The sequence below is a fragment of the Chenopodium album genome, chromosome 10, assembly GCF_948465745.1.
Source record: "Chenopodium album chromosome 10, dcCheAlbu1.1, whole genome shotgun sequence".
Lineage (NCBI taxonomy): Eukaryota > Viridiplantae > Streptophyta > Magnoliopsida > Caryophyllales > Amaranthaceae > Chenopodium > Chenopodium album.
The window spans coordinates 3396619-3457566 of record NC_137843.1 but is presented as its reverse complement, the minus strand read 5'-3'; the positions used below and the strand labels follow the sequence as shown (position 1 = coordinate 3457566).

The 60948-nt window shown below is 32.5% G+C and overlaps 6 protein-coding genes across 6 annotated transcripts; all 6 read left to right on the top strand.

Moving 5' to 3' along the window:
- The first annotated feature begins 1447 nt into the window (after positions 1-1447).
- On the top strand, positions 1448-6786 carry LOC145563156 (serine/threonine-protein phosphatase 7-like). The gene is made up of 5 exons (XM_081623586.1): positions 1448-1980; positions 3189-3695; positions 4605-4751; positions 5947-6054; positions 6345-6786. Exons 1-5 carry the CDS (start codon positions 1546-1548, stop codon positions 6423-6425), a joined length of 1278 nt encoding a protein of 425 aa, XP_081479712.1. The 5' UTR covers positions 1448-1545; the 3' UTR covers positions 6426-6786.
- A 5186-nt stretch (positions 6787-11972) lies between these two features.
- On the top strand, positions 11973-15380 carry LOC145563155 (protein HOTHEAD-like). The gene is made up of 5 exons (XM_081623585.1): positions 11973-12217; positions 12617-13267; positions 13478-13866; positions 14223-14758; positions 15096-15380. The coding sequence occupies exons 1-5, from the start codon at positions 12136-12138 to the stop codon at positions 15160-15162; spliced, it is 1725 nt and encodes a 574-aa protein (XP_081479711.1). The 5' UTR covers positions 11973-12135; the 3' UTR covers positions 15163-15380.
- Positions 15381-46819: 31439 nt separating this feature from the next.
- LOC145562958 (uncharacterized) lies at positions 46820-48001 on the top strand. The gene is made up of 3 exons (XM_081623371.1): positions 46820-47154; positions 47227-47689; positions 47852-48001. The coding sequence occupies exons 1-3, from the start codon at positions 46820-46822 to the stop codon at positions 47999-48001; spliced, it is 948 nt and encodes a 315-aa protein (XP_081479497.1).
- Positions 48002-51843: 3842 nt separating this feature from the next.
- LOC145563154 (homeobox-leucine zipper protein ATHB-21-like) lies at positions 51844-53970 on the top strand. Its single transcript, XM_081623584.1, has 3 exons — positions 51844-51971; positions 52118-52425; positions 53532-53970. The coding sequence occupies exons 1-3, from the start codon at positions 51893-51895 to the stop codon at positions 53787-53789; spliced, it is 645 nt and encodes a 214-aa protein (XP_081479710.1). The 5' UTR covers positions 51844-51892; the 3' UTR covers positions 53790-53970.
- Positions 53971-57169: 3199 nt separating this feature from the next.
- Positions 57170-59204, top strand: LOC145562956 (protein PIN-LIKES 1-like). Its single transcript, XM_081623370.1, has 7 exons — positions 57170-57304; positions 57930-58009; positions 58119-58243; positions 58407-58528; positions 58620-58784; positions 58889-59002; positions 59193-59204. Exons 1-7 carry the CDS (start codon positions 57170-57172, stop codon positions 59202-59204), a joined length of 753 nt encoding a protein of 250 aa, XP_081479496.1.
- Positions 59205-59341: 137 nt separating this feature from the next.
- On the top strand, positions 59342-60295 carry LOC145563153 (protein PIN-LIKES 1-like). Its single transcript, XM_081623583.1, has 4 exons — positions 59342-59436; positions 59525-59577; positions 59666-59851; positions 60007-60295. Exons 1-4 carry the CDS (start codon positions 59375-59377, stop codon positions 60129-60131), a joined length of 426 nt encoding a protein of 141 aa, XP_081479709.1. The 5' UTR covers positions 59342-59374; the 3' UTR covers positions 60132-60295.
- The last annotated feature ends 653 nt before the right edge of the window (positions 60296-60948 follow it).

Here is a 60948-nt window from a genome sequence, read left to right as displayed (position 1 = left end):
GCCTAAAACTCGCTTACACCTTGAATTTGAACCGACCATGTTATTAATAGCTTTATTTTATGAGTGTTAACAATTAAATTAAAGGAAGGTGCACATCACTTAGCTAGCTAGCAGCCAATGCTAATATGCTATTGCATATACGGAATAACATTTTATTTGGACGGTAAGCCTACAAATAGGCTACACTATATTGCAATCAACATACGGAGTATTTAATATCCCGTCAAAGTACGAAGAGTGGTACTAAGATTTTTAACAACAATGATATACGTAATATAAGAGATTCGATCTCATGTCTTAGGTTGATTTATAGATTTGTACTTATATTTCATCTACATCATTTGTTGTTTGTATAGTTTTCTAAAACTAATTTTAACAACTAATAATATCACTAAATTAAACAAAATGAAATTGAGAAAAATGATATTTTTTTTTTTTTCATTCTATATAGGTTTGCTTTTTAGAAAATATAATGAACAATTAGCTAAGTTGGTTAAAGTCTTGATAGTGATACCAAAATCGGATATCAAAACACGCCCAACTCTTGATGGTGCTCTATGCCTACAAATAATATCGATCATCACTAAAAGTTGAGAATCATCTTCTTTCTTTTCTACATAGGTTTTCTATTAGTTAGAATTAAAAAATGAATGGAGATAACTTAGGAAATGTCACCATAAATATTTTGTTTAATGAAAATGCGTCAATTTCTAGATGATATCGTAAGCACCATAAAATCTAACATCGGGCCGTGATATCTTTAATTTACTTTGTATTATCTTAAGTTATCTAAACTTATTCAAAATGATATAAACTTATTTTATTTGAGCATGTAAATATACTTGTATAATATATGGAGGAAAATGACGAAAGAATAGTATTGTAGTTCTTTAGCCAATCTAATCAAATCCAAACTCAAACCATACCATACCATCCCATTTACATTCTTAAGCTGAGCATGGGAACTTGTAGGTTGGTTGGATGATTTACCCAAAGATGAATTGCAGCATTGGAAGAAACATAACTATACTGATACTTCGATGTAGCAACTTGATCAATTTAGCTTAACATAACAAATCAGCCTTGACAAGCTAAAATCGTACCCCTTTCACTCCAACTCGAACCACCACGACGACCTGTTCCGATTTACTGAAAACAACTGAAATGAGCTGATTGGATCTTACTGAACTAAATTGAATTGTTTATGAGAGAAGGATATTAGGAACTGCATTAAACTAATTAGAGTTACAATGAACTGAATTGAATTGAAATTAAGCTGAATAGAACAGACCCTGACTCATCTATCCTATCCCCTAAAAGATGAATTCATGCTTCACGGATCAAATTACTAGTTCCAAGCTAGCTCAAGCTCATTTTGACCTAATTTTACAAAAAAGTGACCAATTTATTGACCCAAAGTCCCAAACACCCAATGGCCACCTCTTGAACATAAAGCTCCCAAAATCACAAAAAACCTCAAACTTAACTAGTTAACTAACCCGATTTCAGAAAATAACAGCTCATCACTTTCATTTCAACTTCACTATGCAATTCGATGCAGATTCTTCTGCATCAACAACTGCAACGAACAATCAATCTCCACCCCCAATTCAATGGCCGCAAGATGGAACCCTAACCCTAGAATGGGTCCTTAATCTAATGTCCTCTTTCGATTGGTCTTCACGTAATCTCTCTCCTACTGATCTTCCCTCCATTCTTCCGGTCCCTGATTTTGATAAATTAATCCTTTGTGGCTCGAAGATTCTTCACAAAGAGCCCAATTGTGTGAGAATTGACGACGTTTCTTCCGATTCTAGGGTTGTTGTTGTTGGAGATGTTCATGGGCAATTGCATGATGTAATTTTTTTGCTGAATGATGCTGGATTACCTTCTGATAATCGGATTTTTGTTTTTAATGGCGATTATGTTGATCGAGGTGCTTGGGGGTTTGAAACGTTTGTGTTGCTTTTGGCTTGGAAGGTCTGTTCATGGTAGTACCTTTTTATCTTTCTGAAATTTACTCATTTTATTTTCAATGTTTGCTTTTATACTAATTTGATTTTGATCATTTTGTCGGTGTTTTTTGAATTGAGGTTGAAATTAATGTTATATTGTTCTTATTTTTGATCAATTTATATTCATGTTATTCGGTTATTGTACATTGGAGTTTAATTGTAGTTATCAAGCTGGTTGCTTTACATAGTAAATGGTTGGGACTTGGGATGTGCTACTTAGTTTGAATTTGATTTTGATGAATTGGCTTGGCTCTGGTTAATTTGAATTTGTAATATTAGTTCATTTTCATTTTGGTTTCGGGTCATTGTGCTTATCTGTTATCACCACATAGATAAGTGCTATAGTTTGGTGGCTTAGGTAAATCTCTATGCTTGTTTGGTGAGTAATTCAGACTTTTGAGAGACAGAGATCGGGTTAGCTTGTATGTGTTATCTTCTGTATCTAGAGATATTTTGCCTTTTGAAGACGATATTATATACCGATATATTATAGATCATACGTACTTGCCCTATTTCTAAGGGTTACGGAAATGCACTCATTGAGTTATTGGAGAGAGATTAATAAGTATACCATATGTAATTCGGTAAATGGAAAGCTAGGTTGAGGATTGGAAGTTGGTAAGATTATCTTAAGGAAGATCAAATGCCAAATTTAAGGAATAGCTTGGACTTGTAAACTCCTATGTTGGAGCTTAACTTTGAGTATAGTTATTAGCATAAGTCAGTTGATGAGCTGCCTGGTGGTCTTTTATGGATTCTCATTCATCTTTAGTTACATTTGCTTTGTCTGGAGCATAGGAGCAGCAATGTGTTGTGGACTTGCGGATGGCGTGAAGTTGATGTAGAGGGCAGATTCTTTTTAATTGTTAATTAGCTTGTATGAGCTCATAATGTTGTTTTTCTAGCATAAGTGGTCAATGCAATTTATAGATGGACAACTTAGGCGGTCTAAGATTTTATTAATTGCTTTATTTATTTATTTATTTTAATTGAGGTGTTGCGCTGAACTTGGGCATCTATAAATGCCTCGGAGGAGTGAAAATTGGGATTTTGGGTTGGGGGGGGCATTCTTCATTCATTACAATACAATTTTCTTTTCTAATTTTTATTTTATTTTCCTTCTTGTTAATTCATTTTTATGCATTCTTGTAAAACAACATATTTCCTTTTCAGATTTATTTGCCCAATCGAGTATATCTTCTCCGTGGAAATCACGAGTCCAAATATTGCACTGGTGTTTATGGTTTTGAAAAAGAAGTTATGACCAAGTATGGCAGTCAAGGGAAGCATGTCTACCGCAAGTGTTTAGGTTGCTTTGAAGGACTTCCTTTGACAACTGTTATAGCTGGTCAAGTTTATACTGCTCATGGAGGAATTTTCAGGAGTGTAACTGCTCCTCCGTCCAAAAGAAAACAAGGCAAGAAAAGAAACCGGAAGATTAGTATCAATTCTGAGGAAAACTCTGATGACAAGTTGTCACTTGGCTCCTTTGAGGAATTGTCTAAAGCTCGAAGAATAGTTCTGGACCCTCCTTGGGAAGGTTCAAATCTGATACCCGGTGATGTATTGTGGTCGGATCCTTCACCGAAACCTGGACTTTCACCAAATACGCAGAGAGGCATTGGACTTTTATGGGGTCCTGATTGCACTGACAATTTTTTGAAAAAGTTCAATCTGAAGGTGACTGCCAATCTTCCTATTCTCCTAGTTTTGATCAGTTTTTAACATAGTGCAAAATGATAATTTAACCAGTAAAACAATGGAACGCATAGGTCCCCTTCTAAACATTGGAAGTCGTACATTGAAACCACTGCTTGTGAATCTTGTGATTCACGGATGCAACATCATTACATTGAAGTTCCTGGTTGCTATGACATTATTTCATCAGCTCAAAAGAGACAAAATTAATTTCAAAACTTATCGTCAAATATGTTAGCACCTTGAGTAACTGGAGAAATGCTGAGTTTTAGTTATTTTAAAAGCTGAAGTACTAAAGAAGCATTCTCCTCTGGATCTTTACTAGTTTCTTTGTGTGTAATGACTACCATAACAGGCCACTAAGGTTGCGCAGTGGTCAATGTGATAAAATAATAGCCAGTAGCAAGTATCTCGGCATGATTCTCCAAACGATGTCACATATTGGTTCTATACCAGAAATACTACTTTTCTGTGGGTCTATTAGAGCCACTCTTTATTGATCAGTTAACGATAGTGAAGTTGTGTATTGAGTCCCCCTAGGGCCCTAACCATGCATCTGTGTATCTTGACCTCCTATATCCGTGATGAGTGGTGCTGTTGTGTTTTCGATTAAGCTTCTTGTTCCATAATGATAAGAGAATACCCTGACATTCAATTTAGCACTTTTGATGGAGATTAGATGGTTGTCTCTGCCAGCTCATTATAACTGTTGGGTGCAAAATTTTATGTCTTATTTAATATGCCCTTTGCTTTTGAAGTTTATTGTTAGTGACTTAGCGTGATTGTCATTGAAACATTTGCTCTATTTTCTCTGGCCTACCCAACTAGTTGTAACAACTGTTTACTGAAGTTCTAGTATTGAAAATACCGTTGATGTTTGTTTTATGACAGTTGATTATTAGATCACATGAAGGCCCGGATGCAAGGGAAAAACGGCCAGATCTTGCAGGAATGGATCAAGGCTACACAATTGATCATGATGTGGAGTCTGGAAAGGTTATCACTCTGTTCAGTGCTCCAGACTACCCGCAGTTCCAGGTAATTTCCATTCCTCACTTATCCTGCCTTTTCTATATTTGTCTTCATGTATGGTATGTTTTGAATTCTTATAGTTTGAATTTAGGATACATATGTCATCTGCTCATGCTTGATGTTCCTTTTTTGGGAAGTTTGTCAAGGTTACTGATTAAAGCATTCGTATGTAAGCTCTTGTTTCTGTTGTCATGGAGAACATTCTTCCATGTGCTACCTCCTCATCATGGGCTATCAACATTACTCGATGCCATGCTTTTTTTGATATTTTAAGGCAACCTGTGTTGCATTTTCCCCTGCATGTGCTCTTTATCTGTTATAGGTATTCATTCTGTATCCTTATTTAAAAAAGCAGCAGCATGCATCTTACTACACCTTAATGCAACTAAGTTTTTGAAGGGATTTGCTTTTTATTCTTTTTAATACAAAAATAATGTTTTCCAAATTATGTTTTCTGGAGATCCTCCTGGTTTATACTCCATTTGTCTTACCTTAAGTTGTTTAATTATGATTGAAGAAACAATGTAATTCTTTCTGATTGAAGTAAGGGCAGAATTTACATATTTTTGCTTTCTAATAAGTTAAAATCCTGTACCTTAAGACTTAAGAGATATGCTCCTTCTGTATCGAACAATGAGCCACAGTCTAGCCTTGAGAGAGTGAGGGGGAGGGGGAGGGGGAGGGTGAGGGTGAGTGAGTGAGTGAGGGAGGGAGCCATCCTCTAGGGGTGTGTGTTTTTGTTTTTGTTTTCCTGGTTAGTGTGGATGGGGTAAGGTCTCCCCTTACAGAGTAAAAAGAATCTAGTTTTATTGATGAAGCTTGAACAAAAACTGTCAACAGGTGAATGGACCATGTGGCTTTTGCAAGTCTTTTTGACCCTGCCTTGATGCCTAGTTGTTTTAAACATAGAAGATGTGAATGAATTCAGTTACTTCCTTTTTTTTTTTTTTTTTTTTTTTTTTTTTTATGCTGGTGCGAGTTAGATGTAAAAGCTCGTTTAAAAAGTTGGTATATCACTACTGATGATTGAAATATCAAGAGGCAGTAGGAAGCTTTTTAAAGTGCTATTTTTGGTGTGCAGTTGCATGTGTAGGTCATGTATTATTAAGTTGAAGACTGCCCTTAAATTTTTTTGGAGATTTGGAGTGCTCTGTATTGGAACTAAATGATTAATTTTACAACAAATTTTCTTTTATTGCAGGCAACAAAAGAGAGATATAGAAATAGAGGAGCATATATTATGCTGGAGCCTCCTAATTTTGATACTCCGATATTCCACAGCTTTGAAGCAGTCTTGCCTAGACCAAAGGTACTAATTGTTCTACAATTGATAAGTAAAACTGACTGTTTTTCCTTGGGTGATATGGTGCATAGCCTGCATTAGAGGCAGTGCGCAATATGAATATTTTGTAAATGTATTAATGAATGGCCTCATTTGTATGCTCCTTTCATTTGACCTTCATCTGCATCTTTCAACTTTTTAAACGTAATTTTCTTCCAATTTATACATTCATTATTCAGAACATTGCTGTTTGGAATTTTTGTTATGTTTATACGTTACCTTTTTAGTGAATTTATATTATATGATCTTTGTGACAGGCTAATCCCTATTATGACTTTGAGGAAGTGTTGGATTCTGACGAAGAACTGGACTTAGCATCTATGGTGCCCTCCTCATGAAGGAATGCTTCCCCTGAAGAACATCACATCTTTGGTATGTAGATTAATTTGCCTCTATTTTTTTTGCATTTTTTGTTGTATATAAGCAGCTGCAGTACAGCTGCTGTGCCCCATTAATCTATTTGTATCACTAGCCAATAGGAAACCTTGGAGGAGTGTATAATTGTCGGCTCACATTGAAGTTTTTGACACTGAAGGTGTGGCTTTTGCTAGAAGAAACAATAATCTTTCTCTGTTTTCCAATGCTTTATTCTGTTGTAATTCTTGAAGTAGTGGGTTGGTGTATGTTTTACTGTGCTTAGAGGTTAATCAGTACTCCATATTATTCTTTAATCTTTGTGCCATAAGTTGCCTAGTTGAACTTAACTGTGTACCGGAGTTTTGTAGTCTTGCATTCTTGCATCAGTATTCTCATCTGTGTTTTTCTGTCATATTGAGTGAAATATACATGCAGATGTGTTTGGATTGCATTTCTTCTTGCTGCTGTGTAATTCTTAGTGCGTGTAAGGATAATATATAGCCTGCTCTACTCTCTCCGTACAAAACACCTCAATGTTGCAAATGTAAAAGCTTTTTTTTAAAAAAAAAAAAATTCTTGATACTTGACAAACTTTTTTATTTTGACACAAAAAAAAAAAAAAAAAAAAAAGATACTGATTTTGGCATTGCTTGTGTTAGGAGCACAAAATTTGTGCTCTCATAGTGAGAATGCAAATATTATTTTTCAGAGTGCTAAAGTTACTTTTCGAATGAAACCCCACATGACGTTTTGCTTGTCCTTCAATGTCGAAGAGGCAATATCAAGACTCGTTAACCCTTTGTAACAATTTTTCATCGATATGATAATAACGTCCACAAGTATATACTTCGTATTGATATTTGATATTATACGATGCTATTACTTGGTCTGTTGCCTCACATTAAAAATCACGATATGTCATCGATGTGTACTTGAATGCTAAGTCATTGTACTTCGTATCAACTCATTAGTTTCTTATCAAAGCGAGAGATAACTAGTCCATATCAATGCTTAAAACTTAATACAGGCTAAACTTAATTAGAAATATGCCATGTATGTATCGTATGATTGGATTAATTGCAGTACATTAGTACATTAATTATATGGATGTGAAATGTGGTTGAAAGGGTATTATCAGATCAAAAAATTAGATCATCGACCTGTCTTTCGTTTTCCTCACGAAATCTTTCATCGACATCTAAAGGTTTCACAAAATTATTTCAAAGAGTGGGACAATATAATGTCGCATCATAGTTAAAGACTTGGAAAATGGGGTATTGAATTATACCAATACTGACGAGAAAGTCCAAATATTCCCAATTTCTTCAACACCTCATGGCATCTTTACGTCCTCTGTTTTGTGGCCATTTCAAGTAAATATTAATTTTTGTTTTTGGTAAAGATTAATACATTTTTGAATCAGTGTATTTGCTCTACGTGTGTCATAATATACTACTTCATGTTTGATTAAATGGATAGGTATACATATGTACTCGTACTATTTAATTTAAATATATTCCGTATGAATATGTAAAATAACACATATTTTCCCAACTTATTAAAGGTGAAAATAAATCATATTAGAGGTTTTTAGGAATAATTTAAACTTCCTTTTAAAAAAAAGAATAATTATTCAAAAAAAAAAGGAATAATTCAAACTGAAAATTAGTTTGTTTTTTTAGACTGAACTTTATAGGTTTAGGGTTTGTTCACATTTACTGAGCTAAACTGAACTGAATTGATTGGAGTCGAGCTGAACTAAATTGAAATGAATATTTTATGAGAGAAAGAAATTAGGAGCTGAACTAAACTAAACTGAACTGAAATTAAGCTGAAGTGAATAGGCCCTTAGATCGCATTGAATTTGAGACTAAATATAGTATTTATTTCGCATCCGTTTTATTCAATTTGATTCATAGCAATTGTTGAGCAACCCTACCTTTGATTTGGGTGGACCTGCAATTTAAAGTGAAGGTATATTGTTCATTTTCCTATCACATCCATTTTCCTTATGAAATATCATAAAACTTCTTCCTTTCCTTTCTTTTAAATCCAAATCCTCTCTACCAAGTAGGTTGTTACATTAAAACACATCGTTATACATATATATTCTGTAATAATAAAACTTTGTCTTAGGTTTATGTCTCTCCTAAGTCTTAATTAATTACAATGTATAATAAACTTTAATTTTGAAAAAAATTTCTTTTCATAGGCCCCAAAAGGTTTACTCTATTAAATTCTCTCAAGCTCTATCATCTTATCAGTGTCAATCAAGCTCCTTTGTTAAATTAGCTACCCCATGGGTTGATGGACCTTGTGCTAAGTACATGAATGAAAAGCAAAGTTTACCCATCTCTAATGTCATGGTTTATAGATCTTTTGAATTTTCACTGATTAAATTAGCTTTTAGATTATATATCTAAGTAAAAATAACTAATTATGTTATGGATATAAGCTAATTTAAATGGTTAAAAACTTAAAATGTTACAGATGATATTCACAGTGTGAGATTGAATTATGCATGTTCGCATCATCTACTCTCTGTGACACACTTACTCCTTGTGACACTAATATTCATTGCTACAACCACAAAAAGGAAGAAGAAATATGTAGCTATTGCACGAAAAAGGCCTTAAATACTTTAGGACCCGCACTTGGACGATAGGCATGCATGTCAATTTGTCGTCCAAGACAAAGGGTCAATGGCGAAGAATGCCAGATACACATGAAAAAAAAAAATGGTTAAGTATTGAGTAAATGATTTTGGGTAGATCTATCTCCCCTAACTACCAAGATAAGGACCTTGCATGCATACATAAACAGGGTTCTATTTTTCAATCAACATAACAACACAAAACAAAGTTCCTACTTTGGTTAATAATAGCGAGCCCTTTCAGCGTAGTTGGGAAACACTAAATAGTATATAATCCTATGACGAAGGATATCTTTGTTCAAAATTAATTGTCATATTAATAGTATTATGCTTTGTATCATCTACAGCGGAATAATATAGCAATAAAATTCAAAGGCAAATAGTATTTTGTCCCCCAATATTGCTTGTAATTTATTGACAGTTTGACACCAATGTTTTTAAATCTTAACTTGTATGTATGCACAACTTTAATAGCTCACTAATAAACTTTAAAATGGTATGAACTTCGACCACTTTGCCAATTCGGTGCATGTGCTGATGTACAAATGTACCCATAACAAATTAACAATATCTTATCAATTTAGTAATTTATTATATGATCCAAATCATATTTTATCAACAACGACAAGATTAGATTGATTTTCAGTAATTTATTGGAGTAATTTTATTGAACTCAATTTTGTAAAAATGAGCTTTTATAGTATTAAGGCCCTGTTCTCTTCACCTTACAAAAATAATATTAAGTAAAAATAATTTCAGTTCAGTAAAAATAAGTTCAATTTAGTAAAAGTAATTTCAGTTCAGTAAAAATAATTTCAGTTCAATAAAATTTAGTTTTCTTAATGAAGAATTATAATAGAAAATCAGTAAAAATAATTTCAGTTCAACAAAAATAATTTCAGTTCAATAAAATTAATTTAAGTTCAGTAAAAATAATTTAAGTTCAGCAAATATAATTTTGTTTCAATAAAAATAATTTCAGTTCAGCAAAAATAAGGTGAAGAGAACAGGGCCTAACTATTAAGTTTATATTGTTTTAAAACAACCTTTCAAATTTTTTATGACAAACTTAAACCTTTTTTTTTAAAAAAAACATAAAATCTTACTCTAACTTTCGGGTAAGCTACAAAAGGAGTAAAATTTGCAGAATGCTTTCCAATAAATATGGTACTATAATAGGTACAATCCCATCTTTTAACCTTTTTTTTTTTTTTTTTTTTAACAAGAATCTTCCAACTTAACTGACGGAGGATGATTAATCTGTTGAATTTTATGCTATCAAAAAATTAATTAGCTTAACATATATGGAAGTCCAGTTAATTAACATCTTACACTTCGTATAATTTTAGAAATGCTTTAATTTTTTAGGTGGTATAAGCTCAATCATATTCCACTTTAACTCATGGGACCGGCCCTTTGTCACTTCTATACAGTTAAGCAGTTTCATATATTAATTTCAAATTTCAAACTTAATTCTCTTTATTATTGGTGTTCTAGACTTCTATGTATTATAATTCTTGATCTCATTGAATAAAGGCATTCAAAAATTATCCTGTTTGTTGGCAAAAAAAAAATTAATTAAAAATAAAATTGAATGCTCCTTGGTCTTCCCAGTCGATTATTAAAATAGTGATATAAATTATGTGTGTTTTACGCTGATTTAATTGGTAATCTCAGCTCTTTAAGTAATACCCAATACATGCAATTGAATTTCAATTCGTATGCATTTACAAAGAATATATGAGTAAACCATGCTCAATTAATGGATAAATCGCGATTTTAACACTCACTCCATGGCTCCACATATCATGAGAAAATGAAGTAATTTATAATTTAGGGTTTTAAATAGTAGAGCATGGATGGATCAGTTTAAAGATCCTTTATATGGACTAATATAATGCCCGATGCAATATATGATAACATGAAGAAAATAATAATTTTTTTAAAATTCGAAACTACAACATCAAGTAATTAATGTACTAATTATTTTGTAATCAATCTCAATGTAAATTTTATTGAAGGGTCGATCTCAATCTCCTTTGTTTCAATCCCCACTATTAAGAACAGGGGCGGAGCCACGGGGGGGGGGGGGGGGGGGGCTGGTGGAGGCCCGGCCCCCCCGTGGCCCAACAAGTACTACATATATATCTATTTTGGCCCCCCTGAAGTAAGTAATAAATAGCAAGTATTTACACCATGTATCATGTTATTAGTTATAGCCTAGTTGGTTCTTGGAGTTTTGCATAGTAAGGGAGGTCTCAAGTTCGACTCCCCCTATGAGCTTTTTTTTTTTTTGTTTTTTTTTTAACTTTATCGTTTCCCGGCCCCCTTAGATTTTTATTCCTGGCTTCGCCCCTGATTAAGAATACTTGCTAAAGATTATGCATGGCCAAAGTTTTCGTACAAGGTTATTAATTCATTCTTAGTATTTTAAAAATGCATGAATGCATTGATATATACTTCAAATAAACAAATGATAGCACAAATTTAAGTACTACTAGCTAAGCTAGTTAGAACATATGATTAATATGAAATGACTTGAAGAGTATACATTTCATAACATAAATTTTATATGTTCTAGAATAATTAGTACATTTCAAAACGGAAAGAATATACATTATAATTCATAACCAATAATGTCCAACCAATTTAATTAGCAATGGTCCAAAAATGAATAAAAACTACTTCGTATGATAATTGGTTGAGCAATAATATATATTGAATTCTATATTTCTTTCTTTCTACTATAACAACCACATCAAACGCAATTAAATGCAATTTCAATTCTAGGGTTACATCTACTAACCAATGTACTTAAATCTTATTTATCCAGTAGCAAGCTTCAAAAATTCATGCCATAATAAAATGGGGTCCAATCTAGAAGGGTGGAGGTTGGAAGTTGGAGAATTAATCCTATGATTAGCAATTTGTGATATTGTTACATTATATATAAACTCATCATAGAACCATATTCTATACTTTTATTTTGTTGTTACTTGTTTAGTAACCCTCTTAAAACCTGAACGATATACACCGTGATGGATTTGGGGTCATGGAAAAATGTTCTCTCTCTTTTTGGAGTCATTTCTTTGCTCTTTTCTACTTGCTACTGCGACAAAGGTACGTATACATATAGAATTTTAATAATTATGAGTAACATAAATTTAATAATTATGTGTTAGGGATTTTTTTTTTTTTTTTTTTTTTTTTTCATAATTTTCACACTTTTCAAATCATCTATACATACAAGATTTTAATGAAGAAATCTTAATGTTCTACTTTAATACAAAATTATATTTTCAACTTTTTAATAATATGAAAATTTAACGATTTTGTGTACTCCATATATTATTCCGTAGAAGTTAATCGTTAAAAGTCTTATTTTAAAAGTGAACTTCCTAATTCGCGGTGGGGTATACCTGTGATACACTTGTTTATACTAGCTAACGATGAAAATCTCCAATTGTTAGAAGAAAAAGTACATTTACTTACATTTTCTGAAATTATAATTGTATGTAGCTCCAAATTACTCTTTCATGAAAGAAGCAACATTTGCACCACAAGTCTCATACTATGACTACATCATCATCGGAGGTGGGACCGCGGGTTGCGCATTGGCGGCCACCTTGTCCGAGGGAGCACACGTCCTTCTCCTAGAGAGGGGCGGGGCACCATATGGAAAAAAAGTTGTAGAAGAAATGAGTGGCTTTGGAGCCAACCTAAGCGAAGATGATGTTCACAATTACAACTCCACGGCTCAACAATTCGTGTCAGAAGACGGGGTGGTGAGTTCACGTGCCCGTGTGCTCGGTGGTGGTTCGGCCGTGAATGCAGGGTTCTATAGCCGTGCAGGCACAGACTACGTAGCCAAGGTTGGATGGTCAGGGTCCTTAGTGAACGAGTCTTATGCATGGATTGAAAAAAAGGTAGCATTTAAGCCTCCAATGTTGCAATTTCAATCGGCTTTTCGAGATGGGCTAGTAGAAGCTGGGGTTAAGCCCTATAATGGGTTCACATATGATCATATAGTTGGAACTAAGATTGGAGGATCTATATTTGATCACAATGGAAAGAGGCACACTGCGGCCGATTTGTTGGAGTATGCTAATCCTAATACAACCGTCGTTTATTTGTTTGCTACGGTTCATAAGATTATGTTTCGAACAAAAGGTAACACCCCTAGCCTCTTTTCACATTCCATTTAAACTTGTATTTTGGGCTGTCTGTAATTATTGACACGAACTTGATACTGTGATATAAATAAAGAAGTGAAAAGTGTTGCATATTTGGTTTAGTATCATAATATGGTTTTGATAATGATGCTTATTAATGCTAGAATTTAATTATAATTTACTAAAAATGGAAATTTGATGGAAACAGGGCAATATTCTCAAAAACCAAGAGCTCATGGTGTAATATTTAGGGACTCAAAAGGGATAAAGCACAAAGCATATGTAAAAGCAGGGGAAATGAATGAAATAATATTATCAGCAGGTGCATTAGGAAGCCCACAATTGTTGATGTTAAGTGGAATTGGGCCAAAACCCCATCTTAAGGAACTTGGGCTTGAGGTGTTAGTGGATCAACCAATGGTGGGCCAAGGCATGACTGATAACCCAATGAATGCTGTGATGATTCCTTCACCAAATCCTGTTGAAGTTTCTTTAATTCAAGCGGTTGGTATCACTGAGTTTGGTAGTTACATTGAAGCTGCTAGTGGTACAAACTTTGCCAATTCCATTATTCACTCAATGCCTGCTTCTTACAAGGTGATATTTCACTACTCTTATTTTTATTTAACTCATGTATAGTTATTTAACATTGATGCGTTACCTGGATATAATATTATCTAAACTTATTTTCCTAAAACATGTTTTAAAAGGTAAAAAGAACAAAGCTTTAATTGAAATTTCAAAAAACACAATTATATTATTTCTAATCTGGACTAAGGGCCTGTTCTAATTTACTGAACTGATTGGAGCTGAGCTGAATTGAACTGAATTAAAATGAATTGTTTATGAGAGAAGAAAATTAGGAACTGAATTAAACTGAACTGATTGGAACTGAAGTGAAATTAAGCCGAAGAGAATAGGCCTAAGTTTTGAAAGTTTGATTTCTTTTGCAGACTAGCCAACCCACAAGCAACCAAGAATACATTAATGCAGTAGCAAGTGAAAAATTATATGCTGGCCTAATACTTGAGAAAATCATTGGGCCTATTTCTTCAGGACACCTATTGCTTAAGACCAAAAATCCAAGTGACAACCCTTCAGTCACATTCAACTACTTCAAAGAAAAGGAAGATCTTACAAGGTGTGTTAAAGGGATGGAGACCATAATCAAGGTAATTAAATCAAAATCATTCTCCAAATTTCGGTACTCGGAATTAACAATCGAAAGTCTTTTGACCACCATGGTGAACCTCCCTCTCAATCGATGCCCTAGGCCGGCCAACGACACCGGACTATTTACAACACTTGAACAATTTTGTAAGCAAACGGTCATGACAATATGGCATTACCATGGAGGTTGTCAAGTTGGTAGAGTGGTTGATAAGAATTATATGGTTTATAATGTTAGTGGTTTAAGGGTTGTTGATGGTTCTACATTCTATGCCTCTCCTGGGACTAATCCTCAAGCTACGGTCATGATGCTTGGAAGGTATGCCACTAATTAATTATTTTTACATTGTTTTTACAACGTCTAGACATTAGTGATTGTGTGCGCGTGTTTTCTTTTCACCTGAAAGTAAATCTCGTATATTAACCTATTGATACAATTATTTTTGTTGGACTTTATCTGAACTTATTTCCTATAGGAGTATAGGACTTATCTTATAGAGTTAAGTTGTGAATTCGTAATATGAGGTAGATGGATTTTGTACATCTTGAATAGTGACCTATAGAGTTTATTAGTCCGAAATGATAAATGCAACCTTTGTGTGTGTTATATGCTACAAGAAAATAAACTAATGGATTAATTCATTTGTTATATGCAGATACATGGGAAGAAGGATTTTGCAAAGCAGAACTGCTGCATTAAAGAAGAAGAGTTTCATGGATTAATCATTTTAAAATGTCCCTTTTTTTTCCTTTTTTTTTTTTACCTCTTTTTCCTCTAACTTGAAGGGGGGAAAAAACTCAAATTTGTCAGAGAATTTTCATTGATAGCATACTATGTGTCTTCTTCCATTGTTAATCATATAACTGGAAATTTAGATCTGATTTTCCTTTTTAACCATTGTCAATTCAAAGAACAATAAATATTTTTTTTGCTTAAAAAAATGTAAACATGCTATACTATGAAGCGTGGACAAAACTTTACTAACTAAACTAGCTCGCATTTTGGATATGCTCAATTAATGTTCATATTAAGGAGACTTTAATCTTAAATTGTAGATTGGTAATCAATGCTTCAAAAAAGTTTAATGCTTGACTACCCTTTCATCATTGTTGTATGTAACCACAAACTAGGACATTGAAATGTAATGCCAAAAAAATAATAATAAAGACAAAAACTTACTATAAAGTGTACGGGACAAGTAAATTGAGGCATTCTACCACGGAAATAGCAAATAAGTAGATTCGTCCAACTTAATTCGTATCACATTACTAATTTAGATCACATTGTTATTACAGAAACAACTTAGATCACAATGGAAAATAGCAAATAAGCATATTCGTCTAACTTAATTACTCCGTATCACATTACTAGTTTAGATCACATTGTTATCACAGAAACAGTTTATACTATCACTATGGTAAGATTAAGGTGAATTGTAAGATTGGACTAAGTTTCAAACCCAACACCTGAGAAAATAAAACACCATTGGGTCTGTGATGGGCCAAAAAGTCCATCACTTGGGTATACTTTAACTAATTGGATCCTAAAGCTTAACAAATGCTTAAACTAACGGACTTGTAAAAGTACAACTGATGGCCCAAAAAAATTGACCCTCTTTAAGAGCCAGTCTGCCAGTCCGGCCATGTATTATATTGCTTCCTTCTCATAGTTGACTTTGACCGATGCCAAAATAACGAATAGTATATAACTACCTCCGTTTCATGCATATTATTTGCAACAATAAGACATTCTTCCTCTCTATTTTATGTCAAATCATTGCAAATAATATGAAACGGAGTAGACTTGGCAATCCTGACCCAACCCGATTGACCCGACTCATAACCCAAAAGTTGACCCGAAACCATTGACCCGAACCCGAACTAACCCGACCCGAACCGAAATGGAGTTGACCCGAACATGACCCGATGACCCGAAGTGACCCAACCCGAATGACCTGACCCGAAATTGACCCGAAACCCGGATTGAACTTGACCCGACTCGAAATGACCTGAAACCTGAAGTGACCCGACCCGATTTTAACCCGAATTAATTGACCCGAATTGACCCGAATCCTAAAGTGAATAGGGTGAAATGGTGAATTACTTAGTTTAGGGCTTCTTTCTTTCCTAAGTAATAGGTACTCGCAATTTTTTTTATATTTTTATTTTTCCAACTATTTTTTTAAGTGAATTTATTTTGGTGACCCAACACAAATTTGACCCGAATAGACCCGACCTGAATTGACCCGAAAATTAATCCTAAAAACTGACTCGACCCGAATAGACACGACCCGAAGTGCTGACCCGAAACCCGAATCGACCCGACCCGACCCGAACCCAACCTGAACATTTGTTGACCCGAACCTGACCCGAATGACTCGATTGCCAGGTCTAAAACGGAGGTACTAGTATGATTTGGGAGAAATATGTTTTCCCTTCTCTTCCTTAATTTTCTCTTACTTTCCTTTCCTTTACTAATATTCCACCAAAAAGGGCCGTAAAATTGTCCCAACAACTCCATATATCTTTAATTGCGTATAAGTAAATAGAATGAAATAATTTAATGTACTAATCTATACTAATCTATAAACATGGTCATAATTTTATTAGACTAGGGGATTATAGACAATGATGAAAAATATTTAAACCAAACCACTTCAAATTTAATTACCAATCACCTTAATTTTGACTAAGAGAACACAATAATCTAGGTCACTTTCTTATGAAGATTTAGGTATGTTCTTGTCACCTTAAAAAATTGTTTTAGGTCACAAGTTCTAATAAATAACATTCAAGTCCAATAAATTCTAGTACGTGTATTCTCTCTACAATTAGGTCTAATCAACTTAGATAAAATGTAGCTGGGTTATGTAGCGAACATATTCAAAGTTGATTTTCTTATAAAATAAATCCTCCCCTTAGGCTAATTAGAATCGAATTTCCAAACTATGTAATGAGAATATTCTCCAAACCCCCATAATACCCCCAAAAATATACTCTATATGTGTATGTGTACTCCATTTATCTTAATCTTTTTTTTTTTCTTTTTTTTTTTTTTTTTTGAGGTTAAACTTGAACTAGGGCATTAATTTTTAGATGTACTATCCTAGTATGGAGCAATAACCTAGCTATAGCTGCTATAAGTGATAAGTGATTTGACAAGGATAGGAAAAGGGGAACAAGGCATGACCTACACGTATTTTGATGCATGTAAGGATTATTATGGATAATCGAGTGGTGGTTGGAATATAAACTTTGAATTGAGTATATGATAATGTTTTGAAAGCATATATAAATGAATGCATTGTATCGGAACTGTTTTATTTATAATCTATCATGCCAAACCCTAATAATACTATTATTAGATATTGGATTTAGTCCTAAAATAGTTGGAATAATTCTATATTTACAAGGTACACAAATTTATCTAACTATATGATCATGACGATCAAAGAGGAATAACTTCATTCCCTTAACTTCCTCCATTCTAGTGAACGAATAGGTGATATTCGAGCTCATAAGTCCACAACCTAGCAAAGACTAATATATGTAGCAAGTCGTCCTATCAACTGATGTTAAACTTCGAAACAATATGAAATGGGCCTGGGCAACCCGAACAAGGAGGAGGAGAGTTAAGTCCACAAACAAGGCTTTGGAGCTTCCATACTAAAACCAATTGGCAATAGTAGGAGTTACTCCTGTACCTTATAAAGTGGAACCACCTCTCCTCTTTCTCCAATGTGGGACACTCACAAGTGATACACATTGGGTTCCAACAACTGATGAGTTATCCTCACTTAGAATAGGTTATATTTAAATATACAAAGTATATCATATGACATGACTTATAATTCCACATGAGAGATCAACAAAATCAAATACAGCTACCTTAAAATACAAAGTATAGTATAAATGTGTAAGATCAATATGATTAACGTATGAATGTATATGTAGTATACTTCTTCAGTCGAACTTATACATACATATTGTTGTGTATTGTTGTACTGTATACTGGAATGCAATTATATACATACAGTTAAACATCATACAGTACATAAAATGCCTAGCTAGTGCATGATTTCTCGGACATATTACGATGATGAGATAAAAAATTGGTATGTAACTAGGCTAGATATAGATATGTTACTCGTATGTTGGAATTTTTTTTACTTGTACTGATGCATGGCTATAGGCTAGTGCTTGTTTCTTTCTTTCTTTCTTTCTTTTTTTTAAAATTTTTTTTTTCTTTCAAGCTAAATGATAAACCATTATATATACTACAAGTACAATAATGTAAAGTATACATGCAACACTTTTATGCGTACTTAAGATAAATGATATGAATTGAATTTTAGAGATCAGATGAGAAAAATAGCTAGGGTCAGACATTTGATCGAACATTTATACATTCTTAATCTCTTTAGCTTGTTTAATCCTTTCATATCCATAATTAGGTAATGAGCAATTCAATATAGTGATCTTTTGTTTGTTACTTTAGGTTTTCATTTTCTTTCTAGGTTTTCCATGTTAGTTAAGATTTTCTCATTAAAAAATTAGGATAATATTGGTGTTATTACTTTAGCTTAACTATTTAATTATACTGTAAGTTGTTTATCATATACAAGTAAGTAACTTGTAAGTTGTTTATCATATACAAGTAACTTGAAATCTTAAATGCCTTGGTTAATGACAAAGTGCATTCATGTACCAGTTACAAATTATTGCAAAGTAATAGTCAAGTTAAATTACGTCAAACTTTAGCTAGCTAATTACTAGTACAGTAGTACTTGGATTCAAAGAAATAGTAGTTATGGAGGGAATATGTGTATTGTGTATTGATAATGTTTGTGATCTTCTTACAACAACATAGATGTAATAATTGTAACTATCGTGTGATGTCATGAATGCATTTGTTCATGATATCATTTGTTTTTTCAATGGTTGTTCTTTTTTGAAGTCAGATATGCTTTATAACTCGACATTTTGATAACGCACAATTTGTAAAAAGAAAAAAAAAAAATCCTTACATCTATCTCATTATACAATTAAATTCAATAATAGTAATGCTCCTTATATAAATATTAATGAAATAATAATTAATTCTTATTCAATAAGATTTCGAAATTAAACCAGATAAAATCAAATCAGAACGAGATTTTTGATACCATAACGACACAACATGAACATTTGAAGGAGTTATGTCTTCGTCGTGTGCAATTACTAGATATATAATTGGATCAAATTATGGAGATAATTAAGTCCGGACATTTGGGTCGTCGTTTTGCCATAGCTAGAGGTACTTACGATCTTTGGACTAGTAAAATAGGCCAAAGCCCAATTGGACGGATCCTATAAGGTCACACAAAGGGGCTAGATCGAGCATTAGAGGACGAGGCCCATCATGGGCCTCATCACTCTAGGTGGCCGGCCATATGGGGCTTTGAGAGGCTATTGGGCTTCGTGCCCTAGTCTAATTATAATGAGATTATAAATAGACTAGGTGCCTAGGTTTGCATGTAAGGAATTAACTGATCATTTAGATCAAACCCTAATTAGCAAACACGAAACCAACCCCCTCTCATACTCCCTCTCTCACGGCTCTCTCCTCCTCCTAGGCGCGGTGGTGTCTCGTGGTGGTGGTGGTTCGTGCGGTGGTCGGTTGTCCAAAAAGGTGGTGATCGCGGTTTTCCTCAATCACTGACCAATCTAGTATTGGTGGACGGCTCGTTCGAATCCCGTGGACTAAGTAGAGGAGCAACACTTGGGGCTCTATTCTCTCCCTGATTTGCCTGTCGAATAGCTTCGTGGAATTCACGCTTCAAAGGTATGATTATGTGTCTTGTGTGTTATGCATGCGATCCTTGGATTAGGTACTCTATTGAATATGATTCATATATATTATTTCCGCTGCGTAGTACCTATAAACTCATACAGTGGTATCAGTTAGCCTCTTGCATTAACGCGCTAGATCATAATAATACGATTATTTGATGACCACGTTAATTTTATAATCAATTAAGAGGGAGAAATTAATTTAATTATGGTTCGATTATTATATTTAATGTGATTAAACTTTTGGAATCGGTTAAATGCGATTTAATTATGCTCAAATAGCCATGAAGAGGACCGAATTATGCCCTAAAATTGTTCAAAAATTTCGAACCCTAACCCTAATTTATTCGAAAATTCGAACCTTATTAGCCTTAAAATTATGAATTTTGATGCTTATTTTGGTTGATTACGTTTTAAATTTGTTTCATAATTTTAATTGGTTTGATTCATGCATAAAAATGTTTTATGTATGATCATAGATTTAATTTTAAAAGTTAGAATTAAATTGGGATTAATTTTATGATGAACCCTAATTTTTAAAATTGAATATGATTTAATTTTAAATCTTATGGACTAATTTAATTTAATTAGGATAAATGTTATTTTAATTAAACTAAAAACAAAAAAAAAAAAAATTTATTTTGGCCGGCAACCGCGGCTGGGTGGCGCAGCCACGGCGGCTGCCGACCAGGTGGCGTCCAAGAGGGAGGGGAAGGGAGGGCGGCGGTCTAGGGTGGTTGTGGGCAGCAGCGTGCAACCGTTGCACGGCTGCTGCCGCGGCTGCCAGCTCGGGGTGCTGCTGCCTTGCGCGGCAGTGGCTGCTGCAAGCTAGCCAGCCACCGTGGCTAGCCTTGGCTGGCCACGCACGGTGGCCTGCACCCCAGCAGTAGCAGCTGCCACGCTGCTGCCCTTGCGGCAGTGGCTGCTGTCACGGCAGCCAGCCACCGTGGCTAGCTTCGGCTAGCCAACCACGGTGGGCGGCGTTGGTGGTTGCGGTTTTTCAAAAAAAAAAAAAAAAATTTCTGTTTTAAAAATTTATTTCAGGATAATTACGAATTATTTTGGGATAAAATTGGTTTTATTTTGGATAAGTTCAAATATTTTCAAAATATGATCTTTTATTTTAAAAGATAAAGTTGGTTTTATTTGGATAAAATCTTTTGTTTTAGGATAAAATCAAATATTCAAAAGTTGTTATATTTGATATTATCCATATTTAGTTTGTTATTTTGATAATTATCCTAAATTAAAGTGGTTAATTAAGGATAAGATTGACTAGGATATTCTGAGCATATTCCAAAAGGATAATAATTGATTTAAATAATGTGATTATCCCATAATTAGATTAGGATGTAATTGATTTTAAAATTATTTGATTGGCTAGTAATTAGGATAGAATCTCCTAAATTAGTTAGGATAATCATGGAAGATTAAATATGATTTATCTTTCTAGATTAAAATATGATTTGATTCTATCTCATGACTATATTAAATATATGATATTTTATGAACCGTCATGAATAATATATGATATTATCTAATTATGATTAAAATATAAGATATTTTAGGAAATGCGTTGACTTTATTATGAACATTCGATGTTGTAGTTTAGACAAGCATGTTGAGTGAATTATTATATGGCACTTTTCTAATATATGATATTATATTGCTATATATAGTCTAGTATGGCCCATAGATTCTCAAATACGATCTGCGCATCGTGATGTATTTTTGTAATATAAATACGGTCTGCGTACCGTTGAGTATTTTTATAACTTTTATTTAATGTAAATAGAATAGTCATTTAAATGGTGTTAGCCCAAAAGAAGCCCATGAAGTGAAGGCCCAAAGGAGCAAGATGGATGAAGATCCATGATGATTCAAGTGGGAGCATTTTTCATTTCTAGTTTTCTTAGGACTAAGGGGCCATACTATGTCATATTTTATTGCATTAGTAGATTATGCATGTTTAGGTTTATTTATGTTGATTGATGATGCGCTAGAGTTCACTAAATAATCACAACATAATGAATCTAGATCCCAGTAATATTGATGCATCTTTTCCAATTAAAAACCCGACGAAAACCTTGATCGTTTATGATGGGTCAGCCCTCAGCAGAGCATCATAATATATCTTGGGGAAGTGGGGGTAGGACCGCATATCTACACTTTTAATTGGTTATATTCAACAAGGTTACCTAAACCGTTTAGAACCTTGAAGCTAAGGGTAATAATTAAACATGTGATGGTTAATTATTCAACCAAGAGTTACAAGAGTTATAATCAGTAAAGAGTTTACTCACCTTGAAAATGTAATGGTTGATTGCAGGGCCTCACTCTGGTCAATTATTGCACAATTAAAGGATCTTGGAATCACTTAAAATTCAATAGGGATCATTTAATTATTGAATAAAGTGTTTTAAAGTTACCAAAATGTTTTTTATGGTACTTTAATTTTAAACTTTGCCTTATTTTGACATAGATGGGTAGCCGTAATAACAGTGACAACAACGTTTACAATTTACGACCATTCCTTGAGAAGGATAGGTTGACAGGGGAAAACTTTTCCAACTGGGAAAGAATGCTAAGGCTTGTTCTGAAATCTGAAGGTAAGGAGGATGTCATTGATACCCCATTACCAGGACCTCTGCCAGAAAATCCAACTGCGGCAGATGTCAAGAGGCACAAGGAAGCTCATGATAGAGCTATGCCTATCACTTGCTTAATGATTGCTACCATGGAACCTAGTCTTCAAAAGCGTTTTGAGGACCAGGATGCCTACTCAATCATGGAAGAGCTCAAAGCTTTGTTTAAGAAACAAGCTAGAGTTGAAAGGTATGAGCTTCATCGTGAGATTCTGGATTGTAGGATGGAGAAGGGTGCCACAGTTCATGATCATGTTTTCAAAATGATCGGCCTAATTCAAAGTATGGAGAAACTGGGGTACCCAATTAGTGATGATTTGGCAACAGACATCATTCTCCACTCACTTCCAGAAAGTTTCAACCAGTTTATCATGAACTTTAACATGACTGCGAATGCAAAGACTATGAATCAATTGCATGCAATGCTGGTTAGTGCTGAGAAACAAATCCCTAAGGAACCTAAGAAGGAAGTTCTTATTATTCAAAAGGGAAAGGGGTTCAAGAAGAAGGGGCAAAAGGCTAGTGCCAAGAGCAAAGGCAAGCAAGTTGCCAACGCTCCTGAAAAGCCTAAGGCGAATCCAAAACCCAAAGCTGCAAGTGAGAGTGAATGCTTTTACTGCAAGAAGAAGGGGCATTGGAAACGCAATTGCCAGAAATACCTTGATTTCCTCAAGAGGAAGAATGGAGCATCAACCTCAGGTATTATGTTATAAACATTTTAACTTTCACTAAGGTATGTGATACCAAGTTGTAGAGCTTGACATTATGATGTTGCGCAGGAACTGCAAACAAGTGAAGCTAGCATGGAGATGGAGCTTGAAGGTGCACTAGAAGTATTTGAGTGGCCAGAGATAGCTTCATAGTTTTAATTTCTGATTAGTTTATCATGACATTTAGAACTATTTCCAGTTTTTGATGAGACAATATTTCGGTTTTCTTATTTTGAATACCGATTTGGTTTTACTTAACTTGGACAAACGTTGATCCATGACCAAGGTAATAAATTGTTTTCATTTTGCTAGATATGAGTTAATTCTGGTTTTATGACATTGATATAAGTAAATCACAAAAGTAAAATTAGATGATTCAACGTAAACTTACTTATAATAAAGTAAGGTTAGGTCACATAAACCATTTGCACATCCAAGGTTATGGATGGACTCTTACGCTTATATGATTATGAATCACTTAAGAATTAGAAGTCATGCTTGATAAGGTAAAATGACCAAGTTACCTTTTAGTTGAAAGGGTAAAAGAGCTAAAATGACCTTTTGGAACACAAACATATGATGTAAGTGTACCATAAATTCAAGATTTAGCAAAAGGATTTAACTATTTCATTGCTTTTATTAATGATTTAAGTAAATATAACGATAATTACTTAATGAAATAAAAATTGGAATCATTGAAATGTTCAAAATTCCAAAATGAAATGTAAAATCAAGTTTGAGATAAACAATTTAGCACCACAATATGATTGTTGTAATAAATATTTAACTCAAAACAAATGATCATCTAAAGGAATTGTTGAATTAGTTCACAATCCAGGAACATTACAATTAAAATGTATGTATAAAGCAGGAGTCAAACTTTGCTTGCCATGGTTCGATCCAAGATTTAATGATTTACAAATATCGTTTTTGAGGATATGCATTAGAACAACAACAATTGCAAATATACTAAACAGAAACTTAACCAAAGCAGTAGAAAGGCTGGAAATGTTCCAAAGTAATCTTTTCTAAACAGGATTGAGGGAATATGAAATCTATGTAAAATGTTTACAAAGATGACATAATAAACCCTAAATCAGAGGTATTATTCCTACAATCGCGTAAAAACAAAATGTTTGTTGCTCGCGATAGTGTCTTTATAGAAAGAAATGTCTTCCTACAAAGCCAAGTGGGAGTAAAGTTAGATCTCGATGAGATTCGAGACGAGCAACAAAGGGATGTAGATAACACTACATTAGAGACGAATGCGCATGAAATCAGCTAATTTGATAAAACATGTGTCGAAGCAAGCTAATTCAAGTAGCGAGACTTCTATCGTCCTACTAGAATGAAATACTTCAAAGAGTTGAAGAGAATAATTCTATTGTCGCTCACACCTATCGTAGGTTACATAGGATTAAAACAAACAGTTTGTTGGAATTCTAGTAAAAGGTGGATTCTAAAATTTTCCTATTGGAATGGTTGGAATCCATACCTACAAGCAAGCTTTGGACAAGTGCCAACTCAGGAAGTGGCTTAAAGCCAAGAAATCCAGAATGGACTCCATGTCTGTAAAGATGTGCTAGTCCATGATAGTCTTGCAAATGGGGTCAAACCTATTAGTCATGTAAGCCTATTCGGATTATTTCTAGTTATGGAAATCAAAATCACTTTCATGAAGTGTTCTTGATGGATGGTAATGTATATGATACAACCTAAGAGTTTTGAAATCCAGGAATTCCTAGAATGTTTTGCAAACTTCAGAAATTCGTTTATGGATTGAAGTAAGCATTAAGGAGTTGAAATATTCATTAGGAAATCAAACAGTTTGATTACCTTGGAAGAATGAAAAGGAATCTTGTAGAGACAAGAAGTTTAGTGGAAGCAATTGGTCTTCTTAGTCTAGTATGTAGTTGACATACAGTTCATATGAAATGATATATCAATGCTTGAATAAGTCAAGCAATGGTTAGAAATATTGTTTCTATATGGGAGACTTAGGAGATGTTGAGTACATATTGGAATCAAAATCCACAAAGTGAATCTTGAAGGATGACTAGACCTAATCAAGAGACTTATGTTGATAAGATTCTTGACAAGTTCAAGATGCAAGACTCTAAGAGAGAATTTTTTTTTCCATGCCTCATGGTTTTACACTCAGTGAAACTCTATGCCTTTAAAGGCTAGCAGAGTTGAGTTGTAAAGGTAGTATACCTAATGCTTTCGCAAAAGGGTCCATTACATATGCCATGAAATGTACAAAGCAAGTTGTTACATATGACTTGTGCATGTGTAGCAAGTTTCAAGCAAATACAGAATAAGCATACGGAAAGTTACCAAGAACAAATCCTTGAGTACTTGAGAAGCGCTAAAGGAATTTTTCTAGTTTATGGTGTTAAAGATAAACAAGTTGTCAAAAGTTTTACGAATGCAAGTTTTTCCAAACAGGCAAGATGACTCTAGATTTTGATCTAAATGCACAATTTTGTCAGTATGGAGAAATATAGTGAGCTTGAAAAGTTCAAAGCAGAGCACTATTGCATGCTCAATGTCAGAATATGCATATTAAGCTATAGTCGGATAGTTTTAGAGGAAGTTTGGATTAAAAATGTCATGTGACTAAAGGGTCGCTTTTGCCCAAGAACAAAGGAGTCAGGGTCACATCACAAATCCAAACAAATGGATATGAGATATCGCCTCAGTTATGAGATCATTGACCAGCGGAAGGTCACGTTCTGCAAAGTTTTATTATGAGTGAGAAATCACTAAACCCCTTCCATAGACAAAGGTATGAAAATCATATTAAAGTCTTGGATTGGAGCAAAGTATGTAAATTTAAGTTGTGTATGTTTGTGGAAACATATTACATAAGAAAATACATCAATTTGCAGAATTATGTTTAAAATAGAAATTGTTATTTCTCTTATTTAATTATGGTTTGAAATTAAATAAAATGTCCAAAATAATTATGAATTGATGGGCTCACTAGGTTGATGACCTTTTGAATGAAACCCCACAGGTGAACAAAATTCATATATTATTTAAGTTCCTAGTTCGAAATCATTAAAATGGACATAAATGATTTCAATGAATGGACTAGCATGTAAGATTGATTGGATAGCGCAGTTTCATGGGCTATAGGGGCATAGTGATGCTCGGTCAATCACTTGGATATGCATGAATGATGCATGATCGAACAATTGACCTACTTTGAAGTTCAAGTATAGAGCTTCCGTATATATTAGTGGATTCCTTTGACATGAGTGGAACATTGATCTCATTCAATGATTGTTTTAACTGTGGTACATTCAAACGTCTGGCCGTAACTGGAGATTATAAAGGATGTTTCCCGGTTACTTCATGAGTTGAGTGGGAGCTTTGGTTGCCACAAGATTGGATAGAGTCTACCTATTAAATTAGGAAATATGTCATGGCCGCTTGAAGAGGGAGAATTCAGAAAATGCGTGGCCGCGTTCAAATGCATTACTCAGTAATCATTTTGGTTTTGTAATTCTAACTCAGATTTCAAGAAACGATTTGTAGATTAATATGATCTCGACATGTGATGCAATCATATTATCAAATCGACATATACATTGACTTAAGGAATTTGAATATTGCACCCTTGTCTCAGACAAGTGGGAGATTGAAGGAGTTATGTCTTCGTCGTGTGCAATTACTAGATATATAATTGGATCAAATTATGGAGATAATTAAGTCCGGACATTTGGGTCGTCGTTTTGCCATAGCTAGAGGTACTTACGATCTTTGGACTAGTAAAATAGGCCAAAGCCCAATTGGACGGATCCTATAAGGTCACACAAAGGGGCTAGATCGAGCATTAGAGGACGAGGCCCATCATGGGCCTCATCACTCTAGGTGGCCGGCCATATGGGGCTTTGAGAGGCTATTGGGCTTCGTGCCCTAGTCTAATTATAATGAGATTATAAATAGACTAGGTGCCTAGGTTTGCATGTAAGGAATTAACTGATCATTTAGATCAAACCCTAATTAGCAAACACGAAACCAACCCCCTCTCATACTCCCTCTCTCACGGCTCTCTCCTCCTCCTAGGCGCGGTGGTGTCTCGTGGTGGTGGTGGTTCGTGCGGTGGTCGGTTGTCCAAAAAGGTGGTGATCGCGGTTTTCCTCAATCACTCGACCAATCTAGTATTGGTGGACGGCTCGTTCGAATCCCGTGGACTAAGTAGAGGAGCAACACTTGGGGCTCTATTCTCTCCCTGATTTGCCTGTCGAATAGCTTCGTGGAATTCACGCTTCAAAGGTATGATTATGTGTCTTGTGTGTTATGCATGCGATCCTTGGATTAGGTACTCTATTGAATATGATTCATATATATTATTTCCGCTGCGTAGTACCTATAAACTCATACATGAACATGCATCACCATTCACCACGACTCAATAATTTACCCCACACTATACTGTATACGTGTAATAAGATAAAATTTACCCAAAGATAAAAATCCAAAAGCAAATGAACCAATGGGAAACAAAAGAATGATGCCTTTCCTTCCTAAAGATGGTGTGCTAATATGGTACTTGTACAATATAAAGGTATTTTCCAGATACCACTGTCTTTGGATCGACGACAATTCATTTGCCAATAGAAGACTCTAGCAGAAGTCTATGACTCATTTTTAGATATTCTTCTTTTAACAAACAAAACAAATAAAAATACCAAGTAAATATTAATTATTTACATATTTCACAAAAATTATACTATAAGAAAGCAACACGTATTAGTCGCCATCAACCTACCACGTGTGAAGTAAAACAAAATAGGGAAGCTCCCAAGTCCAAAGAATGAGATGGTGGTGTCCATCATGTGCGTTGAGCTAAAGTAAAAGTTTATTGGCTTTTTAAAAATTAAAGTTACTTCCCTAAATTCCACCATTCCTTAGCTTATTTATGTCAAAACATAAATTGCATGAGAATACATGCATTTTCATATTACCATCTTCAATATAAGTAATACTTCCTCCATTTTGCACCATTAGGACTTTTACACTATTCACTTAATTTTCTTTAATCATCATCTATGATTTATACATTAGGAAAAATATAGTCATGTGGGATCTAGTTAGATTCGTATCGAACTCTACTTTTCAAATATCAAATTTTTATAATTTTTACAAAAGTATAATTGAACATATTGATAGCTAAAGTAATGCATTGACAAACGTGAAATCTCTTATGGTGCAATAAAAAAAGAATGGAAGAAGTATACTCTTAACTATTTATATATGTACCGCATTTTCATGTACAATCATATAAATTTTACAGAGTAACAAATTTAATTTAGAATAATTGGTAAGTATTTCACCTTTCAACTCTATAGACTATGGTCATATAAAATGAGTTACATTCTACAATAGTGCGAAGATATATCTAGAGGATATAAGATTATACGAGTAGGTAAATAAATTTTGCTAAAATCAGTGTTAATGTATACAGTAGAAGTTAGTAACTTGAAACAACAAAAAATAGTGAATCAATTTTAGTTCAATATATATTTAAGTGAAGAAAGGCCTAAAGAAACGTTTTTATTTTTGAAAAAAAAAACCCTAATATCTTTGTTTTGAAAAGAAAGATTCTTATTGTAAATCGGGACAATTTGGAGAAAAAGAAACAGTGATTACACTGGAGGACACATCTAATCTAGCTTGTTAATTAATCACAATTAGTAAGAATTGCCCACGTCTTAAGGGTATTAAATATTTAATAATCATGATTTGTGGATTTGTCATAGATTTGGCCTACTCATAGAATCTTTGGATTGTAAAGTATGGCAGCTAGAACATCCTTCTTAGCTGGTAATATTAATTAATATTGCTAATTAAATTATTAAAAGGAATAATTTTAGCTTTTTGGTGGTTGACATGGATAATTAACTTTATTGAAAACATTATTTTATGAGGCTTTTATACCAATGGTGAGGGATCAAATTAACTCTCACTTTTGTGTGTTGTTTTCAAGAATTTGACAAATTGTTCTAGTCGTTAATTAATGGAGTAAGATATTATTACAACATAACTTACTTAGGGACCCTTCTCTGATCTTCATACATTCCTAAGATAGTATGATATATTGATATGACTATTGATAGATAAGTTCTTAATAATATTAGCTAATTATATACAATTTAATCAAGGGAGGATTCATGCATTTTTAGGAAGTATAATGGATATCCATGTTGTGAGCTTGGCATATTTGATATATGCGTGTGTCGTTTATATTTATTTGATTAGAAGAATCGAGTATCTAGTGGATGTGTACGTATTAATTTAATTGGTAAGATGTATGTATAAGAGACCATTCTAAGAAAAAATAAATGAAATTGGGATGATCAAACTCCATCTAATCAATTATATATCTATATCATGACCGTTATCTTTGAGGTGTACACATTGAAATAAAATGAATCATAGTTGTACCTACTGTACCCTAATGCTTAATTATATGGTGTAATGTGACTCATTATTATTAATAAAAATTATCCTTAAGTTGGAAATCAAAATCAATTAATTCAAACCTTCTTTAAAAAAATTGTAAAATATAACAAAATCACATACGAAAGTACTGAATAAATAATATTACGGAGTAATTTTTAAACTTGTCAAAATAATACTTTGTATATTCTGATATGATTTTATTTCGCCATCAAAATTTTTCTTAAAACTATAGTATTGCGTTTAACGTTTTATTATGGGATAAAGAGAACAATTAATCATAAATTATTGAACTTGAATAAATCTTATTAATATTTGGAAAAAAAAAAAAAGTATAAAAATGCTCAATTTGCTGGTAAAGTTTAAAACTAAGACCTTGTACATATTGGCTGAGCCAAGCACTGTTGATTGCTCCTGAGGGAAGATTAGTTCATTGTTTTAAGGACACACTTATATATGGTTGGGTCTTAGACTTTTTTATACTCCTTCCGTTTTATAATGTTAGTCCCGTATGGAATCAATCACATAAAATAAGAAAACAAATATATTTGGAATCTAACATTAAAGTACAACAGATTTCATAATTAATTTACCTTATTTAATTTTTTTGATTTTTCATTAGGAAAGCATAAATCATAATTGTATAATTTAAGGTAAAAATTTCCTTACTTAGAGTCATGTCATCAATCCACAATCAATTAATTCCAAAAAAAATCAAGTTATAAATGAAATATATTCAATATGGGTAGATCTTTTTGAAACGCCCAAAATAGTGTATGGGACTAACATTATGAAACGGAGGGAGTAATAGTTAATCTTGAAATTGGAGCAAATTGCCTTAAAGTCATTAGCACACAAAATTAGGACCTAAATTAAGGCATAATTTGGGGGTTAAGTTAAAATATAGCTCTAGTCCTATAATCAATCTTACTTACTCATAGTAGTATATTTTCTTTAGCACCAGAAAAATAACTTTACGTTTCTATAGTAGACGTTTTGTTTTACTCTTATAAAGCATGCATGCGTGATTAATTTTTAATTAACTAATAATAATTTAATCTAGGCACGTACTTAAAGGTGGTAGGGATAAGCTTGAAAAGAGATTAGTATGTAATGAGGGAAACAAGGAAGTTAACTGTATGCGGATTATACTACATGATTACTCCACTAAGATTGGTTTATTAGTAAAATTAAGTACTAATATAATGTCATTTTCATCAGTTAATTAGGGCCATAATTATGGAGAAATGCACATTTACCAATTAATTATAATTATTCTAGCATAGCTTAGCTAGGTAGCTAGGATTGTTCGTTTATATGGTGTGTATGATTCTATGTTTTTTTTTTTTTTTTTATATAGAAATGCATAGTCCGTACTTTGATATTTTTTTTGGGTTAGGCGATGCTCGAATTTCATAAATGGTGGCCTATTCAAGTGCACCTAGCAACGTACTATGTGCTATCTAGCTATATTTCCTAGCCAGCCATGTTTGAAATTATCATGCATGTATTAAGAGAATATCTTGTTGAGTGGTCCAACATATATGTATTGATCTTATCAAAAAAAAAAAAAAAAAAAAAAAAAAAAAAAAAAAAAAAAAAAAAAAAAACATATATGCATTGAGTTTTTAGTGGCCGGATTGCAAATTTTACTGGCTAGTACTATCACTGAGGCGATCTATGTTGCTGAAGCTCTATCCCTGTGAAACATCCCATGCGAGTGTCCCTCTAAAAATAAAAATTAAATAAATAAATTGTTAGCATTTTAAGCAAATTTTATAGCTAGTGCTTTATAAATTCTTCATTGTCTAATCTATTTTATCTCCAAAGGAGAATGAAAATACATCATTAATGCGCATATATATATATATATATATATATATATATATATATATATATATATATATATATATATATATAGTAAACTACAATTACTACTCACGAAGAAATGGTTTCAGTCTAAAATTTGAGTTGGGCTTTATAATCTTCCATTTGTGTGTGATCATAAAATTTACCACAAATTATATTCTTTTGCAGGCGTGACAATATAACTGATGTGAGTACTATTTTTTAAATTGATAATTATAATTATATTCTTCGTATAATTAATCAATAAATTGATCACACTGAATCAACCTCTGAGCTAGTTGATAAACTCTAACAAGTCTCAAATAATACATATATAATCATCACATACTATTTAATTGTCCAAATTAAACTTTAATCAAATTCATTCTCACATGCATTCACTTGATCAAAATTCACATATTGCATGGTATTCCTATAAAGCAAGATCAATCAAATTCTTAACTTGTGAACAACAAACACCTAATTAGATTAAATTTGATGTATGCAAAATTTTTGGTATTCATGCACATGGCTGACATTTGTGTCCCAACTTCCAACGTTAGCAACTCTAGATGCTTATCCATCCATGTTAATTTTATACTTATAGCTAAGCTAAAACAAGTAAAATTACATTGATTAATCTACTTTAACTTAGAATAATTATCACCTAATTAGCTGTTTAACACCAAAATTAGTAAGTTTGAAGATGGGAAACAACAATGGCCATTGTCGGAATCAACGTGCACATCATTTAATCTAATGATTCAACTTTAATTTAAATATCATCAACACCAAAAATAAAGTTAATTAGGAGTACTTCGTTTAATTGTTTTTCTAATTAAAAAGTTGGATGAAGGGTCTGGAATACTAATTTTAAAAATTTTAAAAGCATAATTAGGGAATCTCAGCACAACATGCGCATCTTATTCCAAATCTTTTCTGATTACCGAATTAACAAATATTAATCAAGGTACAACTTAGCTGATTAAGTTTGCCAACTTGGAAAGGTATCTCTTAGGAAATTGCCAAGTAATTGATTTCTTTAAAAACCTTCAACTTTGTTTATTTTAGATGTTAGTTTTATTTCTTTTTTTTTTTTTTATAATTTTTTAGTTTGGTTCGTCCTTATCTTCTTTAAAGTTTACCCTAATAAAAATTACCACTTAATTAAATTATCATCTTGTGTAATAATTAGGAAGTAAGTTATTATGGCACCAACTTGACCTAAAATAATTTAACATTTTTTTTTTGTTATTTATTTATTTATACTATAAGATACTCAGGGAATTGATGAAGATTATAGAGAGTAAAAAGGAAATTTTAGAACAATAAAAAGGGAATTAATGGTTGTCATTTAAAGAAAGCTATCACCCATCAATCTCAATCAATACCATTTTAGGCATTTTAAAAAGTCTAATGATCATGTTCTTCTACAATTTCAGCAACAACTTTTGCAAAGCAATGCATGCATGTATGTACTCCCTTCATATTTTTTTAACTGCATCACTTTAATTTTTACATTATTCATATACCATAGTTGACTTAATTTTTTCACCTTTATAAAATAAATAATTGTTATTATATAATACATCATTAGATTTGTCATAATGTCTAGTTTCATAATATAATTTTGTTATAATTTTTAATAATTAACATGTAAAGATATTAATGGTCAAAGTTGCGTCTCGGCAAATATGCCGGTTAAACCGATGCAAATAAAAGAAAACAGAGGGAGTACTTGTTTGTCAAGGGTTCTGTTTCATTGATGGATTGTGAGAATTAGGAGGATAACATCAGTTGTATTATCTCTTATCATCGTGAAATTAATTAGTTTAATAAATATGTGCAATGTCTAAGGGCATTATAGTTTTCATCCTACACGTGTATATATATACATATATACAATAATTGTATGTGTAGCCTTTACTAGCTAGCTAGCTTTACATGTCTATAAATCATTATCCCCATACAAGTATGTGTAGAGCACACTTATAGAAGAGTATGGGAGCCGAGGGTGAAATACAGACACTCTGGCACAAGAGATGACAGCCTATTCATGACATGTTAAATTCAAAATAATTTTTTTGTTTCCTTTTGTTTAAATGTATTTCTCATTTCCATATACAGTATAAAAAAGATATATGAATTTTTTTATATATATATACATAAGTGATACATACTGATTGGGCTATTCGATCTCTATGGAGATATTATAGTCTCCACATATATTTAATGGGCGGTTTAGATAAAGTTTTCATCTTTAAACTCAAAACACTATGTTTTTAAAAGTAAAAATTTTAAACATACTTCACTTGATGATGAAGAGAAGTGGGAAAACCATAAAAAAAAAAAAAAAAAAAAAAAAAAAAAAAAAAAAAAAAAAACTATATATAGTTAATTTCAAAGATTCTTGATTATAAAGAGTTTAAACATGATATGTAGCAATCACATACTCAGGGTCTGTTCTGATTGACTGAACTGAACTAAACTGAATATTTTATGAGAGTAGGAAATTAAGAACTGAACTGAAAATAATGTATAGAGAACAAACCCTCAGTGTGGGTATAATAAGTATAGTCACATCATAGTTATAATTCTTCCTAAATTTAATCACACAGTCATAATCCTTACATGTCAAAATTAAACATTGCTTCAATGTTAAATCATCAACTGATAGAAGTAAAAACAACATTTGGAGATAAAAGAAATAGTTCGCAAACACATAGTGACAAGTATGCTTAGCTAATAAGTGAGTGAGTTTAGTTTAGTTCGTATCTATTCCTCATTAAAAATTTGCCGTGATTAATTAGAAAGAGACATGAGTACGGGTTGTTGAAAAGCATGCCATGAAGTAAAAAAAGGGGTGAAAAGAAATTCGCACTATTAATAAGATAAAAAGCTGGAATTTCATACCCAATTTTAGGGTACTCAATTTATCCACTCAATTTGACCAAACAAACAACAACACGGATATTGAAAGCCCCACTCTAGACCAATCAATTTCCAAAAGCTTTTTACTATTTTACCTCACCATTCCGAAGATTAGGCTGCTGCAGCCTTATCTATTAACCATTTTTATTTTTTATTTTTTGTTTTTGGATCTACATTATATTTTCATGCATGCAAATATAACTTTTTTTTGTATAAAAATAATAATATTATAGATTTTTCTACGTTATAATCCTTTAAGTTTCCCTTTTTTACGATGTGCCTTCCTTTTGAGAAATTCAAATGTAACCCCAAAATACATTTAGTTTATATATGATAACCTTGTCGTTATCCCGCCGTTAGTGAGACCCACTCTCCACTTAATAATTATTTTTTATCGATTTGCGTGTTTAAATTGTTCTGTTAAAGGTTTTGAGGGCTATTTGGCTCTTAAGGGTCCAAATTGAGCTCAGATTGGCAAAAAATGACGCAAATGTCATGTTTTGCGTATTAAATACGCAAATACGCAAATCGAGACTTTTTAATACGCGGAACGAGGCATTTATGTTATTTTTTTTACTAAATTTAAGTTCAATTTGGATCTTTAAAAGGTAAAATAGCCCCCAAAATCTTTAACAGAACCATTTTTAACACGCAAATCGATAAAAAAAATATTATTAAATGATGAGTGGGTCCCACTAATGAAATTTGTTAACAACAAGGTTATCGTATAAACACTATATGTATTTTGGGGTTATAATGTGGATTTCTCAAAAAGGAAGGACATATCGTAGAAAACGAAAAGTTGTTATAATATAGAAAAACCCTAATATTATTTTATCTCTATTTTCCTACTCATTGTTTCTACTTTCACAGTTGGTTGTAATATGATGAATGCATAAATGATGATAATAAAAACAAAGGCTTTTGCCTGACAATGTAGAAAAAAAATCAAAAATATCCTTCTTGTGTTGCCCAACCAAGTTGGCTAGGGTAAAAGGTAAGAAAGAGTAGGCGGCTAAGTTAGACAGTCTTGTAAGCTTTTAATTCAAATGTGTGATGTGTCGATATGTTGTGATCGAACTAACTCTTTAAGTGGAAATAACATCTGGCACATAGATGTTTTGTGAGATGTTTAAATATTTATGGTTCTTATTTTTGTATAAAGTAAGATAAAAGGTTTTTTTAATACATGGTGACGTGTCGATATGTTGTGATCAGACTTTGTATTTTCTATGAAAATAATAATAAGAGTAAATATACTCTTGAGATATTTAACTGTTTTTGTCATTTTATATAAGAAAAAATATTAATAAAAGTTTTTCAATACATGAGTGATGTGTCGATATGATCTGATTGGATTGTTTTCTATGAAAATATTATATGACGACCACATATGTTTATAGGATGCTAAAATAAACTTTCCATTCTTTAAACTCAAAATAAATTAAAGTTAGAATAATTCTAAACACACTTCACTCAAACGAAATGGGTGACAGAAGAAGGTAATGGGAAAACCATCAAATAGAGTTAATTTAGAAGATTCTTGATTATGAGGAGTTTAAACATGATGTGATAATATTACTTACCTTTTTTTTTTTTTTCTTTTTTTTGGGGAAATACTTGAACTCACTTCTAAAGTTCTAAGTAGTAATAATTACAATTAGATTATTAGTATGATAATATTACTCTACAACTTCGTTCTTGTTGATTTAAGCACTTTCACTTTTGAACTCTAATCACCCATTTGGAGTAGATTTTATCTAGAACGACATTTAGTGTATAAGGGTATAACATACAATTATAATTAACGTAGCAGAGAAAGAAAACCTATAGCATAGCTAGGTTGTCGAGACTATTAGTGTAAAACATAGCTCGTGTACTTAAACTAATTTGATCGTAATTAATTTTTTGGAAACTCAATCAGAATCCAATAAAGGTCCAATCAAACTTGGAAAATATTTTGTTCGAGTGATCAAGTGGTTAGCTTACGATCGTTTTTTAATTTTTCCTGCTCAATTTCACATAAACTTCTTAATAATTCGAAATCTTTATATAATACTCCCTCCGTTCCCAAATGATAGTCTCTTATGGGTAAATTTTAGTCCCAAAATGTTCACCTCATTTGCTTTTTCCAACAACCATTAATATTAATTTTTTTACCAAAATTCCCTCCAATTTGTAACAATATTTGTGCAAATTTAAATTTTCCATGTAAATTTTGTTTTCTCATGTACTTTTATTACTTTCTCTCTCTACTTTTTGCATACCCAATGTCAATTTACTTTTTCAATGTACTTTTACTATTCTTATTTGTATTTATTAATTCCCGTGAAAAACGCCCATAAGGGACTATCAATAGATGACGAAGGGAGTATGGTTTTAAATTTTAACTACATACACAAATAAGATATTTAGAGTCCTCGAATTAAGTCACGTTTAATTTGGGGTTTAGTTTTTACACATATAAATAAGAATTTTAGATTAAGGGTCTGTTCTCATTGACTGAAATGAGCTGAACTGAACTAAACTGAATTGAACTAAACTAAACTAAACTGAATTGAACTGAAATGAAATGAATATTTTATAAGAGAAGAAAATTAGGAACTGAATTTATTAGAGCTGAACTGCACTGAAAATAATCTGATGATAACAGGCTTAATATGTTTTGTCATCCAAATCACATCTTACAAAAAATTCATGTATAAAGGCCCTAATTGCTTATTAATTTAAAATATAGGAAAAACTCAATGTGCATAACGCCATTACATTAACACGTTACATTAATTGAATATTTGCATGTGGCTAGAGTAGCTAGGTGGCTGGGATATGAATTTTCGATTAGAAAGTTAAAACTCATGAGTTAAAGTATTGAAAAGTTAATGTAAATTATACAGCTTTCATACTTAACAAACAAAGCATCATCATTTTCACATTCATCATTAATTAATTACAGTACACATGCACACTTAAAAATAATTCTGGAGTTCTAGATTCGCCATGTTAATAATTTAACATCAGATTCAAATTAGGTATTACAGTAACATATAAAGTGTTTAATTGCAAAATTAAAAAGAGTCCATTTAATTTATAAGATTAATTTCTTACATGATTATTACCTATTTACACTAATTACCTGTATCCATACATGATTTTAATTTTTAATTTACCTAACTTTTATATTTGAATTGACTTATGAATAAATCTAATGAAATTTAGTTATGAGATTTATTAGTGATAATTAGATAATACACCCGAGTGTATAATTTGTTAAGCGCTTTGACGAATGAGATGGAGGCGGCGTGGAGCACGGCATAGGCAACACGAATACCTACCGTAGGACTGACGGAGAGTGGTACCACTATTGGCGGCACATATCGTTAAAAGCCTGTAACCAACAAATGTACAATTTGATGAGTGATGACTATCTGTCTAATGTCTGTGTGAATTAGTCTACTCTACTCTTACAAGAGAATTGGAGACTGGACAAACTTCATTGGTGGGGAACGATCAGAGTTCGAATCCCAAAGCAGAAGAAAAATTAAACATTATTACAATTATTTAAAAAAAGACAAAGTAAACATAGAACACGTATATTAGTGGTCCAAACTTATGAAAATATAATATTCAAAGGGGTATTGACGCGTGTCAATTTCTTAGTTGCTACCCATGTGAGTTTTACTTGACATACAACACCACCTTAACTTTTATTTTTATTCAGTCAAATCTATCTTTCTTCTTCTTCTCCTTTCCATCTATTTTTCTTCGTGCCCTAATTTTTAGCTTCTACTAATTCTAGATTTTTACTTGTTGTGTATATTAAATGAGTTAGATGTTAGATATTCTTTTTATATGTTGTTTGTCTTTATTGGTATATGTATGCTATGCTTGCATCCTTTCAATTTAAGATAAATACGCATTTTTAAAGTAAGATAGATATGAGTAGTTTTGTATTATTTTAATAATTTTTTGTTGATCTATCGGCAAAGTATTAATTGATTATTGTCATTGGTGTACTTTTTTGGTTTTTAACTTCTTAAGTATGTACAACTCATATCAATAACTAGTTTGATGCAATTTATATAATCTTTGTGAGTGGTGCATAGTTATATCTTTAATCTATGTCTTTTTTGTCTTCTTCTCTTAATTTAATAATAATAGAGCCTACAAGAAAACACACCATAAGTGAGGATTGGTGTTGCAAGGGATATATGAGGATTTTGGTAATATTCTACTCAATATGTTTTGGTTTATTTGGAGCTAGCTCTTTTGATAATGGAAAATGAGAAATTTTTATTATGTTGATTGGTCTTATTAAATTCTTAACAGTTTCTAATCATATGTTTTAGCTCTTGTTTTTCTTTCATATTTTGGTCTCATGTTAAACGAAATGGGAACTATGTTGCCCGCCATTTAGCTAGGTTAGTGCCTATGGGTAGTGAACAATCTTGGGATAATCTCGTTCCTAATGAGATATCTCCGTATGTACTTATGGGCACTCTTCTTTTGAAGTAATACACTAACCGCTTTTTTCTTACAAAAAAAGTACTACATATACATGATTAATTAACCTTTCCCTATATCTAAAGTAGGAGATATTGAAATTTATAACTTTAAATTATTTGATAAAATCATTGTACTAAGCATAGTAATATAATTACCACAAGTAATAGTTATTTTGATAAATTAAATATTTCATGACGTACACGTGACACCAAAGTGTAATTATATTATTAATTATTCATCGTGTAATTTTGGAGAAATTATAAATGTTTTTGTTTTTTTTTTAAGAAGTTAATAATTTACATGTAATAATTTTATATATATATATTTTTTTTTTTTGGTTACAAAAAACTATGAGCAACCTTGTATATTTGATTAATAGAATTCACTAATTATAATATTGATTAAAAATTGCATATCAATGGCGACTTATATAAATCAAGAGTTCAAATCCACAAAAAAGTATCTTATTTATTCTATATGTACCATACTACTCCCACCGTCTCCAAAAGTTATTATTATATTGACTTTTTGTGAGATAATCATCATCCAAATAGAAGAATGTTTAGTGATAGAAGTATTATATACATAGTACTTAATAGCTTTTATATACTCTGAGTTAGATCGTCTTTTGTAAATAGTTTTAATCAAACTGTTTTCATTATATATATTAGACTATTACAAGTGATTTAAATTCTTTTTCATATTAAATTGAAATTAACATGCATGTGTTTTCAATGCTTAACTACTCTACTAGAACCGCTAATAAACAAGTAGGGTTCTGAAATATTCAATGGATATCCTCCATCATTTTAAATGTAAACCGCAATATATTGATATTTTCTCATAAATCCTCCCCCCCCCTCCCTTCTCCAAAATAAAAAAAATATATATAAAATAAAAATAAAAAAAAACCCTAGTCACCTTATTATGCAACTTTTAATTTGTTTGATAGATTTTAAATTAAGAGAGACCTTGATACCCATTCACTTACAACGTAAAGTGTTATGAAATATATACCACTATATAACCTTCATGTGCTGCAAATCATATCACAAAATTTAATGCTAATTAACAGTAATGCTTACAAATTAATGAAAAGTTATTACATAAATTGATGATATGATCCACAAAATTTAGACTAAGATTCTATGTACGTAAATATGTCAATCTATTAATTAACATTTTGTATATTATGGTGGATGCTAATGATTCTATGTACGTAAATATGTCAATCTATTATAATCCCTTCCTCGATCTATAATACGGAGTAATTATTAAACTTAAGTGGTTATTAATAGTTATTGAGAAAAGGAAGAATATTTTATTCCTTTCCAAAAATGCGCTAGTTGGTCAAATACATAGTTAAATTAGCGAGTCAATGACGACAACATCATCATAATTCACTGCCCTTCTCATTATAAATTGAGACAAACTTGATAATTTTGTTTAGAATACCCAAGCTACTTACATTGACGATTCCAAAATTCCACCAGCCTGTTTTACATAGAAATGTACCATGCATACGACGGTGCATGAATTTACTCCCTCAAATTCATAGTATTATCATTGGCTCGTATTTGGCAACAACAACAATTTATAACATGTTATTGATGTTTAGTTCATAAAATCTTAGTATACTTTGTATATTATGTTGGATAGAATTTGTATATTACAATATTAATAATTGTAATTCATATTAATAATCAATTATTATCTAATATTTATATGAAGTAGCGTAATTTCATTTTTTGGTAAAGCAATTCATCAAGATTTAGTATTTATATTATTATAAATGGAGCGTTATTTCATTATTAAAAGTAACTAGTGATTGAGCAATAATTTATAACATGTTATTGATATTTAGTTGTTAAATATCTTCAATTAAATTATAATTTCACTTTTTTAAAAAAAAAAAACAATTGATTGAGGGTTATGGAGAGTTTCTATTAAGTGTATATGTGTGGCTTATAATAATAATGATTAATCTAATATTAATATTAACCAACGAAAACATAACTAGTCATGCTAGTTAAAAATTTCCTTACTAGATGTAAACAAAGTTTCCAAAACTTTTAATACTGTTAATATGTTTTAAAATTTTTGATTGGTAAGCATTTTCAATCCTATTAGAAAAAATGGAATATTATCTAGTAACCCATAACTATTATGTTTAATCCAAATTTAATATATTTTAACCCTTCATCATTGTATTTTGTAAATGGTAACTTTTGCATAATCTTACTTTTTGCTAAAACAATTTATGGAGTGATAGAATTTGTGTATTACAATATTAATAATTGTAATTCATATTAATAATCAATTATTATCTAATATTTATATGAATTAGCGTAATTTCATTTTTTTGGTAAATCAATTCATCGAGATTTAGTATTTGTATTATTATAAATGGAGCGTTATTTCATTATTAAAAGTAACTAGTGATTAAACATTAGTTTAGAAACGATGTTCTCACTTGCAATCTTTTTTTCCTAATTAAAGGCGATAAAAAATTTAAGTACGTTGTGACCACTTATTATTTATTTGTTACTATTTTAATAACAAACATAATTATTGCAAAGGGTAGTGACACCAACTTAAAGTCATAACATGTACTTTTCAGGTTTTTCAACATCTGTATCTATGATACTAAAATATTGTTTACCGTTACTATTTTAATCTGAATCTTGTTAACACGAACTATAACTCAATAAATGTTCTTATTGGGGTTCTCTGAATCACTCTCCATCATCAAATGTTATGTACAAATTCCAATTGTCAAAATCAGATTAGAAGATTCATATAACAAAATAATTACTGTGAGATTTATTTGGATTCAATATGTAACGATAGCTATCGAACAATTTCAATTGGACTAGAAAATTCAAGGTTAGCACATTGACAATAACTTAAATTCCTAGTTATGGACTGTTGAATGTTTTATGCACCAAACAAAGAAAAAGAACTGAAAATGAGTTCAATGACAGTATGGAGTGTATTAGTTCAATACGAATAAGAAGTACTCATACTGCTTTCGTATTTTTACGCTTTTTATTATCGGAAAAAATTAAAATCTCTTCACCGGAAAACTCAACGTCGTTAATGGCTCCCATGCTTGCAGTTGTATTCTCCGGCCATTAGTTTTGAAGTATGAACAACCTCTTGATTTTTTTTTTATTGAAAATATGTTGGTGGGATTATGTAGCATTAATTGACGCTTGGCGCCAAGCTTTTCTCCCGCCCAGCAGAGCATTTTAGCGCCTAAAGCCAAAATATTTTCTCCCCCAATTCCCCCCCCCCCTTTTTTTTGCTTGTATTGATGTGGCAGCTTTTTAGTAGGAGTTTATGTTTGCCCCACATAAACTGAGTTTATGTGTATCTTCTCTCTTAAATACTCCCTTCGTCCCCTTTTGATAATCCCTTATGGACAAATTTTAGTCCCAAAATGTTCACCTTTTTGCTTTTTCCAACAACCATTAATATTAATTTTTTACCAAAATTTCGTTCAATTTGCAACAATATTTGTGCAAATTTAATTTTCCCATGTAAATTTTGTTTTCCCATGAATTTTTATTACTTTTTCTCTCTACTTTTTTATATACCCAATGTCAATTTACTTTAACTATTCTTATTTGTGTTTATTAATTCTCGTAAAAAATGCCCATAAGAGACTATTAAAAGGGGACAGAGGGAGTAGATACTTATTAGGTTTCTACACAATTCTATAGACAATTCAATTTGACAAGCAAAAGCAACAAATCACAAAATCAATTGTAAAGATCGAGGTTAAATTTATCATTTAACTAATTTTATTGAATTCATCCATTGACCACCTCAAATTCAAACATGTAAATAATAAAATTGACCAACTGATTGGGCGATGAAGGTTGTTCTTGAAGCTAGTTTATGAAATCTTTTGGTAGGTGAAATTTTACGCCAATTGTTACTCTTAAATCATATTTGTCAAATCCTATTTGCTCCTCTAATTTTGTGAAGAATTAATAAATCAAAATTTCACCAATAAATTAGTTTGTTTTTCTTAATTAAATTGTAAGAATCTAGGCCCACATTGTCCAATCACAAGGTTGCCAAGTATAGAAGCACCAAATTTAATGTTAATTTTTATGGAAATCGATGAAAACAAATGTTAATAGTAGAAAGTTACTTTGCTAATACCCATGCTCATGCTTGGTTGTGCCCCCATTTGAGGAAATTAATCTCTTTAACTCCCGCCGTCCCCTTTTGATAGTCCCTTAAGCGCATTTTTTACGGGAATTAATAAACATAAATAAGAATAGTAAAAGTATATTGAAAAGGTAAATTGACATTGAGTATGCGAAAAAGTAGATAGAAAAAGTAATAAAAGTACATGGGAAAATAAAATTTATATGGAAAAGTTAAATTTGCACAAATATTATTGCAAATTGGAGGGAATTTTGGTAAAAAATTAATATTAATGGTTGTTGAAAAAAGCAAATGGGGTGAACATTTTAGGACTAAAATTTGCCCATAAAGAACTATCATTTGGAAACGGAGGAAGTATGATAAGATAAACATTACTTAGTTGTATATGACATTGGTATATGATATATATATTCTCGAATTAATGCACAAGTTTTTAAGTGAACACATCATCATCCTCTTCCTCTCAACATAAATAATACCCCTATAAACAATAAATTTAAAAATGTACATGTATCATGTAGGATTATGTCATCACATTAGCGTTTTTATTACTCCGTGGTTCAATTTTTTCAAAAAATACATTTGAGTATATAGTAAGTTTTTCCTAAGATAACACTAATTATATACTTTGTTTTCTAACATTATTGACAAATTCTTTTATTTTCTAACATAGTAATGTACGAAGTATATTCAAATTTTGGATCGCTAAAGTTGAAATGAATTATGCTCATTTCTATGCTGGTTTATTATGAAATAGATAATTAATCACGGAGTAATAAAAAATCTGATGATAAAATGTATAATGAATAACTAGGAAATAAGATGGCAAAAATGATGCACAACAAACTTAATGCCTAATTTAGTTGATCTTAGTGACAAATATGTACTACGAAGGATATAATATTACATAGCTACTTGCCCACATTTTCATTAGCGATCCAACAATAAAATAAAATGAAAGGCATCTTGATTAAAAATGTAAACCATATCTTAATATCCTAATCCAATAAAATCTCGAGCCACGCGCCCTAAAATGTCTTTAGAAGGGGCCTTTAGCATAAAAAAAAGGGAAATGAATTTGGTATTGGAAGCCAAAAAAAGTGGGAAAATACCACCCAATTACACAGCAAAAAGCAATGGATTATACCAAACCAAATTGAAACCCTTATTTATTTTGCTAAACCCTATGTGGTCAGGGTTTGGGATCCAAACCCATTTTCAAAATTGTGTAAATTTTATTTTTATTTTTAATTTTTTTTATTGCGAAAAACCAAAATGGTCCTTATGAACCTTATCTTTGGTTTATAATTACCCAATTAGGCAAGCAAAAATGCACCATACCTTCCCATTGTGGAATGAGTGTCAAACTAGTTAACTATAAATTGAATGGTCTTATCCCATTTGAAAAAGAAGCATTCTCTCAGGCACCGTTTTTTAGGTTACTAACTTAGTAACTTACTCAATCTTGATTGTGTTTTTATTCTACAGTTTAATGTTCTGAAATTCTTACTTCGTATTATCTATAGGTACTAATCGGTAGGAGTTCCCATTTGAATAATGTAAAGGCGAAAATTAATTTACTAACTCCAAATCATCAATTTGTAATTAAAAACTTGTAAGGAGGAGAGAAAAACAAAATAATTTTATAAAATCACCTATTTTTAGTAATTACTATGAAGTTTGTAGTAAATGATACATGCCGTCCAAAATTTTAGTCCATAGAAAATTAAAATTGAGTGAATTGAACTTAAAAATTAAGTTTTACGCACAATAAAACAACTATCTTACAAAGTAGATTTGGTATATTTGTCGATGTTCTTTCTTTAGGAATTCATTGAATGCAAATGATGATTTATTAGGATTGATGTGTAAGATTAAAAGATAAGCTTGCCTCAAACATCATAGTTGCCATTTTTGTAGGAAGGTTTATCAACAAAGATTTTTGAACCTAATTATAAATTCCTTTTAAAGGTTAAGTAGTGTGTTCTCATGTTTCATTCCATCTTACTATACGTAATCTTAGGGTCTGTTCACATTTACTTAATTTCAGTTTAGTTCAGTTCAGTTCAGCTCCAATCAGTTCCAATCAGTTCAGTTCAGTTCAGTTCAGTTCAGCTCTTAATTTCCCTCTCACATAAAATATTCATTTCAGTTCAATTCAGTTCAGTTCAGTTCAGTTCAGTTCAGTTCCAATCAGTTCAGTTCAGTTCAGTTCAGTTCAATTCAGCTTCAATCAGTTCAGTTCAGTTCAGTTCAGCTCAGTTCAGTAAATATGAACAGACCCTTACTATAGAACCTTATTAGAAATCCCTTTGCTCCTTTTATCCAAAAAAAAAAAAAAAAAAAGAGTATCCTGTGAGTCATAAATACACCAATACTTCAGAAGATTTGACAACGTAACGAAGGAACAAAGAATAAACTTATGAAAGGTATCAATCATCCCCCCCCCCCTTTTTCAGCACAATTAAGTAATAGAAACATTTGCCAAAACTTTGATGATAGGTGAGAAGGAATATAAAAGATTATTAACCTTATTTTAAAAAAAAACCCTGCTGATAAAAAAGTTAAGGTAAATTAAGTAATAATAGACTAAAAACGATTTGTAAGTCCTATTAATCAAAAATTTATCCTTATAAAAAAATAACTTGAACAATGCAATTCATTTCTAGAATGATATTTGTTAGGAATATTAGGAAATATTATCATATCTTTGTGATTATTATCATATATATTAGTTTCCTAGTTTATAGGCTCAAGATTATCTTGAATATCTTTTTGATATACTTAGGGAACTATGTACTCTATATATTCTGATTAATTGAATCAATGAGGGTAAGCTTTAAGCCCTACTTTGACATGGTAAACTCTACAAAAAAAAAAAAAAAAAAAAAAAAAAAAACACAAAACAAAACCTTAAATTACCATGGCTGGTGATGATGTTCCATTGCCAACACCACCATGAATTGACATAACTTCTCCATATTACCTAGGTCCTCATGACAGACCTGGGGATTTCATCACTCCGACCCGACTTCGTGGAGAAAATTATGATGAATGGGCCGCTGATGTTCAAACTGCATTGGAAGCACACCGTAAATTCGTTTTCCTAGATGGGACAATTACAACTCCATCCTCTCCATGTACTCAAACGGATTGGAATACAATTCATGCTATGTTGATTTCGTGGCTCATGAATACTACTGATCCCGAGGTAAAAAGTACTTTATCCAAGTACAATGATGCGAAGATACTCTCAAGATGTGTTTTGCCACCGTCAATATACCAAAAATTCAACAGTTGAAGGCCTCAATAGAGAAGTGTGAGCAATCGAATGATATGTCCGTGGCCTCCTATTTTGGTAAATTGACTGCCTTGTGGGAGGAATTGAACAATCATGAGCAAATAATTACTTGTTCCTGTTGTGCGAATTGTACAGCCAGTGTAGAACATGAGAAACGGCGTGAGAACACTCGACTTCATGAGTTCTTGATGGGCCTATATACTAACCACTATGCTCAGACCCGCACCAACATATTATCGCAGGATCCTCTGCCGTTCCTTGACAGAGCATATCAGTTGGCTTCACAGGATGAGTGAGTTCGGTCTGCTAAACACGTTCCCGATGAGCAGCCTCCTGATGCTGTCTGGTTTGCCCTTCGTACCAGTGCAGGGAAGCCAAAGTCTGTAGCCACGGAAGACAAACCTGATAAGTCAGGTCTACATTGTACTTATTGCAAGAAAAATGGTCACCTGGTCTCTGGTTGCTTTGAATTAAAGGGCTACCTGGAGTGGTGGCCGAATCCCTCTAAACGCGGCAAATCACAACAGTCAGGTACCAAAGGGAGAACTCAAGCTCGGGCTAATGCAACAGTGATAGGGTCTTCTAATGCAGGCAACATGGACTCTTCGAGTGTTCCCTCTCAAACTTTTATAGCCGAACAATGGAAGGCGATCGTTGGTTTTCTTGGTTATACCAAAATTCCCAATGATCGCTTGAATGGTGAGTTTGACAACGATTTGTGGATTGTTGATACAGGTGCATATAGGCATGTCACAAGTAATGACAAATTGTTATTTGATACTCGAATCATCTCTCATTGTCCGGTAGGACTTCCAAATGGTAAAACTGTAAACGCCACAAAGGAAGGCTCGGTTCGATTATCATAAAAAATTGTTCTAAACCATGTGCTATTTGTCCCTGATTTGTGTTGCAATTTAATTTTGGTATCTCAATTGATCGATGATACAAATTACATTGTCCAATTTAACTCTAATATGTGTGCTATACAGGACCAGTCGAGGGAGCTGATTGGAACGAGTGTTAGGCGAGATGGACTGTTTTATTTAGATGGACAAGCTTTTGTGCAACATATGGTTGTCTCTGAATCTTCGGCATTGTTAGAGTTATGGCACAATTTCATGGGTCATCCGTCGGAATAAGTTGTAAAACTTCTCCCTTGTAGGGGTAGTTTAAATAAAGCATTTGAAGTCTGTTTTCGTGCTAAACACCCTAGATCTAGTTTTCCTTTAAGTGATAATAAAGCCTCTAGAATATTTAAAAAAATTCACTGTGATTTATGGGGTTCTTATAGACATGCATCGTCTTGTGGTGCTCGATATTTTTTTTACTATAGTTGATGATTTCTCTCGTGCTGTTTGGATTTATTTGCTGGTTGATAAAATGGAGGTTTTCCGTATGTTTATGTCTTTTGTGGCAATGGTGGATAGACAGTTTTCTCAAACAATTAAAATAGTTCAAAGTGACAACGACACCGAATTTAATTGTTTGCGCGATTTCTTTAATGCAACTAGCATTTTATTTCAAACTTCTTGTGTTGGAACCCCGCAACAAAATTGTCGAGTTGAGAGGAAACACAAACATATTTTAAATGTAGGTAGAGCTATGAGATTTCAAGCTAATTTGCCTATATATTTTTGGGGCGAAAGTGTCCTTTCTGCCGCACATTTAATAAACAGAACTCCTTCCTCTCTATTGCACAATAAATCTCCCTGTGAAATTTTATTTGGCACAAACCCATTTTACACTACCATTCGTACGTTTGGGTGTCTTTGTTTTGCTCACGATAAAAAAGCTAAGGGTGATAAATTTGCAAGTCGGAGTCGTAAATGTGTTTTAGTTGGCTATCCGTCTGGGAAGAAAGGTTGGAGACTATTTGATCTTGATTCAAAAGAATTTTTTGTGTCCCGAGATGTTAAATTCTTTGAAGATGTGTTTCCGTTTCTTGATCCAATTTCATCAAATATTATTCCGGAAAAAATTGTTCCAATGCGTATGGAAGTGCCGTATGATTTTGATGATGTGCCTGTGGGATTTCAATATCATGAGCTTGGTCAAGGCTATATGCCACAAGGCTGAGAGCACCAGGCCGAGGTTCCATCCACCCCAGTGCAGTCATCACCCGCTGGCAGTCCGCTGGCTGAGAGCACCGTACCTACTGCTCAAGCCGCTGGAAACCAGCGGGTGCTGGCCTAGGCGAGAGCAGTGGTGCTGCTGACAGCAGCCACGGACAGGGGGGGCAGCAGGTTTCATCCCCTACGGCAGCAACTGCAAGTCACCCGCACAACAATGCAGCCTCCGATCAATCTTCCACGCAACAAATGGGTAAAGGCATGCGTGAAAAATTTCCAAGTGTGCTTTTGCGGGATTGTGTGACACACACTATCATAGCAAACAGTCCATCTTTATCTCCATCGTCTAACACTCCGTCTCCTAGGCATCCTTCAGGTACTCCTTATCCTATAGCGCATTATATTAATTGTGACAGTTTTTCTCCACATTACCGAAATTTTATTGCAGCTATTACTTCCAGCAAAGAGGCAAGATATTTCAAGGAGGCTATGAAGGATGCAGGTTGGAGATGATCAATACAAAATGAAATTCAGGCTCTAGAAAAAAATGGGACATTGGAAGCCAATGGGTGTATAAAATAAAATACAATTTCGATGGCAGTATCGAACCATTAAAATCCAGATTAGTTGTTTTTGGGAATCATCAAAAAGAGGGTATTAACTACTCCGAAACTTTTGCACCTGTTGCTAAGATGGTCACTGTTCGAGCTTTTCTTGTTATTGCAGCTTCTAAAAATTGGGAGCTACATCAAATGGACGTTCACAATGCCTTCCTCCATGGTGATCTTTCAGAAGAAGTGTACATGAAACTTCCCCCGGGTTTCGAATCATCTCATCCGAATAAGGTATGTCGCCTTCGAAAATCTTTGTATGGTCTAAAATAGGCTCCTCGTTGTTGGTTTGCCAAACTAACGTCATCTTTGAAGGCGTACGGTTTTAAACAATCGTACTCTGACTATTCTTTCTTCACTTACACAAAGGGTGTTGTACAAATTAATGTACTTGTATATGTGGATGATCTCATTATTTCTGGCAATAATTTCGCTGCTTTAAGGGCTTTCAAAGCATATCTTAGTGATTGTTTTTATATGAAAGATCTTGGTACTCTGAAGTATTTTTTGGGCATTGAGGTGGCTCGTAGTTCTTCGGGCTTGTTCTTATGTCAGAGAAAATATACTCTTGACATCATTTCAGAAGCAGGATTATTAGGATCAAAGCCAGCTGGCTTTCCTATGGAGCAGAATCACAAGCTTGGCTTGGCTAGTGGTTCACTTCTTTCTGATTCGGAACCGTATCGCAGACTTGTTGGTAGGTTGATATATCTCGCAGTCACTAGACCGGATTTAGCCTATTCAGTTCATATTTTGTCTCACTTCATGCATGCACCAAGAACTGAACATTGGGTTGGTATTTTACTACGATCAGACAGTGAATTAACCTTGCAGGGTTGGTACGATTCATATTGGGCCGCGTGTCCCTTGACACGTAGATCTTTGACAGGGTGGCTTGTTTTTCTTGGTAAGTCACCTATTTCTTGGAAAACCAAAAAGCTAGAGACTGTCTCTACAAGTTCTTCAGAAGCGGAATATCGTTCTATGGCCGCTATTACATGTGAGTTGAAGTGGTTAAAAAGGCTTCTTTTGAGCTTGGAAGTGTAACATCCTAAGGCTATCAAGTTATTTTGTGATAGTCAATCCGCTTTGCACATTGCAAAGAATCCGGTTTTTCATGAACGGACGAAGCATATTGAAGTCGATTGTCACTTTGTCCGAGATGCTATTTCAAAAGGTTTAATTGATCCATCCTATGTTCCTACCCATGAGCAATTGGCCGATATCTTTACCAAAGCTCTCGGCAAATCTCAATTTGATCTATTGCTTGGCAAGTTGGGCATCTTCACTCCACCTGCTCCAACTTGAGGGGGGGTGTTAGGAATATTAGGAAATATTATCATATTTTTGTGATTATTATCATATATATTAGTTTCCTAGTTTATAGGCTCAAGATTATCTTGAATATCTTTTTGATATACTTAGGGAACTATGTACTCTATATATTCTGATTAATTGAATCAATGAGGGTAAGCTTTAAGCCCTACTTTGACAATATTCAACTCAAATATAGTCACTAAAATCAGTATATACATAGTATAAAAATGCAATTAGTGTCTAAGAACATGTGAGAAATCACTATCAAAGTTTAAGTACAAAAATCTTCAAACAAAGTCGAAAAAATAGATCATCCAACTAGTATTTTTCACGTTCATCCAACACATCCATGGATCCACCTGGGAAGCACTTTGTACACTTGTATATTAATTTGACACATTCAAATTATTCCAATGTTAACTTCACTAATTTCACACATTCATGTAACTATACCAAACATTTTATTTGGTTTATACATGACAATACATGTCCATATTCATAAATTTCATATGTGCTCCCTTAGTCAGTAACTTCAACTTCTTAGTTCATAGTTCTCGTCTCACCAAATGAGGAAGTTAGTTTGCTACTTATCATGCACCCTTCTTTAGAAAAAAAAAAAAAAATAAAAAAAAAAAATAAAATAAAATAAAAAATCAACATACATGCATTGCATTGGTAAAATTGTTAATTTCTCCAACTTTAAGACCCAATACTAACCTTTATTTCGAGAATATATATAGTACATGAGCACCCATATATTAAACATTGTAGTAAAAATATAATATTGAAATTTAAATACAATAGTACTAAATTCCCAAATTACCCATGGTCCACCCTTTATAAATGAAGTCACCCTCTACCATCCTTTATCCACACGCACTTCCTCCTCTTCGGTTTCCTTTCACTCAAACCTTGTAAGAAAACACCCAAATAAACCAAGTGAGAAATTCATAGAATCGAATTTGTCAAGCAAAGCTAAAATTGCAACAAACTTATTTAGCATATACACAATTAAAAACCAAAAAAAAAAACCATGCAAGGTGAAGATAATCCGGTCGGTTTAATCCCTCAACTCTACTCTAATATATACAATCAAATGGTTCCGCAACAAGGTAATCCCTCTGTTCTAAATTAGTCGCATCACTTTATTTATTTATTCACTATAAGTAAATTAAAGTTCCATGTTTTTGGGTTTACGTGGCATTATATTTATTTGATGTATATAATTAACGAGATCATTTTTTTTATAAACTTGTAGGAGATCCTCCAAAACGACGTCGGAGGAGAAAGAACAAGGGTGATGGGAGCAGTTTGGCTGCCAAGAAGAGGAAGCTTAGTGAAGAGCAAGTGAATATGTTGGAGATGAGCTTTGGTTGTGAGCACAAACTCGAGTCCGAACGAAAGGATCGGCTTGCTTCGGAGCTGAATTTGGATCCAAGGCAAGTTGCGGTTTGGTTTCAAAATCGAAGGGCTCGATGGAAGAACAAGAAGCTCGAGCATGAATACTCCAAGTTGAAAAATGAACATGAGAAGACCATTGTAGAGAAGTGTCGTCTTGAAACTGAGGTATATATAGTATAGTTGTATAGATATCTAAATTTTAAGCTTAAAATACCTTCAATTCTATGATTTTTGTAAAATCACTTGAGCTGCACGGATTAGAGTATAACATCAAAGATGAATATTAAATATGTTAAATGAATAAATTTTATAAGTAAGATTTAACGATTCCTATATCATACAATAAACAAGTTTTAATTATCTTATTATTCTTATTTTGGATTTATTTGCAAATTACTTATAAAAAAATTCATTACCATTTTCAAACATATTTTTCCATTTATGTGGATTTTTTTTTTTTGTTTACTCATGTCTCAATCACTTCTTTTTTTGAAAGAAATAGATAAGAACAGTTGACATTTTGACATATAGGAAGACCTATCATTACAAGAAAGTGACCAAAATTCAAAACAAGATGTAAGATTTGTAGGGCAAAAAATATAATGAAAAAGATCGATTCTATTGTTAAAAAAAAAAAAATTATAATCAAATATTTGGTAATAAGAAAGGGGATTAGACTGCCATTGCCACCCAAATGTACAACAAAAAACATAGAGTTCATAAAGTCCGTACAAAAAACTTGAAAATGTTTTTAAGGTTGGGTACTACTAGACACATTCATCAACTGTTGGAGCATATGAGCTTGCTTTTGGCTATACATGTGACATCTTCCACGTGTACCCACTTCAAACCATGAAATACCATATTATATGACTATAATATACCATAAAATATATAGTGACGAAACATCTAGGCAAATGAAATACCATATAATATAAGGATCAGAGTACTATGTATATGTATATAGTACTACCAATCACTAATCTTATAAAGACATATTTGTACTACTCTATGTTAACAAACTCCCTCTATGTTTTAACTTTTTTGTGCTATATCATTTATCCCTTTTCTAAATTTAGCCCTCATATAAATTGTTTAGATAAGTCATGTGGTACATACATGAAAATCGATGGGTTACTTGATCGACATCCTTAAAAGTTTTAACATATATATTGTGATAATATGGAAATGTTTTTACGTTTTTGATTGATTTTGTTTGTACGTGTTTATCAGCTGCGTGACTCATGTGCAAAACTACCTTTTATGTGTAGGTGTTAAGCCTTAAAGAGCAATTAAGTAATGCGCAGAAGGAAATGCAAAAACTAGTATATAGGTCATCAACTTCATCATCGGCTATATCAAGCAATAGTCCTAGCTCTTCTTTAACAATGGATCAACATCCTAATGTGGTAGACCCTCAACTTCTTGAGGAACAATTTGGAATAGGAGGATGTTTCGACAGCATGTTTTACGTCCCAGATACTAACTATGGCGCTAGCATGGATTGGGCTGCTGGTCTCTATATGTGAATTGAGTTTAATTAAGTAGAATAATTAGGGAGGAGTTGGATATATATAAATTAATTATCTATAAATTGTAAATTATATTTATTATTATATTCACTAATCTAATTGTAATATTTTGCTTTTTAGGGCATGTTATGTTCAAACTATGTAATTTGGGAGTTTATCTTAATATATTAAGTGTTTCTCTCAATCTATGTTTCGTTTTACTTTTCTGATTTGCTAGTAGAAATAAATTAAAGTTTACAATGGTATAGATTACAAATTGATACAATATATATTACAATCTCCAAACTTTTACCACTTAAACTAAGTGAGGTCAATACATTAGTATCTGTTGGTCTTTGGTAGAGTAAAAAATTGTAAATAAATTTGTAAATAAATGATTAAAGGTGCAAAATGTCAAACTTAGTGATGAAATAAACAATGTCATGCATGACGACTTGTTAGGTCAACTTTCTAGACAATTTCGAAGTATGTAATTAGTAGTGCAAGCTCATTAGATTCGCCTATAATAAACATATTGTTACAGTAGACGACAATACAAATATTATTACGCCGTAGTAAAACTTTTGGATCCTACCCTAAGGAAATAAGGTAAAGGTATATGAGGGTAATATCTACTTCTTCAAATTACCCATTTGAGAACATAAATTCTCTCAAAGAAAGAAGCATGTATTGAGTAATTTTTAATATTTCGTATTTTTTTATTTATTTTTATAATTTCGAAATGGTTAACCATTTAGAGCAACTCCAATGGTTGTACCTAGGGACTTGCTTGCAATTTTAATAATTCCCTAGCTACTAGCTTGACCATTGGAGCTAGAAATCTCAATTAGCTTGGCTAAGCAAATTAGCTTTGCCAAGCTAATTTGCTTGGGAATTAAACTTGCCAAAATAAAATGCTCATTGCACCAATTAAGCTCTTTCCATGTATTTTCTATCCAACAATTACTATTAAGCTAATAGCTAGCCATTGGAGCAAAAATTAGCTAACATGATAATTAGCTTAAAAGCTTATGTGACATGACAAGCTAATTGTAAAATTAGCTTGTCATTACAATTAGCTTGTCATTGGAGTTGCTCTTAATGAAGCAATAATATTTGGTTAAAGTCTATTTATACCCTAAACGAAATAATTATGAGTAATATAAGCACAAGCTCATAACCCGAATATTCGGGCTTCCTTAAGATTCTTGGCCTGTTTTGTTTGAGTACAAGAAGGCATAGCTCTTAAAAGCTAAGTATACTATATCATTTTGATCTTTAGCCCATTTAAAAAGCCCAATTATAATTAATTAGTCTCACCCAGTGAATTGGGCTTCTGAAGCATTCGAAGCTCAGTAGTCCAAGATTTCAATCACTCCAACTTATTTTCCCCACTTATATAATTGGAAGGTCAATCCAACTCGATTAGAAGTATCAATTAGATGGGGAAGATACATACGTTGGTTCCTCTATCATCAATTCGTCATTTCCATCTTGTTACCCACAATAATTCGTCATTTCCATCTTGTTACCACAATGGGTACAAATTTTTCCACACTGGTAGAGTTGGCAAAAGTCGTGTAATGTTCGGATTTGATCTTGTGTTTATTTCATGTTGTTAATAAAACCTATAAAAAACTATGTAAAATGTAGGATAATTGCATAATTCAACCAATTTATCAAAATTGGTCATATTTAGGTTAGTTTTATGCTGACTTTATGTTTTCTCTCAACAATTTCGTGTTTATGTTGTGCCCGTTTCAATCGTATTGTCGTTTGTGTCGTGTCAAGATTGTTAGCTCTACACAATATTGGTACACAAATAAAAACATCATCGTCCAACTACCTAGTAATTACGTCCGCCAAATAGCCATTTTACTAGCTACTTTATCATACAAAGTACTACGTATGTCCCAAGATCAACCTTGTGAATGCTTATATAATAGAGTTCGTGTACAACATATAATAGATATTTATTACAGTAATTGTAAAGTTGTATTAGTTTAGACTTTCACACGTTTTGCTAAGTGCTTAGTACATTTATACTTATTAATTATTTTCCGTTATTTAAATAGGTGTTTTTGTAAGAAAATCAATGGAAAAAAAAAAAAACCAGTTCTTCAATTTGACTATATCCTACATGCTCTTCTAATAAGTTTTTTGTAATTTAGGGTCACAATCCTTCACGAATTTTACATGACCTGCCCCTTTATGCTAAGTGAAGGGTGTTGCTCTCTACCCGTCTCTTTCTATTTCTCAAGAAGGTAAATTAATAAAGCGATCCTCTAAAATAATCTGGCTTATTGTTATTATGTCCTTGCATTAGTATAATGGATTGCGTCTCTTTGGCCCTTATTATTATCCGTCCACGTGACTAATTTGACAAATTTCATATTTATGTGCCATATTTTACCAAAGGAGCAATACCAATTCCTTGGGATTACAACTTAACATGAATACCAATACCAACACCCCCACTCCCAAAGGACCTAGTTCTCGTGCTAAATCAGGTCGGAGTGTGTTGTTAGAGATTAAAATTCGATAGGGCCTAGGGCCTTCTCCTTACCTACCAAGAAAATTATATTCTTATGTATGATATAATAACTAAATTCTTTTAGCAAAATGTATTTTTAAGTATTAATTAACAATAGTTTTGAAAAGAGAAAATGTAATACTATACGACATGATTCATTATTGAATAAACTCACTGTGATGACATTTGAGTTCATGACGATCTTCACTGAAAATATCATAGGGGTTAGATATTTATGTCGTGTTGCTCAAAATTAATCATAATGACTTATAGTCCTGGCCCGGTGGAAGATCCCCCATTCTCATACAAATTTAGTAGCTCATAAACATTTGTAATAAAAATTAGATTAATAGATAAATTAATAAATAGATACGCATGCATATTCTTAAGTCTTAACAAGTTCCGTTATTCCGTAATATTTTTCTCAAGTTTGATTTGCACTCTTTACTAGCTTTCGCATAGAATATATAAAGCGTCCATTTTCCTGAATTATTAATAATTATTATTTTGTCGTCTAGCTTTTCACTCATTTTAGTTTTTATAATATAAGTTGTTAATCCGCAATTTCTTACTCTAATTTTCTATGTTTTATCAGTGTTATGACTAGCTAATTAAGATAAACACAGACCAAGCTACTGCTTGTAATTTAGTGATAATGAAATAGGCAACACATAAGCTTTGAACAGGCAAAGATAGATGTAGAAAATATCCGATTATATATTCATTAAAAAATTATCAATAAAGCTCTATAAAATTAGCTAAGTATAAGATTAACGAAATCATTTTCAGGTTGACTTTTGTAGTTCATCTCCTTTTGTGACTCCAATTTTTTCTTAAAAAATAAAAAATTCGGTGATCATCAACAATGGGATTCTTAGAGTTGTTGATGGTGGCTCTAATGCCAGTGTTGAAGACGCTGCTGTTAACAGCAGTAGGGGTAGTTCTTGCCATGGATCGAATAAATCTGCTGGGTTCAACAGCAAGACATAATTTGAACAATGTAAGTACACATACATATATATAATAATACCAAGAAAAATATGCATATTCATGATATATTCCAACCTAGCTTGATACATATACACATATTTGAGCTTTTTTTTAATTTATTTATTCTGATGAACTCTATGTTGTTGATATAAAGATAAAAATACATAGTTGTGAATCGTCTTTATTCTGTATGAGTTGGGTTCATAACAGATTACATAGTGTTAACTAGTGTTTAGGTTCCTAATGTTTTCTTATTTTTCTTACCTTAAAAAAAAAAAAAAAAAAAAAAAAAAAAAGATTACTAAGTGTTACGACTTGCAATGTTATTGAGATTCATTCTCATATTAAAAATGCCCTGTGACCGTCCAATGATTTTAATTACAAACCAAACTTGTACGCATGTCCTAGGAATTGGCCAAAGTAAGCAAGTCTAATTCAACAGAATTTATACTTGGGAAATCCTCCTTTCAATTTGAAAAAATTAATTAGTATTGTATCAACCGATTAAAATTGTTAACATGAGACGGAGTACTAATTACATATTCAGATGGTGTTTATTATTACTGATGAAAATTAGTACTTGTATTATTTACCTTTCTCTATAACTAATGAAAGGAATTTTTCTATGACAACAGATGGTGTTTTATGTATTCAGCCCTTGTCTTATGGGCGCCTATCTTGCAAGAACAGTTACATTGGATGTTATGATGAACATGTGAGTAACCCAAGTTGGTATAGTAATGCAAAAAATCTATACATTCCATATGATGTCGCGTTTATTTAATTACACAGTCTAATTTAATTTTATGTACTTGTAATTGTAGGTGGTTCATGCCAATTAACATATTGATCACGTTTATAATCGGATCAGTACTTGGATGGATACTTGTTAAGATCACTAAAGCACCCCATGATTTGAAAGGCCTAGTTATCGGATGTTGTGCTGCTGGTATATTTTACGCGTTATCTCATAACACGAAAATAATAATGCTATATGTCTAATTCTTCATATTGAATTAAAATGTTATCAACATCTAAATTATTATGTTAATAATCAGTCAATTTAATTATAATCTTACATTCAGTTTGTTTATACAAAATTGAATAAACAGGGAACTTGGGGAACTTGCTTCTTATAGTCATCCCAGCAATATGCAATGAGCCAAATAACCCCTTTGGTGAATACTCAGTTTGCATGACTGATGGAGCAGCTTATGTTTCGGTTTCTATGGCGGTATTACTTCACCATACTTATCTTAGTGACACTTATTAAGGATGTTGAATGTAATGTACAACTTCTAACAAAAATGTGCATGATCTTGTAGGTAGGAGCCATCTATATATGGTCTTATGTGTATGTTATTATGAAAGTATCAGCTGAGAAGAGCACTCGCAGCGAGAGATTAGATACTCATCACTCTGTAGTGATCGTAAGGCCTTCTGTTGCAACTTCTGATAGCAAAGAACCATTACTAATCTCTAACTCTAAGGTAATTTGATCTATCATTGTATTTAAGGCTAAGACTACTTACTGATAATCCTTGTTATATGTAAATCAAGAAATTAATAATTAGCCTCGTGTTTGATTTTACAGGTTGGAGGAACTGTATCTATGTTGGAAAAGATCAAGACGGGTGCATTTGGTTTAGTCAGAAGAATCAGGGGTATCAACTTACAGCATCTATTCGCGCCTACAACTATTGGATCTGTAAGTTTCTAAACTCTGATTAATATTTTTGATCCTATATTCCTATATAGTGTATACTCTTGCATCTTATGGCTGGACTTGATCTGAATTAATTAAAGTATATGTCATTCATGATCCTAACCAAGTCTATTTGTAAATGACAAATTACATGAATGCTCTATTCTCGATGTCTCAATGTATCATTGAACAGGACTACGGATGATCTAGTAATCTTAGGCCATGTAACAATATCTCAGTCGATGACTAATGCATATATCTTGAACAAATTCAAACTTATGTTGATCTTAACATCAGTAGTATTCTTCCAACTAACAATAATATATTTGCACGTAGGTAATCGGATTTGTCGTTGGAGTAGTCCCTCTACTAAAGATGTTGCTGGTTGGTAACAGTGCTCCTCTTCGAATTATATTCAGTGCTTCTGAAATACTGGGGTATGAATTCTTGCTAATTAACTTTCTTCACATATATGTATGAAATGTATTCCCTAATTTTCTGTTTTTTTGTTTGGGGGGTCTTTAGAGGAGCAACCGTACCCTGTGTTACACTAATAGTTGGAGCGAACCTTGTAAAAGGTAATTATATGATTTATAGTAACATAATTGCTTGTTTAGCTCTTTAAAAATGGCTACGTGTAAAGTCATAATTCTGTGCTTGTTTCAGGATTAAGAAGATCAGGGATAAGTGCATCAGTAATCATAGGGATAATAGTGGTGCGTTACATTGCATTGCCTTTGATTGGCATCGTCGTTGTTAGAGGTGCTCACCACTTTGGTTGGGTAGGATCCAACCCGTTGTTTCAATTTGTTCTCATGCTTCAATTTGCTCTGCCACCAGCAATGTCTATAGGTATGTTTTTTGTAGCAACTTAATACATCCTAAGGCCTTATTCTCTTCAACATACTTAAAATTTACAAAAATCAGATGATGTGAAGAGGAGCTTAACAAATAACGTGTTTTTTGTGTAACGATGGTAGAAGAACTAACATGAGCGTGCCAAACAGGTACAATAAGCCAACTCTTTGAGTCGGGTGAAGGTGAATGCTCAGTTGTTATGCTATGGACGTATGCTATGTCGGCGTTAGCCCTTACTCTTTGGTCCACACTGTTTATGTGGCTGGTGTTATAGGTTATATATGTATCTCTTTGCATTGATGTATAAGTGAATTATTCACTCATATCACACAACATTGTGATATATATTGAGAAATTGTAATCAATGATCAAATTATGGAGGCTGTAAGTTTCTGCCAAGATGGCTGAAGAAATTGGTTATGTGTGCCATCAAATTACGGTACCCTACTATGTAATGGGCCTAAACATGATGTAAGCTGAAATTGCTAAACTAGAAATTGGATGAGTTCAAGTTTGTTATGGTAAATTGCTTAGAACATCCTTTTCTACATCTAAAAACTTTGGTTTCAAGTAGTACCTTCCGTTACCTAAATACTTGTAAAGGAATCTTGAAATCGTTTTTTCTTTTTTTTTTTTTTTTGACAACAGGGATCCTGAAGTCTAAATCTTCAACACAACAAAATATTGAAATACCAAACTCTACCTAGTCAAAGTAATGAGAAAGTTGAAGCAGAGCAGTGGTTATTAGGCATTTTTGTATTTTAATCTCAGTCGTTGAATTTCATATAATCTAATGGCTGGTATTGGTTCTCATATAGATGGTGGTTCTTACATAAAGGGTGGTTCTCACCGAATCCTGACTATATATATATATTTGAGTAAATTATAGCTGACTTTCTTAATTTGACAAATTTATGCATGTAACTATTTTTGAAAGATTAACAAATTTATATAACTAAGCAAAGAAAATAAAGAAAAGAAATACATTTTTTATAGTCCTAATAAGGAGATTTTTTTAGGGAAGATATTTTGTTCCTCTACAAATATTTTTTTTGTAATTTTAGTTCAAGTATTAATGTAAGACATCCAAA

Excerpts from the sequence above, each read along its gene's own strand:
- LOC145563156 (XM_081623586.1), top strand. The coding sequence starts at position 1,546 with ATGCAATTCGATGCAGATTCTTCTGCATCAACAACTGCAACGAACAAT. Across the intron at positions 1,981-3,188 it reads TGTTGCTTTTGGCTTGGAAG|ATTTATTTGCCCAATCGAGT; the intron begins GTCTGTTCATGG and ends TTTCCTTTTCAG. Across the intron at positions 4,752-5,946 it reads CAGACTACCCGCAGTTCCAG|GCAACAAAAGAGAGATATAG; the intron begins GTAATTTCCATT and ends CTTTTATTGCAG.
- LOC145563155 (XM_081623585.1), top strand. The coding sequence starts at position 12,136 with ATGGATTTGGGGTCATGGAAAAATGTTCTCTCTCTTTTTGGAGTCATT. Across the intron at positions 12,218-12,616 it reads TACTTGCTACTGCGACAAAG|CTCCAAATTACTCTTTCATG; the intron begins GTACGTATACAT and ends AATTGTATGTAG. Across the intron at positions 14,759-15,095 it reads ACGGTCATGATGCTTGGAAG|ATACATGGGAAGAAGGATTT; the intron begins GTATGCCACTAA and ends TGTTATATGCAG.
- LOC145562958 (XM_081623371.1), top strand. The coding sequence starts at position 46,820 with ATGTGTTTTGCCACCGTCAATATACCAAAAATTCAACAGTTGAAGGCC. Across the intron at positions 47,155-47,226 it reads CAGTTGGCTTCACAGGATGA|TGCAGGGAAGCCAAAGTCTG; the intron begins GTGAGTTCGGTC and ends CCTTCGTACCAG. Across the intron at positions 47,690-47,851 it reads GACTTCCAAATGGTAAAACT|GACCAGTCGAGGGAGCTGAT; the intron begins GTAAACGCCACA and ends TGTGCTATACAG.
- LOC145563154 (XM_081623584.1), top strand. The coding sequence starts at position 51,893 with ATGCAAGGTGAAGATAATCCGGTCGGTTTAATCCCTCAACTCTACTCT. Across the intron at positions 51,972-52,117 it reads TCAAATGGTTCCGCAACAAG|GAGATCCTCCAAAACGACGT; the intron begins GTAATCCCTCTG and ends ATAAACTTGTAG. Across the intron at positions 52,426-53,531 it reads AGTGTCGTCTTGAAACTGAG|GTGTTAAGCCTTAAAGAGCA; the intron begins GTATATATAGTA and ends TTTTATGTGTAG.
- LOC145562956 (XM_081623370.1), top strand. The coding sequence starts at position 57,170 with ATGGGATTCTTAGAGTTGTTGATGGTGGCTCTAATGCCAGTGTTGAAG. Across the intron at positions 58,010-58,118 it reads TTGGATGTTATGATGAACAT|GTGGTTCATGCCAATTAACA; the intron begins GTGAGTAACCCA and ends TTGTAATTGTAG. Across the intron at positions 58,529-58,619 it reads ATGTTTCGGTTTCTATGGCG|GTAGGAGCCATCTATATATG; the intron begins GTATTACTTCAC and ends ATGATCTTGTAG.
- LOC145563153 (XM_081623583.1), top strand. The coding sequence starts at position 59,375 with ATGTTGCTGGTTGGTAACAGTGCTCCTCTTCGAATTATATTCAGTGCT. Across the intron at positions 59,437-59,524 it reads AGTGCTTCTGAAATACTGGG|AGGAGCAACCGTACCCTGTG; the intron begins GTATGAATTCTT and ends GGGGGTCTTTAG. Across the intron at positions 59,852-60,006 it reads GCCACCAGCAATGTCTATAG|GTACAATAAGCCAACTCTTT; the intron begins GTATGTTTTTTG and ends CGTGCCAAACAG.